At 45.1% G+C, this 52,228-nt stretch overlaps 3 protein-coding genes across 5 annotated transcripts; all 3 read right to left on the reverse strand.

The window, feature by feature from the left end:
* Window positions 1-5,684: 5,684 nt before the first annotated feature.
* LOC128714631 (chitinase-like protein Idgf4) lies at window positions 5,685-7,365 on the reverse strand. The gene is made up of 2 exons (XM_053809505.1): window positions 7,236-7,365; window positions 5,685-6,892 (listed from the first exon to the last, which is right to left on the reverse strand). Exons 1-2 carry the CDS (start codon window positions 7,363-7,365, stop codon window positions 5,685-5,687), a joined length of 1,338 nt encoding a protein of 445 aa, XP_053665480.1.
* A 1,001-nt stretch (window positions 7,366-8,366) lies between these two features.
* On the reverse strand, window positions 8,367-13,934 carry LOC128714632 (chitinase-like protein Idgf4). Of its 3 annotated transcripts, XM_053809507.1 has the most exons (5): window positions 13,873-13,934; window positions 12,461-12,476; window positions 11,013-11,052; window positions 8,908-9,631; window positions 8,367-8,841 (listed from the first exon to the last, which is right to left on the reverse strand). In XM_053809507.1, exons 1-5 carry the CDS (start codon window positions 13,932-13,934, stop codon window positions 8,367-8,369), a joined length of 1,317 nt encoding a protein of 438 aa, XP_053665482.1. The 3 variants fall into 3 exon arrangements, with proteins under 3 accessions (XP_053665482.1, XP_053665481.1, XP_053665483.1); XM_053809506.1 differs by lacking the exons at window positions 12,461-12,476; window positions 13,873-13,934 and having other exon boundaries at window positions 11,013-11,130; XM_053809508.1 differs by lacking the exons at window positions 8,367-8,841; window positions 8,908-9,631; window positions 11,013-11,052; window positions 12,461-12,476 and adding an exon at window positions 13,252-13,436 and having other exon boundaries at window positions 13,748-13,934.
* Window positions 13,935-24,813: 10,879 nt separating this feature from the next.
* LOC128716307 (uncharacterized) lies at window positions 24,814-41,101 on the reverse strand. Its single transcript, XM_053811226.1, has 6 exons — window positions 41,010-41,101; window positions 37,220-37,332; window positions 29,259-29,710; window positions 26,150-26,539; window positions 25,611-25,814; window positions 24,814-24,966 (listed from the first exon to the last, which is right to left on the reverse strand). The coding sequence occupies exons 1-6, from the start codon at window positions 41,099-41,101 to the stop codon at window positions 24,814-24,816; spliced, it is 1,404 nt and encodes a 467-aa protein (XP_053667201.1).
* Between the last annotated feature and the right edge of the window lie 11,127 nt (window positions 41,102-52,228).

Here is a 52,228-nt window from a genome sequence, read left to right on the forward strand (position 1 = left end):
ACCCTCAATATCAGCTCTCAAACCAGCCTCAAAGATTGCGAGATCCAGTCCATAAAGTCATTTTTCCATCCACTACGTGTACAGAACAGTTATGGTAAACCCAAACTGGGGTGATGCATGCGTCTATGTATTATTTCCTACAACACTTATCTGTAATCGATCTAGAGGACTCTCGTAATAAATACACATCTGAAAGTAATTGTATCTTCAAATAAGCAATTACAGAGTTATTATCAGACAAGGTGTGCAGAATAAATAATTAATGTCTTTTCTATTTCTTTTCCATTTATTCTCATACAGCCCTCCTACCTATTTACTTCCCGTCTATGTAACATCATCGTACTCCATTAACAACTATCCATCTCTCTTCCCGATGCTATCATCATTATCCGGGAAAGCTTTTACCATCGTGATGCGGAACCGAAAATCAGTTGCTGCCCAACAAGCCTCATTACATCAAAGTTACATTTATCTTCCAACCGGCTCGATTTCTCTTCTTTCCCACCAAATATCTTGGCGATCAAATTGCATGCTGACCCTCTTCCTTTCACCCTTCAACCAGGAAGTGATATCAGACCAAATGCTGTGCAGTAAATCTTGTGCCGTCCGGTGCTTTTCGCTTCAGTGGATACCATCAACAATTTATGGTTCCCTGTTGGTTGTCGGAATAAATCGAACCAGACGGAAGCGAGCAACATAAAAATGCGCCCATTTCGATCAAACACGGAAATGGAGAACACACCATGACGTTCTGCTCTTTTTTTGTATTGGAAATGCACCTCGATTTCGGTGAAACTCGGCGGAAACGCAAACAGCAGAGTGACAAGGAATCGAAATTGAAATATCTACAATTTACACCGGTGGCATCGTTCGCTTCTCGTCCCACCGCTATCGAATACCTTAAGTCGTAAACAGTGTTCGAAGCTTTGTCCCTACTTTCTCGGTTTCTCGCAAGCAGGGCCTTCAGCAGTTGACGACCGCAAACGAAATAAAAAAAAAAAACACTCAACCCACCACAACTCTTACTCTCCGGGCTACCCACTACCCTGTGCTCAAGTTTGAAGTGTTGCTAATAAAGAATACTTCATGCATGGAGCAAGGTACAAAGAAGGTAGCCCGTCCTGGCACCGGCTTTTGGTGTACGATAAAGTTTATCCCTTTCAAGGGGGCTTCTTCGGGTTGAAACCACTCACGGCACACACAGAAAATGAATGTATATTCAAGCATTCACACGACCCGTACCAAAGTAACGAGCGGCTGTATAGTTTTTGGAGCTGTCTGCCTAGTACTTGTATTGGTGCAACGCCTCCGGCCAACACTTTATGTCCTTCCGCACCTCAGCAACAAACACCAGCGCCAGTACAAACATATTGACACTGATGCATATTTAATCAATGTATGGGAAAACCTCGACCTCGGCTAAAGTTCCCTCTAGGGCTACTTGCCTGGACCTTTCATGGTTCTATTTACGTAAAGTGACGCTCGGTACAACTATATCTCACCGAACGGTCCGCACGCCCTGCTCAACGTTATCGAGGTAAGAAATGTGCCGGAGAAGGAAGGACAGAACAAACATAAACTGCAAACTGCAGTAGAACTCTGTCGAAATGGGTGCGTCGGGTGGGCAGCAAAGTGATTGGTACCGTCTGTCAGAAGCTGCCAGCAAATCCAAATGGCAACTTAATGAGAACGATCAACATGCTCTCTGCATGACACTTGGCTCGAGGCAATGCGTAGAGGTGCAGTGTTGCCAACAACGTCGAAGGGTGGTGTGAGATAATGGAACTTTTAAGCATTTTTGTTAGCTTTTGGCGAATGGTGGATACCTCTCTTTAATAGTGCTTGGTAATACGCTTGTATTACATATACATATTAAAGAAAATTATATCTTGACGAGCAACCTTTTAATGGTGCTTGCTACTGCTTTCCAACTACACCCATTAATTGCGTTTTCACATCATCACAGCACTAACCATCGTGCGTCTCCGTAACGATCGCTGCTCGTTAACGACGCTCAACAGGCACCAGTACGCGAGGTGATGCGAATCAATAGCCGTTAAAAGGATGCTATTAAAAAAGCACTCAACAAATATAACCGACACCTTTACGGGCCGTACCACGGCAGGAAGCTGTTCAAAATAATGGCAACCTTAGCGAACAGCCATTCTTTTTTTCCTTTCCCCGACCAACCACGTGCACACTGAAGCGGAGCTGGTAAAAAGAAACATGAAACGCTCACCATCGCTAGGCTTTTAATTGGATTTTCTTCGGCTATTTTTTTTCAAGTGCCAAGACATCGCCGGATAGACTTTCGCAAGGTAAGCGATACTGTAAAGCACACAACACCGAAGTGTGTTGCTGCGCGAGGTGATCTTTGAAGGAATATTTTCATCTTCATTAATCACGATTAATTAAACAGCCCAGCTGCCTAATGTTGGTCCGTACAGTGTTTCCTCTACTTTGTACCGCACTGGGAAGCTTTGAACGAAACGGGGCTCGCTTTAATACCAGGCGCCTCCACCGCGCGGCACCACTAAGGGGTGAAACAAATATTCACCAGGCGCCTCCATTGCAAGACGCACTCGCGCACACACAACCCAGCACGAAGCTACAATTTCGGAAGCGGCCAGCATAAAATCCGGTAAAGGAAGGCAATTAAAATTTCTTAAATTACTTTTCCTACTCCCATCATCATCATCAACATTATGCGCGTTCGTTGTAAGATCCTGAGCTGAGGATTTTTTTTCTGTTTTGCTTTCTACGGTTCCTTCTGGTACACTTTATGCTCTTACGCCAGCTCGCAACTAATTGTACTAATCTTTTCTCATTTGTTTCCTACTTTGCTGCCGTCCGACAGCCAAATTGTTCACTAATGAGGCTGCTTGCGCTACCGGGACCGGTAGTTTGTTTATGGGTAAGGATTTTTGCTGTTGTCGTTTTATCGTACTCATTATTTATTTCCTGATCCTTCGACTAACTTGAACGGATGTTTCGTGTGTTGGAACAGGGAAAAATAGCATAATTGTCTTTGCAGTGTAGCGTGTGCTACTGGGGGAGAAATATTGTCCACCAACGGTGATGCTTATTTGTTCAGTTCAGCCTTTTTCGCTCGGCTGTGGACATACCCGTGTGTCCACCCTATCCGAGGGTCCATTAATTCAGGTGTACCTTCAAATTGCCATTTTGTAGCTGCAGTTCTAGGAATGGCACGTTCCAGCATAAAATTTACATTAATTAGGCATTATTTTTACTCTCTCTCTCTCTCTCGCACGCTCTTTTGCTTACCACCTACCTGAGGTATAAAAAGACGAAATAATAACAAAACATAACACTGGTATGGAAATTAGCTACTGCACGTTATGCAATCATCCAATGATGAATAAACAATGGAGCTTCATCATACGCGCACCCTGAAGCACTTTGCATATTAATTATAAGAATTGTTAATGGGGGCAATTAAAGGTGCGGCAACAAACTAATTACTCATTGACCGTTTTTTTTTTTGGGGAATCATTTCGCACTGAACAGACCTTACAAAGGATTTTGTGGTTGTTTTTTTGTAGATGTTAGGCTCTTTTTATGGTGGATATGTAACAAGTGATAGTTCTTGAAAACTTTTGCACCATTGTTAATTTTCAAATATAACCGTTGAAAACCCTGTACTAGAAGTACCTAGAAGTACACCTCTTCAACATTTAAATTCATCACATCACGCTTCAATAAAAGAGTGGTAAAATTATGTTACACAAATTTCAATTCGATTCCACTACAGTGCATTTAATCGCTCTCTATTCTATTCGCGCTTTGTGTAAGACACATAAACGTTTTTCAGCACCATGCACAGTGCCAATCAAATGCTTCTCACGTTCTGCTATAACTTCTACCCGAACGGTCGGTCGAACGAATTGAACGAATTCGTCGGCTTGGAGGCGCAATCTTGAAGACACACCGAAAGAAGCCTCGCTGTAGCTTCGTTAGTGAAATTGTTTCGTCAAATAAAAGGCGCATTATTGGCAACGGAACAATGTCGGCTTGTTATTGCATTCCTTTTGGAACGTTCTTTGCTCGATGTATAAAGGAAGCTCTATTCTAGTCTTAGACATTCGTTGTGAAGTATCCATATAATCGCTTCGTTAAAGCCTCAAATTGTATTTATTAATACTGATAAATGCCTATTACACTTTCAACTTGTGTATTTATCTAAAGAGGACAAACAATATTTCTTCTGACACATACTATATCCCTACACAACGTAACTACACAATCAAGATTCCAGAAGTTCAAACGCATAGTTTGTCCCGTCGTCAAACACAATCGTGCGCCATTCACTGTGCAATCCTGACGAACCCCACGGCAATGTTGTCCCTCGCCGTACTGCTGCATATCGAACATTCGCTTGAGAGGAAAGTGTAATTCCCAGCAGTTACTCGCTAGTACTACAACCAGTGTACCACCGTCAACTATGCCAGCAGAAACCCTTCAACAGCAGGTACGGTTGTTTTGTTTTCCCCGTGATCGGATGTGCAGGGCGTTCATTTTACTACCGATGGCGAATGGCGCTTGCGAACCGTGGGCTCCATGGTGAACAAAACACACCCGCTGCATCATTCATTCGCTGGGTAAACTACTGGGTTTTCCACCCTGTCGTCGTGTACCTGTTACAAGCGTTTGTTTGTGAAGCCGCACAATAAAAACCTACAGCAAACACGTGTACGTTACGGCTACCATGACTGCACATGACATTTACTGCTACTGCTTCACTGGAATTGCAGGACAGGGGGGCAACAAAAAATTCTGTTCCAAATAGAGTGATGGAAGCGGTAATCTAGTACCTTACCCAGAAGGGAGAAAATAAACTCGGAAAAGCGGAACCTAACAGAAAGTGGTAAAAAATCAACAGAACAGAATTCGTTTCGCACAAGCTCAACAAGAAATTCGCTTCCGATTGCAATTTGCAGACAAAATCAACATACATTGTAAAGGCCCTGTGGCATAAACGTTCCCTGGTAGCGATTGCATCCGGAAGAAACAACCCGGTTTGCAGAATCAAAGTAACCGGAAGAAATTTCACACCAGTCGTAGAGCTTCCAACAACCGAAAGGGATGCATTTTTTTTTTTTTGCTCAATACAGCTTCATTCCAGGAAGTGTAAATGTAAGAGCGAAACAAACATTCATTTTCGCTCCGAAAGTAGTCAACGATCAAGGCAGCATTGAGTTTGTTCGTTTCTTCTTCAGCTTTTAGCCACTCAAGCTCGACATTAACCAAACATTGAGGTTTGTTTTGAGAGAATCCTGCCCACAAAGGGTATTACTGGTCCCAGAAGCACAGAGGTACAATTACTTCCATTTTCCATTCTTTACTGTTCTGACTGACCTTTGATAAATAATGCTCTCGTGGTTTGTATGCTGTTTGTTCTCCTAAATCCATCCCTAGATACAAACAAAGATTAATATCACATTTACATTAACATTACAAGCGTTTTTTCTTTACATTTTCGTGAAAATCAACTAAAAAAGGGCGAATAAAAAAAACGGTTACTCTTTTATTTGCGATTAGTTTTCGCTTCTCGAACATACAGACGAGTTGTCCCGACTTTGTCATGGGTTGGAAATCTGATGTAATCCTTCGCTATAGCTACACAGCGCACTAATTGGAATATGCAGTCACTGGTCCCTTACGGCTCACAGCCGATACTTGGCCGCACGCAGAATCGGGAACTTATCACCCGAGCACGTGCCACGGAAATCATCCAACGCCAGATCGTTGATCGAAATGCCGCCCAAACCCTTCGCCTTCACGTACGCCGCCTTGTTACCGGCACTTTCCGGATCCTCATACGACACCCAAATGCCGTCCTTCGCATTCTCGTCCACAACGCGGAAGGCGTACGAACCGAACCGTTTCGTCGGATCGTTAACCTTTCGCAACGGATAGCCGGCACCCTTCAGATTAACGTTGCCCGGATTCGGCAGTTGCGCACACACCTCACCGAAGCTGTAGAACCCGGGAATGTTGGTGTACGGTCCGGGCGGTGATGGACCATCGGCCGGTATCGGTGGCACACCGGTAATGCCCGACTCCTCGACGAGCTTCCATCCGCGACCGTACGTCGCAATACCGACGACAATCTTGTCCAGAGGGGTGCCCTGCGAGTGCCAGGCCTTCACCTTATCGTCCACATTGTTGCCCTTGACACGCTCGCTCGGTTCGTAGATCGGTGCCGTATAATCTCCCTCCTTCGGGTTACGCTCCGGTGTTTGCTGATCGTATGCGGCGATATTTACGTAATCAATGCTTTCCTTCACCAGCGGAATGTCCAGGAAGATGGTTTGATTCACGTGCGGCAGCTGCGTGTAGCCGAGCTGGAACTTATCGTGCACGAATGCGTTCTTCAGATCACGAACCAGCGCCGTAAACTCCTCCCGGTGTTCGTCCGCCTTCGGGTCGAGAACGCTATCGCCCGTGAACAGCTTCTTGAAGCCGTGCCACAGCTTGCCGGTCCATCCGCGGATGCGCTTCGGTTTCGTCTGCGGGAACTGCCAGGCCAGATCAAGCCCATCGAACTCGTACGTCTTCAGGAGCGAGTAAGCGCTGTTCACGAACGCTGTGCGTGCACCGGGTGATTCCAGCAGCAACAGATACTTCTCGAACGGTTTTTCATCACCCAAGTCGTAATAGTTGCCGACGCTCAAGAACACCTTTAACCCCGGGTAACGTCGCTTCAGGGTCGTCACTGCCCGAAAGTGGCTCTTGCCCGAGTCTAGATCGAGATCTTCATTTAGCGAGCGCACTCGGTACGTTTCAGTGTTCACTCCCGCGTAGCCATAGATAAGATGCGTACAGAAGGGCAACGCTAGCTCTATATCGGACACCGTCACTTTACCCAGACCTAAAAACAAAATGATTCGTATGAGAGGGAGAGGGTAAGAGAGAAAGATAGAGTGAGTATGAATCAGCGTGGGTCAAAACACAGGGACGATCCGGACGGGGATAAGACGAGCGATCAAGTGATTAATTTCCATGTCAATGAAGCAAATGGTTGCCACATTTGCTTGCAATTCTCAGAATGTTCGTCTGAAGCATCAAAGCTCTACGCGTGCAAGCACTCAACCTGATAATGGTCTTATCAACTTGGCTTAAACGAATGCACAGAGACGCACACTAAGTGACATTAATTAATCACACAATGCAAGACACACATGCTCAACCCATCGCAACCATTCCTTACTAACCTTCCTTCAGCGAGCTGCTACCGTTGTAGTAACAAAGCACCTTCGGTCCTGTCGTAGCGTTTTGCGCCCGCACGGACACACCGAGCAGTCCCAGCACCAGCGCCAGGACGCCCAATCTCACCGACCACATATTTGATAGCGACCTCAACTCAACCCCGCAGACACACGATCGAACTTCTAGCAGCTTCCACGACGACTTGCACAAAACTGATACGTACGGCGCGGTACCGATCAGCTCTTATAACGGATCGAGCAGCGGGATGCTGTGTGCGAAGCCGTTCCGACACTCTCGATGAGTGATCATCTCTCGCCCGATCACTCGCCGCTATCGAGCAACGTCAACCGCACCAAAACAGATGCTGGGCGAAATCGAGAGTTCCAGAGAGTTCAGCAATACACGATCCTCTGCTTCTCCCTTTCAATTCTATTTGCTGGACCGGTTTTTTTTTTGTGAGGTTCTATTTCAAACTGGATTTGTCTAAATTTATTTGTTTACAGATGTGTGAGTTTTTTTTTCTCGTTATCTGTTGACCCCCGGGTTCAGAACTAGTTCGACCTTAGGATGATTTATAGTGTTAGGCCCGCCTTGACAAGATCTCATCACTCGATAGATTGATCGTACTGTCGAACGCTTCTTGAAGCCGGTTTGGATTCGTCTCTGCCCACTGCTACCCATGGCAATAAACATGATTGTTCGTTTATTTGGACACACCACGGTGGATGATGTTGTTTTGTTGATGCTGTGTCACTCTTCTTGTTAACGAAGAACCGAGTCAATGATAATGCCGGTTGTTTACTTTGCCCTCCTGCGGACTAGCTCAATTGGTAACGTTTCGTAACGAGATTGTTTTGCCCTAGGGTTAAGAGACGTTTCGAAGAATTGAACAGCTGACAAGCGTAATAGATTAATAAAAATGCCAGATAGTACTGCAAATTGAGCCACTATACATAATTCCATCATAAATATACTAAACTCGTGGATTAAACTAAGTGTAAGTAAAAAAGTTTTTTGGTACATTCATTCAGTGTTTTGTTTTATTCAAAATAAATCATTATCCTCTAATTGTGTCGCAGGCATAACAATATGCCTACTCCCAAAACAACGGTCGATTGCTTCAATCAACATCTTTCTTACAGCCGATATTTGGCCGCACGCAGGATCGGGAACTTTTCCCCAGCGCAGCTACCGCGGAAGTCATCGTACGCCAGATCGTTGATGGCAATGCCACCCAGATTCTTGGCCTTCACGTATCCTGCCTTGTTGCCCGCCGTGTCGGGATCCTCATAGGACACCCACACCCCGTGCTCACCATTGCTGTCCGGCAGACGGAACGCGTACGATCCGAACCGCTTGGTAGGATCACCAACCTTGCGCAACGGACCCTCGGCACCCTTCAGTGCGGTGTTACTCGGGTTCGGCAGCATGGCACACACTTCAGCCCAGCTGTAGAAGCCCTCGGTTTGGGTCTGATGGCCAGGATTCGATGGACCGTCGGCGGGAAGCGGTGGAACGCCAGTAATTCCCGAATCTCCGGTCATCTTCCAGCCACGGCCGAACGTGGGAATGGAAACGATCAACTTCGACGCTGGTGCATTTTGTGACAGCCTGCGAAAGGTGTGTAGGTACTGGTTAGACGAACATCAAGAAATTTCCCAAGGTATTATCACTCACCATTGACGGACCTGGCCGTCCACATTGTTGCCGGGAACACGATCGGTCAGCTCGTACAGTGGTGCCACATGGTCCGCCTCCTTGCTGTTACGCGTCGGTGTCTGCTGATCATACGCGGCAATGTTCACAAAGTCCAGATAGTTGATAATAGCCGGAATGTCCATGAAGATCGACGAGTTGACGTGCGGCAACACCGTAACACCCAGCAGATAGCCATCCGATCGGAACGCATTCTTCAGCTCACGAAGCAGAGCCGTAAATTCCTCCCGATGTTCGTCGGCCTTCTCGTCCAGCACGCTATCACCGCTGAACACTTTCTTGAATCCGTGCCACACACCGCCGAGCGTGGAGCGTACCTTCTTCGGCTTGTTCATCGGGAACTGCCATTCCAGATCGACGCCATCGAATCCGTACGTCTTCAGCAGCGAGTACACCGAGTTGATGAAGGTGATACGAGCCGCTCCAGACTCGAGCAGCGACAGGTACTTTATCGAAGGTTCGGAAAACTTGTAGCCACCGAGACCGAGCAGCACCTTCAGCGAGGGATATTTGCTCTTGAGCTGCGTCACCGTACGGTAGTTGCCCTTGCCAGTGTCCAAATCCAGGTTCGGTTGACGGCTAACCGCTTTGTGCGTCTCAACATCAATTCCGGCATAACCGTAGACGAGATGTGTGCAGAAGGGGAGGGCCACATCAATGTCCGCAAGGGATACTTTTCCCAATCCTGGTCATGAGGGAGACAAGAATAATTATCACAATATTAATGTACTTAAAAGGAACGCATGGCCCCCAAAAAAAGACCATCGCTCGTCTGTGTTCTTATCGCAATTGCTACATGATGTCTGAGGGCAGGCCAGTTCAAACTAATCCTCACACCCGGTAAAAGGTTATCATCAGCCACGAGCGCAAACCATCGCTTCCAAAAGTGATAATCAAAGTGGCGAAAGTGGATCCCATACTTCAGGCACGGAACTTCGATTACCATTTTCTCATGTTTTCTTCTCAGCTGTGCAGTACCAAACGCTCGTTTGTAACCGATAACGAACGGAGCACACACAAAAAATCCCCGAGACCCATTTTGTCATCTACCCGGTTGGTATACACTTGCTTACCCAATCACTAGACAAAGCAATCAAACAGTGCCCAAATGAGTTCGGTGGTGTTTACGTAATTTGCGGTGATTCCTGCAGAACAAAACAACACTGCCGGTGTGTTTACAACATGTCCGAACAGTGTTTTTCGAATGTTCTAGCACTTGTCGAGCTTCGTTAAACATGGACTTCATAGAGTCGCCCTGTCGAGAGGGTGATAATTACTTGCTTGCGGCCAAACAATCATCTTTAGCCTCAGCACTGCTGGGAAGAATAAATATTGTGGCTCCTACGTGGCAAATATCGTTTAAATATTCAAATGTCTATGAAAATACGTCTTACATTATTTACTGACAACTGGCAGCAATGTAATACTTGTGTCTGGGATTAGACACCACAAAAGTAATTACAGCTTGTCTGACAAATTGGTAGATCGTTAAAAAACGATGCCCCCCTGTCAAACGTTATGAAGCAATCTGCATAAATTTTAATTGCAACTTGAAGTGTCAATTTAAAATAATCTGTACCATTGCATCCATTTTCCTCGTCATCCCCTGCTGTGTGCGATGCGTATCATAACAAGCTTATTAACATATTAAGTAGCTTCTTCTTCCGTACCTTGGAAAGTTTCCATTTACTTCGCTGTTCTGAAAGATCGCCTTACAATTCTTGATCGTATCGTGCAACCTCCAAACCGGCTAATCAGCAAATCAAATCACAACTATAACGAAAACCCTCGCCTCTATCTTTACCGGCGCATGCCTGCCGGCATCTGCGTGACGCCCGTTTGCAACAATTGAAAATGGAAAGAGATGTGAGAAAGCAACAACGAATAAAGCAAAAAAAAAAGTCACACCATTACCAATTCGAGGCTCGTCTCCGCATTCGCGCACACACAATCGGGGGCCATAAATCGGTCTAGGTCGACAGCGGATGACATCACCTTACACGCACCCGCGTTCAATTGACCGGCAATGGGATACCGGCGCGACCGGTCCGTTGACCGTGACTTACCTTCGATCAGGAAGTTGGCCGCATCATAGTAGCACAGAACCTTCGCCTGCTGCGATTGCACGTACTGGCTGCTGGCTACCACTAGCAGCAAGGCGACGCCAAGCTTCTTCCACCACATGTTGCAACCTACTGGACGATGTCCTTCAGGTTTCGCAGGGGATCCGTAGCAACGCAAACACACACACAAATGGAAGCGAGAGATTTCGGTTTACGCAATCACTGCACCGATCAGACCGAAGAAAACGAAATGGCCGAGTTCCAATAGGCGGTGTTCGCTTTTATAACGTAACGGCGGTCGGGTTGTGCACTCAGTTCTCTCACTCCCTACCCGGAAGGTGTGTGATCTCGCGAGCGAAGGCACTCAACCAGGCAGCATCACCTCGGCTGTCAACGGTGTGAAAGATCATCGTTTGAAAGCTCAAAAGCTTCGGCGATCGTTTTGTTCTTTGGCATGAACGTTACAGCCGCAATTGTTTTGATTGTAAATTTTGCGGCAAATAATATAATAACTTCAATGCATATTTAATCAACAGTTTGTGTTGAAAATGATTACTAAAAATAATTGTAACTATATTATTAAATAAATATATATTTACATTAATTCTTTCTCGTTCAACAGGTTGTTTATGAAGCTTTTCTCAATAAAGAACTCTAGACATTTATCTCGAGAGTGGTATGAGAAGAGTTAACTTTAAGCTTTAGTGAGGAGTCATACAAATCGGAAAGCGACTCTTAAAAGATTCTTGAATCCTCAGAGAAATCGGATCATTCCCTTTGGAGCCCTGAAGCGGAAATAAAGATTCGAATTAATTAATTCTGTTCAAAGATTCATAGAGTCACTCAACACTTTATTCTAGATATGCACTGCGCTTACATTACTCCCAGTACTAAATACTGATGGATCGTTTGTCGTTTAAGTAAGACAAACTTGTCAACAATTTCATACCTCGTACCTCGAGCACACGGTGCACGAGCTCCTGGTAACCATTAATCGGCCACTCGGCTTGGTGTTGGTGTTGTAAATTTATTTACCGTCCAAGTCACCAACAACTTCCCCACTGACAAGCGCCTGGCGGTACGGAAGCGGATGTAAACAACACCAACCGGAACACAGTTGTCCTGCGGGCAGCTTTACATGCTTAATAGAAATGAAATAGGTTGTAAGCAGCGACATTTCACCAACAAACAAGAGGGACTTTTTTTTGCATGTCGTTAAGATTCGCACGGAAGGATAAGGTCCGCCCTGTTTAGCGCGATGTCGGTGGGTTGTGTCCGCTTGCCGTACTCGCAAGGACTCGCAAGGACACGTCCGTGTAACGATAGCATTCTTTGTGTGCTTGGCGAGCGTTCGTGCAGCTGGAACGCATTGTTTGTTTAACCGGAATGCTGCAGTGGCCGAAGCGAACAACCGTCCCATGCTATGCAACGGAAAGGTCCTTCCAAAGGACATGGGAAAAACACGAGCTGGAAAAACATGCCGTACGTTCACATGTGCATGCAATCGTCAGCCCGCCCCGATTCTGTCCGCCCGGTGTTGCATTTATTCATGGGCGATGTTTGCACACTTGGAATAGACACGATTATACTCGTGTCCTGTGCAGGATTGGTGAATTTCGTTCTGATTCTCACATTTTCCCCAAACTTGTCGGATGCACACTAGGAAAACGGCAGGAAATTGAATTCTCGTTGCTGGCGATTTCGAATCAAATGCTTTCTCCACAATTCTTCGAATCCACAACTACATTCATACATCCTGGTCGTGTTTACCAGGAGCTTTAATCTCAACGAACAAAATTTTACGTTATTCTAAGGGTTGGTTTTATTATCAATTCTCGGATAGAAAGTCAAATAAATTATGGCTCGTTACACTTCCTACCACGCTGTCACTGTTTGTTTCACTTCCCTATAGCCGTGAGGAACTGCTGTGTTCAAAATGAGTATAAATTTTCAAACAGAAATGCATCCTATAAACTCTGCCATTGTCTGAGACCTAACAAACAAGGCTCACTTGCATCCTCAATAGATTGTTGCTTTATGTTCTTTCTCACTCTCACTCCCAGACATCGGTCGACGCGCACAATTATATCACATTCTTCAAAAAAGTCCTCACGTAAAAATCCTCTGCTAATATTTCCCTTTTGCCGCTCATGATCCACCAGCTGTCCTAGGGGATGTTTACCTCCCCTGTACGGTGCACCTAACCGAGCAGGACAGAATGGGTAGATCCACGCCCCACTCTTTACGATCGCTTGTTGAGCTTCTCGTACTTGCTCTTGTAGATACCTTCCGGGTCGTACTTGTCAAGCAGTTTCTTCCATTCCTGTGGCTTACGGTCCTCGAGATGGGCGATTACCTTGCGGGAGCTTGTCCGTTGCTTCTCGCTACACTTCTCACAGTTGGTTTTCAGTGCATCGGGAAGCGTTTCTGTGGAAATAGGTAGGGAAATTAGCGGTGAATTAGCATTCATTCGACTGCAGCACTATTGGAGTTGTGCTCATGGAAAGTAAATGACTCTTGAAAGTTCCTATAAGATTCGTAGCATGTAGTATGGCTTTGTAATAAAAAGTGACTTACTATTGTTGAGTTTCTTGATTCTTTTTCTCTCTACTATTTCATGAATTATAGCCATACAAGCTCTGTGTTAATCAAACTATACCACAATCAACTCAACATATTTAAATCCTAACTTTAACTTCAAAACGTCCTTTGCTCCCTCAACAGATTCGGATACTTACTCTTCAGCTCACGACCCTCCTGGGTGCACGGTCCCTTATCGAGCAGACACTTGAGGTAGTTGTTGAGAATTCGATCGTTCGACAGCACACGGTCCACATCAATGTTGTCGAACTTGTCGGTGTACTTCTGGGCGCTGGCCAGCACTACCACCATCGCCAAAATGGCAACCATCGTCAGGTGCTTCATTGTGTTGTTGTGGTGCGTAGTAATTCCTTTCTTTACGAATGCCTGTCTGAAAAACAAACGTATGAAACAGCATCGTTAGTGATTGTCAAGGTCAAATTGATTTTATATTCCTCTTCCTCGAGAAACTGCATTACCAATTTGGAAGCTATTATTTTGCTTAATTTAATTTGAACGGACAGCTCGCTAATGACACCTAAAAGAATAAATTCTCCTGGGGTTTTTTTTTTCGTCGACCAACTTCACGCACATTGTATTTTTCAAAAGGTCTTTCCAAACCCGCACCACAACGTGCTCGCATTGATCGACCATAAAAAAATATCGACACAAAACAACAATCCACTAAGTCCCCCATCATCCGTGTACCGTGCTAACCTGCAACGATTACAACGCAATGCGCTCACATTCCAACTCCAATAAAAAATTATCGCTCATCATCATTCCAATCACGGGTACGGCGTGTGCAAGCATTTCTGGCCCCAGGCACACGGGAGTTTACGGCTCGCTGGCTGGCGACTGCGAGCAAGCGAAACCAAGCGAAACGCTGAAGGATTCGATTCCAATCCCGCCCCCAAATACCCATTATTCGGCCAGCTACCTGCCGTTTAACGTTGAACTTGAGACACAGACTCGGCCAACGTTCGTCGAGCAAAACAACTTGCCGAATTGTGCCAGCGAACTACAAGCACCAGCAGCATCATTTAATCACCATTCGCATTTGAACAACAATTCGCTCGTCGTATTCGTTTGCTGCAAGCAAAGGCACTCGATAACGTTATTATCATTGGTGACACTTTCCCAAGCGTGACGGAACCGAAAAGTTGTCCCCGTAAATGATGCTCTGGCCAAATAATTTCTCGTAACGAGATTAGATGATCATTAAAGAATCCTACCCGAAAGGTTCTCATCCTCCCGGCGAGGTTGATTCAATTTAATCTGCTACAGATGCTACTTCTGCCATTATAACGCAAAAGCATGGGACCATTATTGCATTAGCATACCGAAACCCGTGGCCCTTGAGGGAATGAAGGTATGGGGAGCAAATGGAGCTTGTTTGAAGGAAGCTTGTTCGAGCCGAAGTCGCTCACCATTTCAACATGTACAGTAGAATTACACCACCGGAAGCGTGGTCGCGTTCTACGCGTTTTTCGCCAAATCAAATTAACGTCCCTTTTCTTCAACCGTGAAAGCGACGAGGGAAGCGATTTTCTTACCTCCCCCACCCCCACTAGTACCGGTAATTAATGTAAATCCGACAAATTACCCAAATTTACATCGACGCCGACTCGTGGCCTTGCCTTGGGCAAACGGTTGTGTTTTTCCCGTTCGTTCGTGAATGTGGCGCCTTCATCGGGTCATCGGATAAACATGATAAATCGGTTCTAGATGGCAACACGCTTATGGCGCGAAGGAATTTTACATTTTGAGGCACGTTTCTTCAGGTTTTTTTTCCCTTCCGTTAAAGTCTGTAAAAGCAAAAGCTTTATCACAAACATTGCGACGCGGGAGGAAAGAATTTCAACACAGCTTTTACACGCTCGCTGCAAGCAGGCAGGAAGGATACAGATTCAATTTCGCGGTTTACATGTTTGCTACAGCAGGAAAAAAAAGGAACAACTTTGGGGACGAACATGTACATGTCAACAAAAATCCTCGCGACACATGCACACCAAGGCACCCGCATAATGGGGGGCCCCTTTTTTCCCGACACCCGATTTTCCAAACGAATAAAGTGTAATCGTTTGAAGAATTGAAGTAAATTGACGTATCGTTGGCATACACTCGCCGTGCCACGTTTAACTAAAGGCGCAACGGGGGATTCGAATTGATTCCAAGAAATCGAACCAATTTTCAGGTTATGTTTCCTCTGAGGAACTCTTTGATCGTTGCGATTGGTTATGAATATTTTTCTTCAAGGATTTATGTAGCATTTTAAGTTATTATTGAAAATCAAAATAACACGAAAACCCCTTAATTATATAACCTTTCCCGCTTACAAATCACGACGGTTCAATCACTCAAAACTCAAACCTCTGAAGTCGGATGATTCGCATGCTAATTACTGTTCGCATTACTCGTCACCTTGGGCACCCCACCTTCCCGCGTGCATTAACCACTTCAAGGGCTTGCAGGTAGATCGGAGAAACTTATTGGCGTACAAGATGGTTGCACATTTAGCACAACCTTCTCACCCGTGTAATTGAGCAAATACTACTCCGTGTCAATAATTCTCCACGACCGGCTGAGAATATGCACGTCAAAGGTTAAAATCACCAATGCATAAAGCACCATATTGACCACGTACTTTGCGTCATACATTTTCAAAAGGGTAAGCCATAAAAATAAAGCAATATTGTACTGCTTGTTGACTGTGACCGCAGCTCGCGTAAACAGCGCACAATAATGAAACAATGCTTGATGCATCGTACGTACGGTAACTACAAACCAACCCACATGTCTCTCATGCCTAGCGCAATCCAATTCACGTCTTTCCACATCACAAAGCGACCGATTGTGTTTGGTGTCCATCTTCACACGTCTGGAGCGGGAGGAAAGCTCTCGCCAGAAGGTGGACACGAAACGAAACAAACAAAATCAGCGACGCAAACATAACGCCGACTGGGTGTCTGCGTCAGCTGACCATGACATGAACTTGGCCAACATTGTGTCTCACTTTTCGGCTACCCTGCACCATTATCCGCATATTCCCTTTACCGCTCTGCTTGCCAAAACTTGTCCATCACACAGCCTGGCGGCAATGGCGATAACTGTCTTTGGAGTGAAAAATGTCATAACAATTAAGAGAAAAAAATCCCACCCAACAGCACTGCCGTCTGAGTGTTGTTACAAAACTAATTTCTTGATCACCTTCCACCACGCCCGGTACAGGTAGAGCACGCGGCAACAACATTAATTCCAGACGGCCCAGGTAGACCTTTAAATGTATGAACCATTGCATGTACATTTTAATTAGACTCTTGGCACTCGGGTCTCTAAAGCCGACGGACCCCACGGACGGCAGCACTATTAAACTATTATATGGATAAGTAGGCTGCGGCGCCGTATCATTCGGTGAAACATCACAGCTGGCAGCAATGATCCCACCGTTCCAACGTACCGGTAGCGTGTGGATTGCCGCGATTCGACCACCACGATCGTGTAAGATCGTGTGCTTTTGCGCTACATTTTGGCTTCACTTTTGCAATAGCAAAAGCTGCTCACCGGTGGACACCTCCTCGCCCTCCCTTTCAGATCTTTGCCCATTCATTATGGTCCGATTTGGGAGTTTGATACGGTGGTGTCATGGTGGGCGCTGTTGCGCAGAACCGACGACAACCAGCACGGCTAATTACATAAGCGCACGGTCGTGGTCTACATATGCGCACCCGCGACATCGAACCCGTGATCCTCGCCACAGTAACCACACACATGACGTTCACTTCATCTCAATACGCCGTACGCCGGATGGTCCAAAACCGTGTACGTTGTGCGTCCGAGTACGACAACTTCGGTCTGCAAATGCAATCAGTTATGGATTATGAAATGGCTCTTTAAATGCAATGTTACATCACCGACCAACATCTCCTGGGAAATGCGTCTCGCTGACCAATAGAAAATGACTTTCCATCGTAAAAACCCACAAAACCAGCCCGAAACAACTCCACAGAACCGAAACACACACACGCACACACGCTATGGGCCCGGGATGGTACACGCTTTCGCTCTCACCTGGCTACGCTGTACGCGGCTAGTTTTCACTTTCGTTGCTCGAATCGTCGGAAATCGCAGATACCTCCGCATGCAACGCTCTATCGGTCACTACTAAGCGCTACCGCCGGACCGTACCGTTGTTTTTATACGTTCCACCACTCATCACCACCACCACCAACAGCAACAACATTGCACCGGTGTGGTTGCGGTCCCCTCTCCCGATCGAACGGACCTACCCCGTGGACGGTGTGTTGTAGACCCGGGCGCCATAAAATAAAAAACAACACACCTTCAACTCGCTCTATGTTGGGCACGTTTCAGTTTAAGGGTAGCCGTCTTCTGCTCAAAAACCGGACACCGGACGAGTGTCCTAAACATGGCTAGCAAGCTAATGTCATGCCGAGACCTCCGAGGTACTGTAGGTAAAAGAGTTTAAGGTTGTTCGGACACAGTAACGGTAAGCCGCAGAACAATTCGTGCTCTTTTCAAACTTTTCAAAGCATACTGCCCCTTCTTAAAACCTTGTGTGTGTGTTGTTCATCAGCAAAAAAAAGAACATTTTTCGGGAAATCAGGCCCACAAATTCTCTCCAAAAATGATGATGGATGTTGCGGGTATGGCGACCAGAAATGATGGATGGCGCCCAGCGTAAGATTGAACCCTCGTACCAGGGACCCGTGCATGTGTCACTAACTGGTTCTCGTCCGTTTGCAGCCAAACCGTTGCAAACTGGTACGGTGGTTCCTTGCAGTTGCAGCTGACGAAACATAGACGCCACCACAACCTGGCCCCAATGCCTCCCCTGGATGGAAGCAGCGATGCAATGTTGCAGCATACATCTCCGGGAGTTCGTTCACTTTGGACTGGTTTTTTTCTGTTCATGTTGGTATGTTGCGGCAGGGTGGGAATTTCCCTCCAGAATTTCCGTGCATCACGTGTTTCTGATGTCGATTTGATGTTTCTTGCGGTTGATGGTTGAGTTTGGTCTAAAAGAAAGAGAACGTAGCCAACGTAGATGCCTAGCGGAACGAAGATGTCGATCATTTTTTTCGGAAAGGAAATGATGGATGAGATATTTTGGGAAACGCTCACATGGTACGAAGTCATCGTGTACATTCTAGAAGCTATCGGTAACGCTACTCCAGCGCTGTGTTCCGCATTTGCCTAAACCGAAGCGCTTTGTCTGTCTGTCTGTTCGAGGAATGCAAGTCTATACGACATCCACTAATTAATTAATCATGATGATCCACATTGCCACTCGAATGCGCCTCAACAGTTCGCCTCAAACAAACACTCTCGGTCCGTTAGAATCAAATGCGGTGCGGTGCAACGTACCTCTCATTAGCGCCACGTGCATCAATGTCATCCAACTTCAACTTCATCGTCCATCATCGGGAAAGGATCATACACGCTCCAGTTAGTAATTCACAAGGGAGTGAGCAACAAAAAACACCAACCCTTCAATGGACCTACGTTTCAACAAACGCCAGGTCAGGTCGGAGTTATGGGCATGGTTACGCTTCCACGCATCCGCCAGCTAGGAAGCTAGGCCGCGAAGGTCACCCGGTTGCCTGCTGCGAATGGTGTGCACATCTTTGAATACGCGGCATCACACTACCCACCTTGCAGGGCAAGCTCAAACTCACTCAACTAAAACTACCGGCCGATGCACGCATAATCAATTGGGTGGAAAAGCATCATTATTCGGGGGTATGTGATGTCCGCAATTCTTTGTGTTGAGTGGCGTAGTCGAGTGAGACACGGGATGAGTCTACAATTAGTGTTTTTGCTTTATTTTTTAGGCTGAGAACTTAAGGAATTAGGAAACACGCTGATGATGATAACGACGATGGACAAGACGATATCAATTACGGCAAACCACTTATCGAGAATGCTTCCGTAGAGTTCAATTATCCAACTCCTCAAGTTCACGATCCAGTCACGCTTGATGTCGTTTAGTATTGTCCCACTTGAGCCATCCTAAAAGTAGCTCCTACCCGGTAGGTTTCGTCCACAAATCGAATTAAACTCAAAACGATCCCCCCAACACACAAACACAGCCGGTTGCTGCGAGTCGTCGTTATGGCAACATCTTCTACAGTGCAGAGGACTGACATAAGGCTGAGGCCTTTTAGCGACAAGAAAATGATAGAAAAAAAAGGTGGCAAATAAATCACTTTTTCCACACGCCTCCGAAATCAGATTGTCTCGGAAGCTGTCGGAAGTGTTGCTGTATTTTCTTCTCTTCCACCCAATGTACCCCATGGTCCCGTTACATCCCTTCATCCCGGGAATACTTACCAGACAACAACAGCAACAAAAAAACACCAAATCCACTTTCCTTATCGTCGTGCTTAACTGACAAGCTTTGACACTTGGAATATGGAACTTTTGTTTTTTTTTTCTTTCCCACATACCCACCATACGTTTTCCACCCCACCCCACCGGGAATGGTGTGTTGGTGTGTGATCATGTATGGAAGTACTCATTGTTATCATCATGTGTCATCATGTTTGGAAACTCCCGGAGCCCGCAGCCCCGCGGCCCGGGGAAAAGCACGCCGGTGGTTGAGTAACTTTTACAATTCTTCGTTCGACTGTCTGCTGGGGTGTTTGGCGTGTTTTTCTTTTTGTTTCATTTTTTCGTGTTTCGTTCTTTTTTTTGTTGTGGTGCTGAAAGAAAACTGCCCCCGGATTGTTTTTATATGTCGCCAAACGGTGGATAAATATTGTACCATGTCGGTAGTGTTTTTTTCGCCGCGTACGTGCATGTATCGTGTGTGTTGTGTTTACAGGCGCCATTTTTTTTTAGGCTGTTGAGAATGGTGCCTTTCTGACGAAGGTTGTTGGTGCCGTCGATAGGATGGAAGGGGGTGGAATAGGTTTTGGGGAAATCCCAAATTGGCCCCACGCCTGTAGCTTCTCGATTTTCCATTGCACTGTTTTATGAGCGAGGTGGATCGAGTCACATCAACCTTGTCGTAGACGAATGTGTGATGGTGGGAAGCAAATCGCGCAAGCAAATCGTTTTCGATTTAAGTTTTCGTAATGTCAGTGGAAATCCCACCATTTGTATAACAAAAAAAACGATCGATAAAGGTGTGAAAGGAAACACCCCAAAACGAATGACAAACCCCTGGAAGGGGGTAACATGTTTCTTTGTGTTGAATAATAGAATTAGTCTACTTTTCGCCCTTATCTTCAATAAAATTGTATTCTAAAATTAGTACGCCATATCACCGCAATCAGGTTTGCTCAGGGAAATGGAATCATTTGCACACAAAATGGTAAAGCTGGAAATGCCCCGAACGGAAATGGAACGAACCGTTTGATTCTATTTGCTTTGCTCATCACACATTGGAGCGGCGCTCTCGCCCGCATGTGATTGCACTTTCCCGCGGGTACGGGATTACATTTCCTCCAGTTTTTTTTTTGTTTCCCATACACTTTCCACGTGCCCTGGCACACATTAGGCAAACCCCCGATGGCAGCGGGTACTGGAATGTCGGCTCCACAGCCACACGCGCTACAACAATTGTACTATTTTGTTAACGATAATTATGCGGTCCAGGTTCATCAGTGCGCGGTAGCTACGGTGTATGCTAATGCATCATAGACCGGCGCTCATTAGCCTAACCGATGGCTGGCGATTGACTCCCAGGCCACTGGGAGACGCGCACCAGTCAGCGCGACTAATGGAGGAACACGATCGTTCGAAACAATCATTTCGATTGGACCATTGAACCATTGTTCCTTGTGAACAATCGATTATGCATGCTAGTGTTGGGTTGAATCGGTACAGAATTCATTCCTTCCGAATTAGCTTTATAATTTCTCCTCTTTAATAGCAATGACAAAAAATAGCTTTCCTGACTATAAGCTGAAACAAATTCTTTCTCCATCTCCGCCGGCATCCAATCAGCATATCGTGATGTAATCTCATCTCCATACACGAATGGAACCACCAGCAGCGCTGGTATGGAAAAGTGTCTGGACCGAGGATTATGGATTTTTGTAACCTTCCTTTTACATCCGTTTCTTGAAACACGGACACGTTGCTTTGCTCTATCCGCAATCTGCAACATGGTCTGATAAATATTTCATTCGCCTCACACCGCCGAAATGTGACGCATACGACCAGCATTCGTCCCAAAAGCCGGCGTCCATCGCCGTACGAGACGATTTGTAATCAGTTGGATTTTCACCATCCTTCTCTCCACAGGCACACGCACTCACACACACGTGTCCTACACATCAGAGTGGAAGGGAATTCTCTGGAGTTTGGTTTGTTTTTTTTGTTCACCCTTTTACCACTGTGAACGAATGCAGCCAAGCTGACGGGAATTTCAATATGTGTTCTTCTTCGCATTTCTTGGCCGCTTCGCTTTGTTCGTTGCATCGACTAACCGTACACCGCCCGGTGGATTGGGATAGTTCTCGAGAAAGCAGAGTATCAGCGCCAGTAGCTACGTAAATCCCACCTGATGGATGGAATTTGCAATACGATGCTCAACAAAAGTAAAATAAAACATATCCACACCACACGTGTGTCCTTTCTCACATGCTGCATAATAAATATTCAGCAAGCTGGTCGCATCTTCCTGTGCGAACTGATGGCATTCAAATGCCTCTTGCGTCAAGGGAGAACAACGATCAAAATGTTACATTATTGTTAAAAATATTGTTTAAATTACCGTTGTACATTCAGCTGTTCGAGTGTACTAAACCGAAAGCAATTACCTTCTGCATTTGGCAAACTTTTCCAATGACTCTACTCTTCCGCTTTCAGAACCCTCCCCGCACAAGCCCTACGACAAAACAGGCCCAGCGCCTCAGTGCCATCTAATTCCAAACTTTCATGGCCACCTAACGCCCGGACCTGCATCAGCAAAATTGCGTTTCAAAACTTTTTCCCGCACATCATGTTTTCTTCCCATCGACGATTGTTAGAGAGCCGGTAAGTGAATTGTCCGTCAAAATTTCAACCAACTCGTGAATGTCTTGCAATTTTCAATCTTCTGCTGGTGAGCGATTGGGATCGTTTAAGCCGCCATTCACATTCAACCTTCCCCGTAAGAAAGTTTCCAAACAGACCGGCGCGGTTTCATTTGCGTAATGGAAATTTATGCGTTTATGTGCCAACCGTATAGTTTGAATAAGATGTATTGAAGAAAATGATTTCCTTACTACTTAAAATAAGCAAATAAATACAATTTATACTATGATCCTCAAATTCAAATTATCCGAAAAGCGCCATCTATGCGTCATTGTTTAAACCAACACGAGAACGCCTGTGCTTAGGCAATGTGCATAACACATATTGTGTTGCTTTCCATTTACCGAAGCAAAAGTTCTACTGAAACAAGATCGTACATTTTAAAACAAGTTTTAAAATGAGTTTAAAACATGTGAAATGAATATTTGCTTTCTGTTTTGTAAATTATAGACCAATACGCAGCATTCAAGGTGACATGAACAGCGATCGAATTTTATGGTTTCTTCCACACATGGAACTCACACCAGCTGCAACCGGGTAACCGGAGCACAAAAGTTAGCTTCCCAATCTAGCAACCTGTGTGCAACGGTCGTCCGTCAGATTGCGTTCTTCCGCATCCGGAACCGGTAATGGAACGAGCACTTCAGCTTTATTTGATTGCTCACCGTTGCTAGCTTGATTGTGTGGCCTCAAAACCCCCCATGCTGTTAGATTCGCTCTACGCGCAAAAGAAACCGAATGACTTCAGTAGAGTTATGAGCCACCATCGGCACCAACGTAGGGAAAGGTGTATGAGAAAAGAATGAAATATTCTTCCCCTTCTCATTTTCCGCCAAAAAAAAACCCCACCCCGAGAAAACTCACGAGAGAAAAATGAAATATTCAACCGAACGTTAAAACGCCACGATAACGCAGGCGGACGTCGGTAAAGTGGTAAGAAAGTAAAGCGAAAGAAAAGTATAATCCAAATCTCACTATGATTTGATTGCTCACGCTTCAATTTGTTGCCCGGGTGTGCACACCGAAAGGATGAATTTTATTTATTTCTTTTCATTTTATTCGCCTCGGTTCCATTTTCAGCGTCCACACCACTTGCCTACTTGATGTCTTGGTTTTGCTGCAAACTGTGCCAACGTTCCGCCAGCTTCCCTACCGGAAGCCAATAATCATGATAGGAGCTAGAAAGAGACGAACGAAGGACGCAACGAAATGGTTTGCGGGGACGCTCTAGGAAAATTGTTTCCAAAAACTTTCCCACACCGTCCGCCCTTAAGCGGTTACAAGATAAACGGTAACAACATTGGAACAAGTGGAGCTCATTTCTTTCAACATTGTGCCTAGAGTTGTTCTTTTGCAACAGTTTATGTACTCCCAATGCTAACAACTCCCACCAGAGATAAAGTTACTCGATATATTATATATTCTTTATTCAATAGTAACATAAGATACGTTTATATTCCATGAACCTTTTAAAATTCACCCTGTAGTATGTCATTAATGGTTTGCTCTGCAATTTCACATTCGGATTCAAAACGAAGTTTTGAGATGGGACGATAAGAGCATGATCCGCACGAGCGATAGGGATATAAGATAAGAAAGAGATGGTTTGTAATACTCATCTACGACACAACAAACAGTAAATACGCATATAATTTTATCACTCTATACGCTCAATCACAGAAGAATTGCTTGATCTTGATTTCCGGATAACAACCACCAGCGGTCTAGTGGGTGTTTGTGATGTTTGAAAATGAAGGAAACCCGGTGGCGGTTTCACGCTTGTCCTGCACTCGACACGTTACGAGGAGCTTGATGCATTATCTCGACCGTTTCCCGGTACGGGTTGAAGTTCGGGGGGGAAGTTTTCACGGTCACGGGGCAAGGAGATGTGCTTTCACGGTCGGGGTGTGTTCGACTTCCACACACGTCACACTCGCTACATTACATACATGGAGATAATATTCTATGGATGGAAAACTAATGCCTAAAACGGCAAGCATTCTCACATAATTTTCAACAACAAGAAAAACCACCCTGCACCCTGTTCACGCTTTTTTTTCTTGTTCTGGATCCTTTCTGGGGGGGGTGTTTTCCTGGAACGTCCTGCTGAGCGGAAGTCATTGTGGGAGTGGACGGGGGGAGGGAGGGAGCGGTGTTGGAAAGCCAAGAACAGCAACTAGATACGTCGGAGTGCCCGCTGGTGTGACTGGATGTGGCTCGTTACCAGCACATCGACCGTTTTCTTCAGCATGCCGGCAATGGCGTCCGCCGTATCGGCTATCTTCGTGCCGAGCTGGTTCCAGAGGCCCACGATCGGTGGGTTCGCGGCCTGCGATGGTGGAACAAAGAAATGATCAATAATGCTGTCCGGGGTGGTCGGGACCCCGTACTGCGTCGAGGGCGTCCGGGGTGGCTCCTGTGGTACGTAGAAAGGTCTAGCCGTGGGTGGTAGTGCTTGTGGTGGTGGTGGTGGACTGGCTCTCGGTGGAGCCTGTGGACGCTCGTATACTATTGTTGGATATGTTTGTGGTGGTGGTAGTATTGGCTGTTGTTGTGCCGGAGACGGTTGTGGTGGTCGTTGTTGTACAATGGTCGACGTCCTCGTCGTCGTGAAGATAGTGGGTGGACGTGTTGGTGGCGGTGTCTGTGGCACTCGCGTTATCTGCGAAAGTGAGAACGGTGTTGGTCGTGTTGGTGTTGCCAAAAGGGAAAATTTCATTTTTGATTTGTTTGTTTGTTTGTTAAAGTCTGTTCACTGTTTGTTTATTATCATTGTAACAGTCAACTTGAGTTAAACTAATTAATTGTCCCTCGTTATTAGTGGTAACATTTTAAAACTCTATTAAAAATAAACGATCGAAACGGGTTAATTACAGGTAAAAACCTTCAGTCGTGTATCGAACGTCAAGGATATCCTGCACCTGTAAACAGTAATTCTCAGTAATTACCCCGCCGGCTGCCCAAGATACTTACAAATCTCGTCGTTGTACGCTGAGTATTTCTAGTCGTCGTCTGACGGGTAGCGGGCCGCGTCTGTCGCACGGTGGTAGTGACAGGCCGCTGCGTAGTAGTCGTGGTAGTCGTCGTTACTGCGGGCACTGCGGGCACTGGTGCAATGGACGGTCGACCGTTGGCGTCATCGTCACCGAATCGATTCACCACTACCGGTGGTGGAGCCTACCGGGAAATAAAAAACTCCATTAAAAAGTCTGTCCTCCGTATGGTATCCGCGCATTCAGGAAGCTTTCCATCTCAAATATCACATCACAACGTATGCCAACCACCTGATAGCCACCTGGCAAATTGCTGGAAAAGGAAGGGTAGTGCCACTCTGTACCAAAGAGGCATCACCATCAGTACACCAAGCAGCTGGACGAACTCCAAAGTCAAATGATACTATCCCGCTAACTTCCAACTCCCCATTCCAAACTCTACTACAACCAGAACCACACACACACACACACCAATGGAAGCAAAGGTCAATTTCATTCGCGGAATAAAAACCAATATACCGTGGGGAGTTCATCAAACCCATTGTCCGTCGTGGGACGACGACCGGCCAATACTCGTCCGGTAGTTGATGGACCATCGTACACCGAAGCCCGGAATGGAAGCTGACCAGCGGTGGCCAAATTTTGATACCCAACTCCATCAACTACGGGACGTGCGTTGAACGTTGTGGGCGACACGGTGACCGTTGGGACGAAATCGACGAACGATCCTTGCGGTCGTTCCGGTAGAGTTTGTTGTGCCAATTGTGCTTCCAGCCATAGCGGAACTGTTGAAACTTCGTCTAGGCGAACCGTTCCGAATGGTGCGGTTGTGGTAGCGCCCGGCTGCAGCGATTGCGCGACGTTGCTGACCGTGTTGGTGGACCATGGTGGAAGAAAGCCTTGCGGAACCTGTCCAATTAGGGAAGTGGGGGGTTTTTTTTTGTTGGTGCAATGGTCAAAAATGTATAAGTCATTTTGCTGCACTCGCTCCGTTTCGGTGTGTCGGTGCACTGTGCCGGAGGTGATGAGCGTTAGCCGGTCCGGGGTAAATGTTCCGGAAGGACCCTTACCATGGTGCCGGGTGCGTGGATATGTTTATGGTGGCCGTGTTTTGGTGCAACGAGACAAAATTGGATCGCGTGCAAACGAGATAATTTGTTAATTAATTCAACCGCAAATGAGGGTGCCCAAACGTCCGCGCCAAACCTCCAACGGGGCTCGAGTGTAATCGAATTTCACGCATGGAAACATTGTTATTAAAAGGAAGTGTTGATTTTTTTTTCCATAACCTTTGCCCTCAATTCGATCCGTGTTTGGGATACGTTGTGCAATGCGGCCCACAAGCAACGCGCGGTAGAGATAATGATCGAATACTTGTTCACACCTTCGCTAGTTTTGGATGGTTAGCTTCCCTTGATGAGATATTTGAGGGGGGGAAAAACGGTTTCCACGATGCAATTCTCTGGTCTAGTGGAAGTAAAACTGCATTCTTGAGATGCTATTTCAACATTCTTGCACAATCGAATAGCAAGTGTTGTTCTTCGACTCTTATGCCCGCAGTCGTGGCGTGACTAGATGTTTCTTGACCCAGATTTTTATCCGCTCACTTCACGTGTGCTTCGAGTGACTGCCAACAAGAGCCATCCGTACAGTGTTACGCTTCCAACGAGGATTTATTTTTTCGTCAACCTTATTTAATTTATTTCTCATTGTCAAGTGGAAACAAGTAGGAGTCTCATATTCTTACTTACAATATTTAAATAACGAGTGAGAATTCCTTTGAAATTAATTCTACTTTTCGTTTCTGGTTTTTAATTACTCCATCAGTAGCTTATCACGTTCCATTTCGGTGCAATAAAACCCCTGCAACATTTGGCCCGTCCATTGCACACATCGCTAATGAAAGAACCATCACAGCTAAATGAAAATTGTGTCCGTAAAATAAACACCCATCAACTCACGTTTCACCCTCGAAATGGTTTCAATCAACGACAAACAAAGCGAACCTTGTGCTGTCGCTTTTTGAAGCCTTCCTCTCCAGATGAATTACAATATCCGGCATTTTTATTTACCCTTTCATTACAAAACACTTCCTTTCATCGTGATACATAACAGTTTGCAATGTTTGTGCAGAAAATACAGAAAAGCACATTGCGATGATAATTTCCCCAATTCCCAAACCAATGTTTCTTTCCGAACTCTTCGTTTGTAAAGCATTCGCCAGTACGTGGAATTGATACATAAATGTTTCATACTGCGCTGTTTCGAACATTCGACGAAACAGGCCATAAATTGGGGTACCACTCAATTGACATCCAGTGACGTTTGTGTTAATTAAGAGCATCGAAACCTGTCGGTACGTCGGGCATCAAAACATGAATAAATCCTCTTATCGATGTGATTGCAAACAACAACATGGGCGCATTGTTGAAATGATGAAATGCCGTACACGGGGGAATATTTCATTGAACGATCCACCCGCTGGGCACGTCAATTAAACGAATAATTATCGGTCCTATTGTAAACACGACCGCTTTTGCTTTGCGATAAACCATCCCTTGATGATGCCCAGCTCGGAAATAATGTTTACGATTGCCATAGATTCATCAGTTGGACCCTTTTTTGCACGAGCCCAGCAAAACAAGCGAACAATCAACAGTCATAATTCACCACTCAGGCTTGGTGAGCATCCGGCCGAGGTCCGGTTCCATTAATCCCGATGCGCTTTACCAAGCGAATGGCGAAAAGGGCAACGATGCTGTTTAATCCTGCTGTCGAACTATCTGCTCATACGCTCAGTGAACCGGAAAAACGTACCTGTAAAGGTAGACACCGATGTACACTGTTATCTCATTGCCGGAATTGGGAAACTCACACCCCATGGCGTCCGGGGGTTGGCTGTCAAACTCGTAAACAACCAGGTCTGTACGCTAGCTGGTGGAATAATAGTTCCGAAAAAGTGCAACACAACCATTCGCGAACGTTATCGGGTTTTTGGGGCGAAAACGAATTCCTACCGTTAGTGCCAACGCTACTCGAAAGAAAGAGGTTAGAGGTTAGAGAAAGCTACAAAAGCATCATGAGGGTTACACGGTGTTTGTACTATATTTGGTATCCGTTATCGTTCACACACACACTTCTGCGCATATACGCACACACCCCATCCAAGTCACCATTTTTTGTTTGTTTTGCATTCAGTCTAGCAACCCATTTTCTCCCGCAGGTGGAAAACGGTTTATTTGCAGTCCTACATCTAGTGTGCCATCTCCTCCTGTTCGGCGTGTCCAGTGTCACCCATTGTTACGTGTACGAGCCAAAGCGTTAGCGAGCCACCGTTAGTGATGTTGAGATAGTAATTTACCGGTACCGGTACTACGGGTCCGGCCGTTGCTGTCGAATCCAGCGTATCAACGCCGAAACGAGAAAGATCGCCACCCGAAGGACTAAGTATGCTAGCAGTAGAGGATGCAACAGTATTAGAGGGAACAGACGCATTCGGCGCGTTACTGGTGAGTTCTAGTGGTCCAGAATTGAAGGTACTAGTAGAGGTGGTAGTAGAGGTGGTAGTAGTGATGGTAGTACTAGTGTCGCTAGTGTCGGTAGTGGTAGGGAATAAAATTTGTGCTACCGGTGCCGGGGGCCTAGGTCGTTCGGTCGCGGGCGCTACAGCTGACGGTGGTAAAGGTGTTGGAGAGGAAGGTATCGGAATCAGCGTGTTCGCATTGCCGTTCGGTTGGCCGGCCAGCGCCGGATTAACCACTATCGTCTGCACATTGCTGCTCTGTGTCGCGGGCTGTCGATCGAGGTCATTTCTTACCGGCCGGTCGTTACCACCGCTCTCTATCGTATTACCCACGCCACCGATGGTACCACCGTTACCGCCGATCTGATTAAACTGCAGCCCGCGCAGATACTCCTCGAACCGGCGATGGTACTCGCCGGATGGATCCCACCGTTCGCGCAGCGCACGGTACTGATCCGGATAGTCGTAGTAGAGTCGGGTGATGATCTTCAGTGCGTTCTCCTTCTGTATCGGTGAACAGCGAGCACATTTGGTTCTTAGCGCCTCCGGAAGAATACCTGTCAGAAGATAAAAATATGTATCAGTACACTAACTACAACACTAGTACTAGTAATTGGTCAAACAACCCGCTTTGGAGAATTGAGTGAGGGAGACTACAATAGCTATACAAATAGGAGTCATTTATAGCCTGTTTTCAAGTTGTTCTGAAAATTTACGACGGGTAATTGAAATTCTTCTCCCTCTATGGAAATTGACGAGCTAAAATCTATTCTGTTCCAAACTTTCTGCAGAAAAATTTGAAAATCTTTTGAGAAAACTGTGAAAAAATGCAACATTCAGAAGTGTCTCCAACTTTGACAATTTAACAAAAAAAACCCTGCGAATTTCTCGAGATTTCTATCTCAACCATTCAAGAGCTATACGAATAGCTAACGACATGTGAATTCTCGTGACTAAATTCAATTGCTCACTACAATGCTCATCAGTTGATATTGTCCAGTTGCTCATGGTACCGAGTAACCATGGACACTAACTAAAATATCACCTGCACACTAGATCAAGCAGCACACCAATCCATTTACACGATACAATTCTAATTATTCACTCGTTACATCATTATCCGAGTCATTCCGCGATTAAATTCATGCTTCTTAACCCCTCTATACAATTGGTAGCATATGTTCCGCCTAGGCATGAAGCGTACCGAATCGGCGATGTTGCTTTGAAGGTATGCAAACCGTTTAATGACTTTGGTTCGTTAATGGGCCGGTACATTATTTGCTGTACACAATTCTAACCAAATCCAATCCTACCACCGGCGAATGGAGCGGTTTTCCCATGATCCAGGTTGAAACAGACAAAAAAAAATCCACTCCCTTCAAATACAGAAACGCTTTAACGATTCCAAAACGTAACCAAATACCTTCATAGATTCTGAAGCATTCTTCAAAATGGCTGTGGTTTATCCTTATGATGATCTGTTTTTTTTTTTTTTTTGTTCTGCCACAGAAACATCTCTTTAAGGTCTACGAATTCTTACAACTGAATACGGAAACTAGGCAGATCATTCGGTGGGTCGGGTGGACGTTACATGCGGTCGCTTTTGAAATGGCACGGCCCGTAATGTTTTGTCGTAAAATACGTTTGTTCGGTGCTCTTGACGTTGGTGGCACTTGTAACCGATACATAGGGCTGTAATTTTCCTTAATTATAAGCTCTTCTTTCGTTTCGTGATGTTCGCATTGAGCACAATGTGGATGTTTCCTGGGAGGTAATGATCGTACACGTAATTTCAATACACGGTAGAGCTCTTTGTATGAAAAATAATTGCGAGACTTCATTTTGAAATTATTAATCAGTAATTATTTCTACTGAAAGTCGATTTCATATTCTTTTTTACATTATTTTTTTCATTTAAGTAACTACTCTATTCCCTAGTTGAATCTTGCACCACATATGTCATGTGTCATATTTTAAAAATAGGAAGCAAAACTATGAATCTAAAACGTGCTTAGAATCCTTTACCAAACAGCACCCCATCCAAACATTAGTCACCACTACACAATTCGATGCGCTTCAGGAAAGAAAAGCCATCTTTTCATCTCTCCTGGCCCGATTTCCTTACAACCGATTGTGGGGAGAATAAATTAAACTTCAATCTTGTTTCCTGCCATACCTCCCCCCCTCCCTTACCGTTCACACCGCCACCCACTGTGTCACGTAAAGTTGCTCAACAGGTTCACAATGCCACTTGGCACACCCAAAGCACTGTTGCGGCAACGTGCGACAACGTGTTGCAAATGTGAAATGCAAAATCGCGACTGAGAATATATGCAAATCTAACTCCGTTCCGGTGCACTCGGCAGAAGCTGCAGTTTGCCATTTGCAGCTCGTCTTTTCGACTTTTCGACTGGCAAAGGAGTGTGTGTTTTTTTAAAGCTTTTCTTTTGTTTAATGCATGCAATGAAATTAAGCAGGGCAAATCTTTAAGCTCTGCCACACGCACTGCAGAAATAGCTTCAAATGCCTGTACAAATTCGAACACGTCTCGTTAGCTTCAAATCTGCGCTAGGATCATCATTCTTGCCGCTTTGATTCCATTCGCAAAGTGCAACCGACATGTGTTACCTTAATGCCCCGTGGAACATTCTGCATCACCTTTACGACCCGATGGCAGTACCATCGATTGTTCAGTGTTTGAGGTTTTGTGAAAAGGTAAATTGCCGCCTCGATCTAACCACTCCCATTAGCCCATTTGATAAAACACTCGGCTGGGCAGCGTAGCCACAAAAGCTAAATTTGTCTAACGACCGCTCCCGGGACTGGGCAGCTGTGGTGCAAACGATGGTGCGCAGCTTTCAGCAGTATGCCCCGGCAATGTTACCGGCAGGCAATCGAGAGGTAACCTGCGGATCAATTCCTGCTTTTTGTTCCTGTTCCTGCCATGGGCAGAAATACCCATGATGGCTCTTCTAGGTGCATATGCGCAACCCCTACAGCCGTATGTTCCAGTAACGGGTACCACAATATCCCGGGATGCCCTTTCAAGCTTTCGGTCATGAGAGCAATCCCACAGAACCGGATGGGATGCATAAATAAACGCTTCAACGTTCAGCATCCGAACCACCGCACGTGGTCTCCGAGTGGGATACTGAGAGGTGGTTGCCGACGTGCCACCACTTTTGGAGCTTTCGGCACCAGCTCATCCAGATTGGAAGTGGTTTTTCACACACAAACATACACACACGGTAGCGGTGGGACCAGCAAATTCTTCCACATTCTAGTAGAATAAGGCATGACACCATGTCTTCACTGGTACCTGCTTTTGCACACACGTCAGGCACATCAGATTAATCATGCTCCATCGTGGTACGGAAATGGTCATCCTGCCGAGTATGCTCGTTAATGCTGACATATAATACGCACACACACACAGCCGACGTCATGTTCGACCGGTGCGCTTGATGCAGCTCGGAGCAACTGCACTTTGAGCTGCGTTCTCCGTTGGCAAAACCACTTGATCTGCGATTGTGACAAACGGTTTCCTCTCGTAAGGGGAGACGCTAGCATCAAGGTAGTTGGACAGCATTGTGCATCTTCCAGCAACAGGTACCGGTGTACGTTGCCATCAGAACCCGTTTCCGACAGATGCCATACGGTGGGTGTGGGGGGTGCGCAACGTCGTGCTTGAGATGACGTTCGTAAATTACCATTTAATGTGAGATAAAATTGCATAGGCACCACCTGTCTAGAACGAATCGGGCGGGTTGTGTGCATTGTACTCGAAAGAATCAACAAAACAAAACTAGCAGTTGTCGTGGAAGAATAGCGAAGGTCTACTCGTATGTGTATGACAACGTTTTCGTGAGATATTCACCGTGCAAGTTGATGCTGCTTCTATTAAAGATACATGCCAAAGCTTTTCTGCATTAAAATGCAATCGGCGTAAGTGCACGCACGACGACTTATAGAAAACCTGTACACAGACACTACACTGTGTGCTAAAATTATAGCCGCATCCAATCGTTTTTCTGTCCTTTTCGTACTAAGATAAAAACATCGCAATAGTCAATAATTAGTCAGAAATCAGTAGGAGGAGCGTCTGCAATGACGATCTCTTTGAAAAGGTTGTCTATGAGCTTTACGACGAGCTTACTGTCGTACAGCGGATTAAACTCGCCTGACTCCAGTGGGATAGTCATGTAATGAGAATGACACAGAACGACCCGACCCATAAGATCATCCACATGGACAGAAAAGGCGTAGTAGGCCCAACTTTTTAAGTAAGTGAAAACTTCTTTAGAATTATTTTATACTGCCTTATCTTAAATTTCAATAACATTTTCTAAGTACACCCAATGACAAATTAATTCTACTTCCGAATTGAATAACTATCCTGCTGCTATCGTTAATTTGATTGCTAGTTTCAAAGTGGACTATTATTACATCTCTTGTGTCTTTTTTTGTCTTTCAAGCTTTAAATAAACAATCTATCATTCATTTCGCCTAGAAAACACAACTTAAACTTATTCCTCAAGAGAGAATTGTCTCATTTTGTTTTTTGTTAATTTGCGTTACATTTAAATTATTATTGATAGTATCGCTTCATATAATTAGCAATGTGACGCTATTATTTTGGAACGCACTGTATTGTCCGGGATGACTACAAGCTAACTTCAGGCAAGGGTCTGCGGACGGATTGCAAAAGTGCAACTAGGTTGACTTTTAATTGTGCACCCTAGCTACATATCCACCATCACCGTTAATGGAGGCTAAAAGAGGTTAATCATAATAAATCGTTTACCGAACCACGATTCGCTTAACGCTTTAGCATTGCTGTTACTGCGTTAATGGTCCCATGTAGAGATCATCACTAACGATAAGGATTGATGAGCAATCTTGAAGAGAAGATCCCGTTTTAAAGAACTCACACACACTGTGAGTGGTTTATTATCGCTGCAGATACTACGGTGCTTAGTAGCAGTTCCAGAATTCATATTGAATTTTAATCAGTTCGGTTTCGGCCGCACAGTAACTGGTGCCACCTTCATTAAGTTTTAATGAAATAAGGTATGTGCAGCACGTTTTCGTAACTCTATTTTGTGGGATTTTCAGCAGTAGCGAATCAGGATAAACAAGGAACCGTACTTTACGGCTGAATGTGTTACGCTTACACTGTATTTTACAGCTTTCATTTATTCAAACCGTTCCCCCGGAGGGTCTACCAGGAATTACAACGTTTTAATACACATTCCCAGTAGCTCCCAACTCCAACCGGTACCGTCCTTTAAACTACTTTTCCCGAACCGACTAACCCTCCGGCTTTACAACCGTCAGCGCGTGTTAATTCCGCCCACAGTCTCCATTGTTGACGGGATGGTCTGCCATTGCCCCCAGGGGATGGGTTTCGGTGTGGCCTGTTTGTTATTCACTTTGCCTCCAATTACATATGTAAAGAGGGTGGCCTTGTCTCGCGCCCCGCTACTAGGCTGTGCGCTCCAACCGGGCAACGAACATCCTCCGAAGCTTTAACACGACATACCGCTAGGGCTACGGTTAACCCAGGCGTAAAAGCCACAGTCATCAAGGGGCTTCATCGGCTTCATGGGCTGCGACAAGCTGCGTTGGGACGGCACCGAAAATACACACCCTCATCAGGGCACGACGATGAACGATGAAGGAATGCTGCAACGAACGCCGACCATCCCTATGCCCGGCAACTAGGACGTGGACAGCACGATGGATGACACGATCAAAGTAAACAAAACACCCGCAAAACGACAACCTCGTGCCCGGGTGCTGCCGACCGCAGAAACTTTCTCTTTAAGTCTTTGCACGTCCCATATTGTCACCTGGGGCCCCGTCCTCCTCCTCACCAACAACTCCGTTCATTTCCCCCAGGGGAGCTATCTACCCTCTTGCGGGTTTATCTCGGCCGTTTTGTGCACGCGCTATCTATATGCCTGCACCGATTCTGGTGGACTACTTTGTGCTGCTACTACGGAATGGCATCGACTTAACGGCGTAGTTTTCTTGCAGATCAGGTTTTTTTTTCTTCACTTGTGTGCACACCTCCAGATAGCGGTCCGGAAGCGCTTGCTAACCAGTTCCTCGGGGAGCTCTTGTTATTATAATGTCACTCGGTGCGGCAAACCGCTGGGTGTGATTTTGTCACAGCATGAAACGTGTGAAATGGGTCTCTGCTGTAATACAGGAAGCAATTTCGCGTTGGTTTCATAAATTCTATCCGTGGAGTGGCGAAAATTCCCCTTAAATTTGTAACACTGGCTAAGGGGGTTGTGGAATTCCGGCTTCGTTACATCCTGCATTCCTACCAAGGTCTCGCTAATAGAAATATGATAAAATAAACAAACATTCCACCTTCGCTTTCCCCCGGACGCGTCGATCCCACGTTTGCATCTTGCCTTACAACCGGTACGCGTTACGCATACAAATCAGCACGCGTATCGTATTTTGCCTTGCTCAACCCATTTCTTTTTCTCTTTAATACGCAATTTCTCTTTTTCGCCTTCTTTTGTTTTGCTCCAAACCTTTTACTCCCCCACCGGCACTAGGTTTGGACACTCCATTCTTCAACACCTTTTACCATCCCCCAGGGATGGTTGTGTTTTTGGCGCGCTTTTTTGAACGCATAACAAATGCGCCCCGTTAGTGGTATGCAAAATACGGTAGACACACAACTCACCCCCTGGTCAAGATAACTCTAGGTAAGGTAGGTACAACGATTCATCTGAATTCTCATCTATTTCACAGCGAGAAAAGCACCGACCGTTCCAACGGTAGTTATGCTAATTAGCTGCGATTCATTTTTCCCTTCGTATGGGTCAGAAAACAGCGTTCAAGGGATAGCTAAACTCTTAACCTTCGACGGTCAAACTGGCCACCGAACGGGACTTAACCTCACAGTGCTGTGATTTGTTTGTATTACAGCCATCGGTGTTTCCCTTACCTTTTTTCCTACGCTGAGCGATCGATAAGCAACGTAAGGAAGGAAATGGTTTCCTTTTTTTAACCTTTTTCCCGCTACTGGCAAGCACCCAACGAAACCCTTTCGTTCGATTAAGGATTAAAGTGGCAATTTTTTAAGCATTTTCTGCTCCATTTTCCTTACCCAGCTAGCACTAAGTAATAGAATAAAGCAGGCTTATGGAAAGCAAAAGGTTCCCCACGAGCCGGTGCTACCTCAGTAAATGGATACAAATTATCCGACGACTGGCTGCCAACACCCCACCGACGATGATGGCTACCATTAGAATAATGACGAGGGTAACCGGGAATTAAAGACCCAATCGGTACAAGCGTGGCACTGCGTTCATTCCTAAGCGAACGAAAGGGCCAATACGATGGACGATGGTTTAAGCCATCGTACCTTCCTAAAATACCCGCCCAACAAACCTCACCAAGGCCAAGGACGTTCGTACGCACACAAAGCGACGAACCCAGCAAACACCTACACGACCGAAGCGAAAGTATATTGCTTTTTAATCGTTGACCACATTCCACTACTCGCACTGGCAGCAAGAAACACCTTAGTTTCCTTTCTCTCGATCGGTAGCTTATGACGTAAACACACGAGCCGCCTATAGGGCAATACTTTTGAGCTGCCAAATCGACACAACACCATTGCATGTTTGGTGCACTACAACGATTGGGTTAAACTGCACGCCATGATGCGTTTTTTGAGGGTGTAAGTAGAATTGCTAACGTATGTGTGCAACATTTAGAAACCTAATTATGCCGTGGGCACTCCGGAAAAGGGATGGGATGCTATCAAGGTGTATATATTAACTTATCAAAATTAATTTGAATGCTTCTTTATGATGAACCTTGGCATGGTTTCATTTTTAATTTAATCATAATATCAAATTAGAACTTTTAAATTCACAATAATTACGACCTGCTGATAGAGGATGACTAGCCCTTTAAACAATGCACCACAGCCTCTGCTGACAGTCAGCCTCAATCGGGTCAATGAGATAAATCAACAGTCCCTCACACAGACGTGGCTTCTCCGCTAAACCGAACCACCACCAAACAATACTTACGTTTCAGGTCCTTGCCTTCCGGTGGGCACGGTTTGCGGCTGAGCAAACAGTCGACGTAGTTCGACACCAGCCGATTGCTCCCCAAAATGGTGTCAATGTCCAGGTTGTCGTATCTGCGAAACGGTACAAGCGTGAGTTATTGTGCGTTATTGTAGGTCATCTAGAATCAACACGCGGAATGCATTAGAAAGAAAGGTGTGAAACAGCGGACAGTTCCATAACTGCCACGGTGTTGGTGCGAAAACGTGCGAAATTAAATGCGCAACAACAGCAAAAAATCTGCAACCGTTGCCCACGGCGTCATCAGTCTGATGATGTGTCTGTGATTTATTATTCCACCCGGCACCGAGCGTTGCGGTAATTAATCTTTCACAGCATCCAACACTAAAAGTCAAAATAATGTTCATCATGCGTGTATAAATCAGCGTAATGTAAGTGCGGAATCGTTCCGATTTCCGTGGCGAGCTTTCAAATCGCACGGGAATGCACAATTTATTAGACTAAATGTGTGGTAAACGATGCTAACCGGCGGGGCCGTAACTATACTGCGCCATGATAGGGTTAAACGATCCCGATCGGTGTGTGCTCTTTAATGTTATGTACGGTAGATAAGATGCTCTGAATGTTTCGAGCTAGGCCGGTGGGAGGAATCCACACCACAGCTGGGGAATCCTAACTGCACAGTCCTGCACCTATTCATACATTCATCCCGTTGATGGTTTAATTAGCATGCACATGCAATCTCCATAAAACTACGATTGTTTTTTCCCCATTCAGTAAGGAATTCCCTGTGCTTTGTTTAGTCTCAAATCGAAAAATCACGAGCTATCACAAATTGCATTTTCTTTAATGGATCTTACAGGGTTAGTGCATTCAATTGGCAGTTCTGGAGTGTTTTCAAGTTGAACTAGAATGTGTCGATGCAGATCTCTTGAATTCTTCCCATTTTTTGGAACTTTTCTAAGCTGATACCAATTATGTTCCAGGTTCACAAAGAATCAACTCCAAAGCTTTAAGTAAGTCAGTTGAGAATTCTTTACACAATGTTGATTTTTGCCTACAAATCCTTGAGAAGTATACCAAGTATCTTCCATAAGTATCATCCTCAACATATTGCAGTTCAATCTAAAAACAAATCTCGAATTTGCTCCAATTTTTCCATTTGAAGCTTCTAAAACCCTTTTATAACCAGAATCATACTGCAATAATATTAATTCAAATAATGATTTTCAAATTTCATCCTCCATGCCTACCACCAAACGTGCCAGACGATGAAATGTAGAACACAAAGGAAATGATGCAATAATCAAACACTTCCTTATCGAACAACACGCCGGGTGGTAGTGTCCAATCCAAACTTCTTCAAAGGCTTAACACGCGCTAACTTTACTTCCCAAACACCCATTTCGCAGTAAATTTAAATTCTACCCGCCAAACCCACCGATCCGGGGCGGCCGGGGGCTGAAGTGATTGGCAAACAGATATTTTTGGAATCTCCCCGAAATTTGCAAAACCAGAAAGGAGAAACCCGTTTTTTTTTCTGGCGAACATATGCTCATACAAAATTCCGACGCAATCGAAAAGTGGGGAGGAATAATTCGGTATTATTATTTTATTACTATAAGTCCATGGCTCTTGTTCCCCGCCCAACACTACAGGATACACACATTTTGTGGATTCCGTTTTCCTCTCGCCTTTGTTAAATACTTTAACACCCATACAGCTCGGGCAAATTTGAAGAAGATGATCAACAAACATGTCCGTCTGCTTCACGGCAGCCACAAGTGCAAATCGCGAAAAGTGTGCAAAATCATCAAATGTTAAGAAAACATACATTAACGGCGGTGGTCATCGAACCGTGACCCGCCGAAGTAACATGTAAATTGATTTTGCACAAACACCTCGTACTCAATTTTCTTGATCGTATCTGACCTGATGCTACACTAAACGTAACTACCGATTAATTTAGCTTGGCTAATAATTACATCGTTTGCATGGTGGATTTAATTAGCAAATCTGCCCATACGCAAATCATTTCTATCAACACGTGATCAATGCTATCGCATTCCTGTGGAAGCGTCATTGAAAAAAAAATGTGCTCAAAGGTCGACACTGTATCACTCTTGGCGCACGCGCATAATTCATGCACTTCTGGCGGCGTATTCCAAATCCCTCCAATTGACGCACGATCAGTGAATAACAGCATTCATTCAGTGTGGTTTTTTTTTTCTCTCTTCACATGGCTAGCTGACTTGTACTGAACATTCTGACAGCTCGCGTAAAATGCACATCTGACCGCACTAACCTTCAGTTTGTTAGGAGATTTAAAAAAAACGCTCCCCATGCGGTGCGTTAATAAATCGTTTCTGTTATTGTAGCACAGCATTATCCATTGCACAACGGCGCTGTTAGTCATTGAGATGAAACATCCAAAATTGTAACCTACTGTGAACCGGGAGATGTTACACCCTTGCACACATCAATTAGAACCTCCCCAGTTCGAGACACTGGCTTTGCGAAACAGATGCTTCCATTCCGCAGCGTAAAAACCGATCCTCTTGATCGTTGATTGACACGGTCGGAGATTTTTTTTTGGCGACCTTTTTGACAACTCGTGAGTGAACAATTACTACCGTAGGAATAATAACACAAACAAATGTAACTACTTCCTCTTCTACCGGCACAAGGGTGTTTGCGGTGACATCTTCACACCGCAAATCGAAAGGATCCGCTGTACAATCACCTCATAAGTTCAAGGGGGTTAACTTATGCTGACAGCAGGCAAACTACTGGCTGTTTGCTTAAGTCAACGATCGCACAACGATCACCCATTCATTGTCAATCGATGCCAATTGTTCACGGTTGTTAAGTGTTGGGAAGTTTTTTTTCTCTCAATTTCGTAGCCTACTAAAAGAAACGGTCGCTTGAAAGATCTAAACGATCGAGAACAACCATACACACCCGGTAGAAATTGATCGTCAGCATCATGGAGCAGAAGGAAGTAAGGCTTGACTTGTGATAGAAGCCAGCGCATCTAAAACATACAGCCCCATTCGATCTGACCGTGGATCGTCGAAACATCAGGTGGGGCATAAAGGTCAGTAAAAGCCGCATAGATCATCGCGAGCGAGCGCGCGCACCCATTAGCGTCACCCGTGCGATCGGGCAGCGTTTGTGGTAACGGTGGTCAATATTTGACTGTTTGGCTACCATTTTTTCGAACCACAACGCCAGTGTGACTGTGGCCCAAGGTAATAACTTTTTCGGTTGTTACACTTCTTCTTTTTCTGCTACTGCCGCTACAGAGTCGCACAGCCCGGAAGGATGATCTTTTTTTTCATGTCTTATAACCACACAAGGTCCTCAACAAGCTTTACTCTAGCTCTTCGTCTCGAGGAAATACAGTTTACGCGGCGATCGATACGTGAGGGTTGCAACAATAATACGGCGACAACGGCCGTACGAGATGCACTCAGCCGAGACGCGAATGCACCACTCTTCTCGCCGTGTCCTTCCGGACATAAACACACGTGCTCGGTTTCTCTATCGGGTTATTCGAGAGCTGCGAAAGCTTTAAGCTTTTATCTTCCGGTACCACTTTAAACGGCGCATAAATTCAAACGGCAGCCGAAGATTTGTCGAAATGTAACCTCAACCACAAAGCACTAATTCGCATCAGAAATTGGAGTTTTTACCACGCAAACACACACACATTTCGATAATTCTAGCAACGCTAGGTACTTGACTGAAGTGTATAATTGTTCTGCTTCATCGAGCAGAAACCACTTACCTGGTGCTGTAGAGTGTCCGTGCGACTTCCTGCGATTTGACAAAGTTGAGAAACGCCAGCACGGCGCTGGCGAGGAGCCAAACTTTACGCATCTTGCCACGGGTAACCCTCTTCGGGGATTGAGATGTACTCGCACTGTGTCTCTGCACCTTCGAACAGACCTCCCGCACGGAACGTCTCGGAACTTACGCGCTTAATCTTGATACACCTGTCCCAGCACGCCGCTCACATACTACCGCACCACTGTTGGAGTCCGGGAGTACGTATGACTCTAACGCTGTTTCCCAGAATCAAAAACACTATTGTCTCCGGAACTGCTTGGATCGCGTTAGCCGTTGCTTTCCATATACACACACGCGTATCGGTTGTATCACAAACCAACCTAACGGCAACGGTTACAGCATCGCCGCCCAGAATCCGTCGACACGCACTCGCACCGGACACAATCACACGCGGGCTTTTGTTCGGGGTCGGGATTTTCCCTTTTTGCGCTGCGTTTGCGAATGTTTGCACGAAGTCGGAATAAATTTAGCCACACACGAGCGTTCTTATTTGGAGATACCTTCGGAAATCTAAACCACACTTTACGGTGACACCAGCTAACACAGGGGAACGTGTAATTTTTCGATGCTTCTATCCGCCCCAGTGTCTGCTACACGAGTGAAACTGCAATATTTAGTGCAAAAGACGTAAATAACACACCGAATCGGTTCGGTTCTACAACCGATGGCCATCGACCCCGAAAGGGCGTTACAGCCGGGACACTAGGGAACCTTGACGGAGGTCACACCAGACCCGGGGTGCTCCAAATGTGCTCCGTTTGGACATTAGGCCGCGCACGGTGAGGCTACGAACCGATAGACCTCGCAATCGAAAGATAATTATCGTCAGACGAAACGTATCGCTTTATAGCTGCACAACCCGTGTGCCTTCTGTTTGGGAAGTGGGCCTTTCTAAACCCACCAATCATGCCACCTGCCATTGGAACGGTGCGCTTGAAAGTTTCCATAACCGAGTGGATACCGTGCCACCATTCGGGCTGTCGGTTTAACCATGCGCTTCCAGCACGATTGCATCATGCGAATGCTAATGGAGGGTGCTTACTGAGCATTGTTGCAGATATTCATGTATTCTAGCAAAGCACTTCGGCTGCAACTGTGTATGAGTTTTTGCACAGCACTACTACCGCTATACTATCTACTCTATCGCGTCTGGTGGTCAATGTTTCGAGTTTGACATTGGAGAGTGTTAATAGCAAGCGACAATAATGCAAAAAGGAGGTCATCTACTTCCCGGTTTTCGTTTTGCTATCCCAACCACTACTGCATGGCCATTTCTTCCCAACAAAATTACCCAAAACAACAACTGTCACCTTGACAGCTCGATCTACTATTTCATCGATGACAACAGCTGTCACATGCCGATCGATAAACCGCTTTTTGATCGATTTTCGTTCGCATGTTTCTTCTCCAATTACTTCTAACTCTCCAAAGTCCACAAAGGCTGCTCTCGTTATTTCAACCGTCTTCAGCCTGCTAAAAAAAAACCTGTCCACCGATGACGAACGTGTGCATAATTAGTAACGCCATCCTGTCCGGTCGTCAAGGTTAGGCTGCCATGCGATAAACAGAACGCAAAAATCAATACACTAAAGCCACCTCGAGGCGGGGGGGACCAGTATCAAAAGAGTAGGTATTTTTATTTCACAACCGGAACAAAACGTACAACGTAGCGTGTTGAAAAAGAAATCGCGCCTAGCAAACATTCTCGAAGAAACCAATATTCATGGTCAGTGATGCGAATTATTAGATGTTTACAACTGCCGATACCGCTTCGTCCAGATAACGTTCGGCTAACCAAAGAGAAAGTTGCGCGTAGAATCTGCAAGTAAACAGCCCGACAATGTTTTCGTCGTAGAATGTGCTTTAAACGTTTGTAGCATGCAGTAATCAACAACTATAAAATGATCAATCTTGCCGACGCAACTTTCTTCTCGGCTTAATCCACGCTCATCAATCTCGCGACTGCTTTCATCGCCTGGCGCCAATAAGATGGATTTCGTCTGCAAATCGTGGACGAAAATAAAAAAAAACACCAACCCGGAAATTTGATCTAATCACCACCACCTTGTGCCGAAATCCGGAAAAAGAACACTTTCTCGCAAAACCTTTGTGCGAATTTATTATTGATGGCCAGCAATAAACCTACAAAACTGGATTTTTGTACGATTTTTTTCTTCCACCTTGTGTGCCTCATCTCGTTACCGATTGATGGATGGTTCGCGTTTTCGGTTTGCGAGAAGATTGAAAAAACGACACTTCCCAACGCCACTAATCAACTAACAAAGGTTGCTCTGGGGGGGGTGGGGGCGTACAAAAACTCTCCGTTACTTGTTCCGGAGCGTGAAGAGTGATGGGTATGTTTCTGCAACAAAAACACTTCTTCTTACACCTTTCCTAATCGCGTACCATACACGGTGGAATTCTTGAGAGTCCCACGGGAACGACCCATCGGGCACGACCTCTGTGTACCTTTTTCGGCGAAGGTGTTTTCTGGCTAATGGCAAACAATTTGTTCATGTCAGTTTTCCTGCCCGAACCGCACGCATTTAGCGTGCTACAGCGTATCCACCCAACAATAAGTGGACCATCCTTTCCCATTCGCCAGAATATTTCCCGCTGAAGGGCCAGACCAGGTCAACCCAAGGTGATTGATGTCCAGCGCTTCATTATCTGGCCACAATCTCGACCGCAGTCCGGTTCAACCCAATGCCTAATTTGATCGATTGGCCCTGAAGTTCGTGGTTCTTCCACATGCAAATAGTTGGAACGTAGGTTTTAGAGATGAAAAACTGGTCTGAACGCATCAGCTGTCGTTTCGGAAAGATTATCAGAAGACATGCTGTTAATACATGCCAGAAGATCGATCGAAAGACAAGCGGTAAAGTTTTATGTATTTATTGCACCACCCGTTTTTACCATACTGTAGGGAAACAAACAACACTAAGTCACCCATGTGTGAAGAAGATTCTCTAGGGGTTGCTTCAATTCGGAGAGTGAAGGAACCCCGGAAGAAGGAAGTTTACGCCTGAGCTTAGATAATTGTACATTTGTTGACCCGCCAAGGGCGTTACCGTGCTCAGGCGGAATGCAGGCCTCATTAGGATACAACATCGTAACGAAGGAGTCGATCGGTAACAACTCGATTACTCGATCAAAAAAAAAACAACACGACACCACCAGCTCCGGACCACCTTCGACAAGGGTTGAAGTCCATGTCGTACCGACTCCGCTTCTTCACTGATGTAACTTCATGCTGTAATAAAACCCAGCCCAAGAAATCCGAAGCAACGCCGCACCAGCGCATCTATTTCTGGTCCAGTTTTGCCCACCCGTTTGAAGTACAGCAAAGCGTCTCGATTTGCGTCTAAAAACCCTCCTCTTACAAGCTATTTAGATCTTGTCATGGAGACTTGACTCCAACTTCCAGCATCCAACTGCAGCACCACCCTGAGAATGGAGGAAAAAACAATCGAAAATAACTCCTTATCGCTTAAAGTGGTACGAGCAACGCAGCAGCAAGGTTCGCTCATTTGCATTTCAATTTCAGAACCTGATGCTTTAAGTGCTCATTACCATAATTTTCCTTTCCGTCGTGTGTCTTCTCGGCTAAACCAGGCCCAAACACTGCCACCGTATTTTGGGCAGCTTTTTTTCCCCTTATTTCAGAAGCCTTCTTCACTCGAATGCTTCCGATCCCTTTCAATTATCATTATGTTTTGCATATTATTATGGGCAACGCAGGGCTTTGGTGTTTGGGATTCGGTAGTAGTATTCAGTTCTACCGCGTTGCCTCGACAAAACGCAATGCGATGAGTGTTTAAGTGGATGTTGTTAACAATTTGTTTGCATTTAAAGGGACTGTTTTGTTTTTTAGCCTCGTAAAAGGTTGCTGTTTAAGAAGCCTTTTGTTGATGCCCAAGAAGTTCTTTATTCTAACTTTTTAATAGGAGTTATTTGATCATCCGGCGTAGTATTCTCAATTTAATTGGGCTTCGTTTAATAACCAATGTACATTAAAGAGCACTTGTATTGCCTGAAATACGCTACATTCTTCCTGTACTAACTGCCTCCATGTCAGTTTAATCGCTTGGTTTAACCGGTAGACTAATTAGTGACCACACCAAACAGCGTTCTCAACATGAAGACTTGACATTCCTGGTGCTTGCAGTACACGATCACGCCTTAGAACGTTTCAAAAACAGTTTCCAATTAATGTCTAAGAATATTCGATGCTTATCATCGTGCGTAAAATGCGCGCTGAAGGTTAGAGCTATTTGCCGGTTGCTTTTCAAAATAGTTCATCGTGTTTCAGAAGACTAGGAAAAAACAACAACACTGAACAACTTTTGCATTGGCGCCTACCATTCGCGAAACCTCTCGGCCAAATCGAACTCACCTACTGGGGCGCATCATTGGACGGGGCCAGGGACGTACCATCTCAAGGTGCGGCGTACGCCACCGCAGAAAGAACGCACTGTTCGTTATCGAACGCTCGGCTCACGCGAACCAGTTGCATATATGCGTACATCTTCGCCGAGAGGTTTCAATTCCCACAGATCGGAGTGCCTGCTCTTGGCCTTCCAGTGCCCGCATACCCGTCAGGGCCGGTCGGTACAATCCGCCACACACTAAGTCGGACCAGTTCGCTCGAAACCATTCGCTTTCAATACGTCAAACCGTGGGCGCCACATTTGGTGACAGTGACATTTCGTGTGCAGAGAGCGTTCTTCACACCGCAAGTCACGTTGGTTAAGCACCGGCGAAAGGCGTGGATCTGCGGTGGCTCAAGATCAAGTTCAAAGTGTCGTGTGTTTTGTATGTGAAGTGGGGCGCCAAGTTCGCCCCACGGTAACCTGTTTTTTCTTCGCTTCTGATAGCTTTTTTTTCATCCTGCATCCGCTGGCGCTGTGTCACGCTAAGGCGGCCAAAGCCTCGATCATCAAATTAGTACTTTACGGTTTGATGGTTAGTGTCGACTAACCACTATTGCTAGCTGTTGTTTTTATCATTTCTAGCGTTTCAAATTTGAAGCTCGAATCGTTTGTCTGGCTACTCACCGATTTCTGCTCGATCGAACGCTTTCAACGCTAGGGTTATCATTAAGAAACGATCAAACATCACATTGGTCCACTCTCGCGTGTTTCTGGTGGTGAACGAAGGCGAGAGAAGAAACGTAGATTGTTTTGCCATTAAGGACGAAAAGGCTTGAGGGTCATGCTATTAGCGAATGCCAGTAGCGAAATAGTAAGTGAATTATAATTATTATTCATTTCGGGCAAATCTGCATCCTTGACATTGGCAAACCAATAATCACTTAGAAGCTGGTCCTGTTTTTTTAGTTCTTTCAATTTCTATACAAGAAATTAATGATCAATTCAACCTAATCGAATGGAATTATCAAGTATTTTTCCCATTATCAATATTCTAAAGATATATTCTCTCCCACCCTCAGACACGCAAAAATAAAGGACAACAGATTGAGAACGAAGTTGCTCCGAAGAATTAATTAATTCTTCATCTCCCAGGACACGTTGCCATTCACACTGCGCCACTTCACCCTGAAGCACGTTTTATGTGCACAAGTCAGGGAAAGAAACAGTTGCACCGAAATCAGGTCAATGTTTATCTTACCGGTATCTAGCCCGCCCGGCACTACAACCCCACTATTCCTTTTGCGGTCACATCGGAAATAAGGTGCAAACGAATAACAGGATGAAATCCTCTTCCGCATTTTTGTTTTTTTTTGGTTGTTGTTACGTTTGCTAATCTAATTTATATCGCATCGCTAATGGAAGTTCGCCAAGTGTACAGTGAATTATTTTGCCCCCGAAAAACGGTTGTTTCGTCTGCCTGAAACGTCACGCTCCAGCTGCATCACACGACCCAAGAAAGGGGGTTATGTTGCGGGTGGCTGTGTATGAAGGCACGTGAACATTCGCACATTGCACTGAGTCAGCATACATGTACACCCTCACTCACTTACACACACAACACACACGCACACACACGCTTCCTTCTCGAAAAGCTTCTTCATTGCGAATGGTTCGTGTTTTAGTAGTGTTGTTACTTAACGCACTTGCAACGAGCACATCAAAGTTCTTACGTCTTCACACACAAGACACATGGTTTTGTGCAGTCTGGTTATTACGTTGCACGGAGGTTAAGTACACACTGGTACAACCGTAACGGACAACATCACACCGCGTTCGATTACGGATGGTGGCACGAACCACACGTCGCTCGCCGTTACGATAATTCACACAATCGTGTCGACCCTAGTCGCAGTTAAAGTGGCACGCGCCACCATCCCTCAAAAACCGGAAGTTAACATTCCAAATTTCTCACCCCCTCCCCGCCCAAAAGAAAACGGAAACAACACCAACCGAACACACTTTGTCAATCGTTCAACGTCACTTTCCCAGGGGGACACAAATACATTATCTTGCAAACGTGTTGCCTACCTGCAACAAATCAATGGCAAAAGCACACCCTTTTGAACCGCGAACCACTCGATCGCAACGCGTGAGCACTACTAGCCGTAGCACGCCTTTGTGCAGTCGGTCCGAGCCGGCAAACCGAGCAGCCGATCGCAGTCAAAACAAAAACCCGTACCACGTACCGTCGATCGCGGCGATCTTACTCGGATCGCACGCGCAAGCGTAGTGGGGATAGTGTTGGTTTGTGCTGCGCAAGGAACTGGAATCGAACCTCCGAGCGCGACCTTCTTGCGCGAATTCGCACACCGTACTGATGCGCGGCGTCCGGTTTGCGCAAAGTTTTATGTTCAACCCGGGCGACACTAGGCTCCCGCGCTAGTTCCGTTCGATGCCAAGCGCGCGAGGATATGTGTGTGGTTTTTGGTTTTGTTGTGCCGCGGACAGCGTGTGTCTTGTTTTCGGTTTGCCTACAGAAACTTCTAGATGTTGTTGTAGGTTTGCGGCCCGTGGTAGAGATGAGATGGGCTCAAGATTTCTTCCCGATCGTGAGTTTCCAGTCGGTCAGTGTGTGCATCTTGAGAGGAGGGTTTTTTTTATTGCCTCTGCTGGAAGTTGTTTTTCATTTCCTCGTGCATCTATGTAGGTCTTCCAATCAAACAACTCATCATTCTGAACACCTGGCGTAATATTATTAATTTGTCTTTCACACATAAGCGACAAAAGCTGTTGGGGTTGTATCGTTTTTTTTTTTGCAGTATGTTTCCTCTGTCGATTTTGTTTTATTTATTTTTTCTTACAATTGAAGACCATTTCTTAAATTTGCTTTCTCACCTTCTTACCCTTTGTTAAGATGCGCTTTAATTAGCAAAAATATTTACGCATAAAACAATGGACATTAATTATGCTGTTTCTTATACCCTTTATTCCACACTGGCAAAAACCACCCGCAAAGTACGCTGGCAGTGAACTTTGTCAACGTGAAGCATGATAATAAGCGTGTGTCCCTCGCAGAAGGGCTTGTGTAAAGCAATACGGACAGGCCGTCCTTCTGGAAATGATAAAAAGGGCTTGTGCACTACATTTTATTTAGGAATACAAAGCGCTTTTACAACTGTCTCCCTTGAAACTGTTGTCCAGCGAGCATCAACCGTTGCTTCAGTTACAAATTTTAAGGTCACATTTCACAACTTCAATCATGCAAATGTAAATTACTCCAACGCAGTTTGACTTGATGGGAAATAGACTATCAGTATGATTACAATGTTATGTTTGCATTTTCTTAAAGGTGAAGATCATACGAATGGCTCAGGAAGATATGCGATTAACATTGTTTTACTTATTGGTATCCAGTATTTATTTAAAGTTTGTTAAGCGATGCACTTTGAATTGTCTTCAAGTATTCTCAATTTTTGGTGCGGAACGATGGTGTAGGTCTTCACACGACAGGACCGATCCAAAATCCCATCCGGATCAATCCCTCCGTACGTAAGATTTACTATTCAGCTACGAGTAAAAAAAATAAAAAAGCCAAATTTGGCAACCTAACTAAACTCTGTGTTCATAAGGCACCTGAGTAGATCATTCTATTTTTATTTTAAATCTTCAAACTCATTTTGCATAACATGTGTTAATTCTTGAATTATATGGATTTTTCATCCAACCAGATAAAGACAATTTATTATTTTCGTGAGAACGACCCAGTCATGCACATTATAAACTGAACCTGTCATCTGGAGTTAGAATATTAGAATATCTGTTAAAGTTATGACTATCAAATTAGGAGATGATTTTTTAGCCTAATTTCGCAATCGTAATCGTCAAGACCATATTTTTCTAAATATTTTCATAAATTGCAACATTATTCTTAAGCGTAAAGACGCGAGAACACTCCTTACCCAATATATGCTTTCCGTTCCATTACAAAAAATATACTTTGTGCTGGGCCTAAGCGAATTTTTTATCTCCCCCTTCGAATCCAATAAAAGAAAATTCTGGAACCATGTTTTAATTGCGCTTAGTAACGATCAACAAACGCATTAGCAGAATTTACGCAAATACAATACGATTTACGCAAAACATAGTTGCATTTCACCGACCAAACAGCAGCAAAAAAAAATAAACAAAGTCCAAAAAACAAGCCATTCCAGAACGGTTCCGATTGAATTTAATGCTTTCCATTTCGCTTAAATGCTTCACCGGTTTGGGGCTGTCATCCATTTTAATTGGTGCACCATTGTGGCCGAACAAAATTGATTCCCGTTTTTCTGCGAAACAAATGAAAAGCAACAATAAAAAACAACACGCATGCCAATATATTTTCATATCCACCCGACACGATGTTCCCTAACCGGCAAAAAAATAAGCATGAACACAATTTCGGAGGGCACGCGTGGACATGGCGCGCAAGTTGCATCAATAAAAGTGTCTTTCTGGCTTTACACCACAATCCCAAAATCTATAAATAGCCACAGTGTAATGTTTGATGCAAGCCAATGGTTATCGTTACTATCTTCTCTGTGCAACGAATTTGTGGAGTTAAAATTCTCCGATAACATCATCAAAACAGCACGCCAGAATAAAAAAGGACGAAAATCCACTGTTTATTGCTAGAGCTTCTAAATAAAGTGACAGCTTTTTCATAGCCATTTCCTCCACAATAAGTAATACAGTTCTAAAAGGAAATAATTCCAGCTTGTCTAACACCGAATACCAACCATCATAGGCACTTCAATTTACATTCCACCATACTGCTTTTCGCTACACCTCTAATTCCAACTTCCCTTGGAGCATTTTCTCTCGTGCTGGTGAGTGATTTGATTCTGGTTTTTAGTCTTTTTTTTTTGGCAGCATTTTAATCGATTTCTCCATCCAAACACTCTCACCACTGTGCAGACTACCAACCGGGTCCAAGTGATACAACGACGAGTGGGTGTTTGAGTGTACGTTTGTTTTACTTTCATTGTGTCAATGTCCAATTCCGAGCTGCATCGTCCGGCTCACATCAGTACGGCGTGTTCGGGTGGTCCAAATAAAACATCCACGAATTTCTGGTATGTTGGGGCGAAACTCTCCAACATGGACAGGCAAACTTTGTTGTCGTTCCGTGGAAGTAACTTTACGATGCCACCAAAAAAAATCACATTCAATTCATAACATTTTATGTCGGCTGATGGCGAAATAGTATTCAGACATATTAGATTGTTTTTGTTGGATGAAAAAAAACACAACAACTTTATGTTATAATTTCCATGAAATTCTTGAGTAGCTTAAATTCCACATTCTACTTTTAACTGTACTGGCTGCTTTTGCGTCGAACTCCCTTCCTAGATATTGCATTAGCTATCAGATTTATGTCAACCATGTGTTCCGTGCGGCAAACTACCCGCTAAAGCTGCATGTGCATATCAAAACTGGGAAAAAGGTTCAATCAGCCTCGACGCTACTCACTGTTGATTGCATCCTGGGTGTGCGTGTACGTAAACAAATATTCCGTATATATTTGCGATGATGGAACGGTCCTGCTGAATATTCATCATCTTCACTATCGATAGTACCGTTTGCCATTTTGTCCATGTTTGTCGTGACCGCATCTCTGGTTGTGAGAATGTTGTCGCTGTATGGGAAAAGTCAATGCGAATCGATTGCTGCCATGCGGAAACTAATAGCAGTGCAACCGCAACATAGCTGATGTTTGCCACTCACCATCAAGCAACATCCTCAATAGTGGAAATATATGTGAAAACTTTAAATATATAACTGGATTGATGGATGACACATTTGTTTAGCTCTATCCGGTCCTTTTTCCTCACACGTACGTCAACGAATTGAAAGCTTCCGAACTGAACGGCTTGGGATGCTGCAACGTAAAAGCTTTGAATGAATGTTTCTACCGATTTGCACACACTCTATCCAGTAGATAATATCTGTGGCTTTCGAAAAGAAAATCTAGCTGCGCCTGGACCACCAAAAAAACAACAAAAAAGACTACAAAAATCAATTAACCTAAGCACCCTTTCGGGAATCGTCGAATCGTTATCGCTCTTCACCTAGATCGCTATCGCCGTCTGACCGACCGAGCGCTGGTCGATGTCTCATCGAAATAGAAACGATTACCACTATCGATCCATTTCCGTGGCATCTCCATCGCAATACCAATTGAATCCCTCTCGTTTGCAACATCCACGCAAACGAACCCACAAAAAAAAGTAGAACCTCTCCGGTCACATTAACCCCACGAGTCCAACGGGCAGGAAGAAATGGAACATGACTTTTAGAAAGCAACGTTAGCCTGCGTTCCCGAAAGCCTTGCCGGTGCGCTCCTGTTTGCTATACCGCCCCCGGAAACACTAACGCACACGTGGGTCGATCTGTTACACTCACCACTAGAGGGACCAGGGCTTTGATGCCCGCCCTACAATAACGTGCCGGATCGGACGTCATAATGTTGCACGGTCATAAAAATTGTACGGGCGCGGGCACACGCCACCAAACGCCGGTCGGGAAGATAAATGGATGCATAAATTGCAGCTGCAAGTTGTGCACCCAGCATGGTGATGATTATTTACAGCGCCATTAGCAACACCGTGGCTGGTAGAAGCCATGGTGTAAGCCTAGCTAAATCCTATGCCCATTTACTGGGTCACCCGTGCTTCGAAATGGGAAACCATGAAACGGGTCATGTTTAATCGTTTTAATTTATGGTGAAAGTAATATCGATTGC

The sequence above is a fragment of the Anopheles marshallii genome, chromosome 3 (assembly GCF_943734725.1).
Source record: "Anopheles marshallii chromosome 3, idAnoMarsDA_429_01, whole genome shotgun sequence".
NCBI classification, from domain to species: Eukaryota; Metazoa; Arthropoda; class Insecta; order Diptera; family Culicidae; genus Anopheles; species Anopheles marshallii.

Excerpts from the sequence above, each read along its gene's own strand:
- LOC128716307 (XM_053811226.1), bottom strand. The coding sequence starts at position 41,101 with ATGCGTAAAGTTTGGCTCCTCGCCAGCGCCGTGCTGGCGTTTCTCAAC. Across the intron at positions 25,815-26,149 it reads GGTTTGATGAACTCCCCACG|GCTCCACCACCGGTAGTGGT; the intron begins GTATATTGGTTT and ends ATTTCCCGGTAG. Across the intron at positions 24,967-25,610 it reads AGCGTACAACGACGAGATTT|GCCGCGAACCCACCGATCGT; the intron begins GTAAGTATCTTG and ends CCACCATCGCAG.
- LOC128714631 (XM_053809505.1), bottom strand. The coding sequence starts at position 7,365 with ATGTGGTCGGTGAGATTGGGCGTCCTGGCGCTGGTGCTGGGACTGCTC. Across the intron at positions 6,893-7,235 it reads TAGCAGCTCGCTGAAGGAAG|GTCTGGGTAAAGTGACGGTG; the intron begins GTTAGTAAGGAA and ends TTTTGTTTTTAG.
- LOC128714632 (XM_053809507.1), bottom strand. The coding sequence starts at position 13,934 with ATGAAGCACCTGACGATGGTTGCCATTTTGGCGATGGTGGTAGTGCTG. Across the intron at positions 9,632-11,012 it reads GGCCAACTTCCTGATCGAAG|GATTGGGAAAAGTATCCCTT; the intron begins GTAAGTCACGGT and ends CCTCATGACCAG. Across the intron at positions 8,842-8,907 it reads GACGGCCAGGTCCGTCAATG|GCTGTCACAAAATGCACCAG; the intron begins GTGAGTGATAAT and ends CACCTTTCGCAG.